Source organism: Engystomops pustulosus, chromosome 6 (genome assembly GCF_040894005.1).
Source record: "Engystomops pustulosus chromosome 6, aEngPut4.maternal, whole genome shotgun sequence".
NCBI classification, from domain to species: Eukaryota; Metazoa; Chordata; class Amphibia; order Anura; family Leptodactylidae; genus Engystomops; species Engystomops pustulosus.
This window is the reverse complement of record NC_092416.1, coordinates 25,653,976-25,726,064: the sequence shown is the minus strand read 5'-3', so window position 1 is coordinate 25,726,064 and position 72,089 is coordinate 25,653,976. Positions and strand designations below refer to the sequence as shown.

General features: G+C 44.7%; 2 protein-coding genes across 4 annotated transcripts; both read left to right on the top strand.

The window, feature by feature from the left end:
- The first annotated feature begins 14,159 nt into the window (after window positions 1-14,159).
- Window positions 14,160-18,069, top strand: LOC140065604 (uncharacterized). 2 transcript variants are annotated; one of them, XM_072113192.1, is made up of 11 exons: window positions 14,160-14,237; window positions 14,341-14,374; window positions 14,888-15,211; window positions 15,609-15,647; window positions 15,955-15,999; window positions 16,198-16,347; window positions 16,444-16,494; window positions 16,704-16,757; window positions 16,962-16,997; window positions 17,114-17,765; window positions 17,879-18,069. In XM_072113192.1, exons 3-10 carry the CDS (start codon window positions 14,889-14,891, stop codon window positions 17,160-17,162), a joined length of 747 nt encoding a protein of 248 aa, XP_071969293.1. In that variant the 5' UTR covers window positions 14,160-14,237; window positions 14,341-14,374; window position 14,888; the 3' UTR covers window positions 17,163-17,765; window positions 17,879-18,069. The 2 variants fall into 2 exon arrangements, with proteins under 2 accessions (XP_071969293.1, XP_071969292.1); XM_072113191.1 differs by having other exon boundaries at window positions 14,223-14,374.
- Window positions 18,070-38,131: 20,062 nt separating this feature from the next.
- On the top strand, window positions 38,132-43,833 carry LOC140065603 (uncharacterized). Of its 2 annotated transcripts, XM_072113190.1 has the most exons (10): window positions 38,132-38,192; window positions 38,296-38,329; window positions 39,326-39,733; window positions 41,455-41,493; window positions 41,952-41,996; window positions 42,220-42,402; window positions 42,506-42,556; window positions 42,741-42,794; window positions 43,006-43,041; window positions 43,158-43,833. In XM_072113190.1, the coding sequence occupies exons 3-10, from the start codon at window positions 39,327-39,329 to the stop codon at window positions 43,204-43,206; spliced, it is 864 nt and encodes a 287-aa protein (XP_071969291.1). In that variant the 5' UTR covers window positions 38,132-38,192; window positions 38,296-38,329; window position 39,326; the 3' UTR covers window positions 43,207-43,833. The 2 variants fall into 2 exon arrangements, with proteins under 2 accessions (XP_071969291.1, XP_071969290.1); XM_072113189.1 differs by lacking the exon at window positions 38,132-38,192 and having other exon boundaries at window positions 38,250-38,329.
- The last annotated feature ends 28,256 nt before the right edge of the window (window positions 43,834-72,089 follow it).

Genomic DNA, 72,089 nt, shown 5'->3' with positions numbered 1-72,089 from the left:
TCTGTGTTGCTGCTGTCATCCCATGCTTGGACTGTTTCCTGCACATCCCTGTACCTTGGCTGCCACCGCGGGCCTCATACAATCTCCTGCGGTGGTCCAGAGGGTCCACTGGTCCACAGACTCCTCCCTCCGGACTCTTCCCATAGAGACTTTTTGTTCTTTTGTCTGTGTGACCCGTTACACCCCATAGGATCATTTGCATAGCTTTTTTCTTAAAAACAAGAGTATAAGAAGCTTAAAGGACATCTACCACCAGATTACTGCAGTCAATTCCAAAACTTAATGACAAATTTTTACTGGCCATTAAGTATTGGTGATGCATTCAGCCTCACATGTGTTTGACACCTTACAGCACATCTCCACACTACGCCCCTAAATAATGCAGTCGCTTACAGTCTAGTGGCCTCTGAATAACAACTATAAGGCACATTTACAAAGAATCTGGGAAACTGCACTAAAAGTGCTCTGCCCGTGTATAATGCTGGGTGCGCCAGATTCATTAAGATTGGGCGCCAGACATCATGAATGTGTCACTTCACTGCACTGGTCAGACAGAGTTCACTAACATTTTTGTGGTGCACCTTTAACATAGGGCGTGCAACAAACTTTGCATGCTAAATCTGGTGCACGGTCCGGCTGAGCGCCAGAACGCCCCGTAATTTGTGTTGCATGGAGGCCGGTGGAGCTGCACCACAAAAGGGTCACGTGTGACACAATAGCGGCGCAGACACTTTTTAAATATCAGTGCAAGCAGTTTACACCTAAAAGAACTTGAAAAGTCCATCAGAAAACTGGCGCAAAGTAAAACTGGCCCTTAGTAAATGGGCCTCTGTCTACACTGTGCTCCTAAATAATATAGAGCAAAATTTCCCCTGGCCATCACGTATTGCTGCTGAATTAGGCTCTAGATGTCTTCGACTCTTTGCAGGACATCTCCACACTGCACGCCTGAAAATATTGTCTCAGTTTCTCCTGGATGACAACTATGTCCCACACTGGGTTCTTAAATACAATAAAGCAACTGACCACGCTGCTCCACCCACATATATCATGTATACCCCTCATGACCACCGGTTTCTTTGTGTTGTGTGTTATTAATCCCATGATCCCTCAGCTCAGCATCAAATATGCAGCCACACGCTACAGTAGTCATGCATTCGCCATTTGATGTCACTGTTATATCTTACCAAATTTTTTTTCCAGAAATGCAAAAGTAAAAGACCACCATGCACATTTAGGGTCTTATTTGGCTGTTTACACTGTTTTGACAGTGGCACTAAAATCACAATTTTCCCCTTTCCCTTCAGCTGTGCATTCATTTTTGAAAAGGGGCCCCTTGAGAAATGATGACCATTGCCCTTTAGAAGCTCCCTGAGGAGCATAGTTTTGGGGTCAATCTTTGAGGGCAATGTAAATGTAACTTAGCCCCTGCAATCTATTTTGTGAACCTTTCAGTGTTCCCTTCAGTTTTGGACCATGTGAAAGGTCCATGTAAAAGGGGCCACAATGTGAGGGGAGAGAGAGGGGCCACAATGTGAGGGGGCAGACGAGAGGGTCCACAATTTGAGGAGGAAAGGGGCCAAAATATGAAAAGGAGATGAAAAGGGCTACAATATGAGGGGATGATGGAAGGGGCCACAATATGAAGGGGAGATGAGAGCGGCCTCAATATGAGGGGGAGATGAGAGGGGCCACAATATTAGAGGGAGATGAGAGAAGCCTCAATATGAGGGGGAGATGAAAGGAGGCCACAATACGAGGGGGAGATAAGAGGGGCCACAATATGAGGGGGAGATGAGAGAAGCCACAATATGAGGGGGAGATGAGAGAAGCCACAATATGAGGGGGAGATGAGAGAGGCCTCAATATGAGGGGGAGATGAGAGAGGTCACAATATTAGAGAGAGATGAGAGGGGCCACAATATGAGGGGTAGATGAGAGAAGAATCAATATGAGGGGGAGATGAGAGAAGCCTCAATATGAGGGGGAGATGAGAGGGGCCACAATATGAGGAGGAGATGAGAGAGGCCACAATATGAGGAGGAGATGAGAGGGGCCACAATATGAGGGGGAGATGAGAGAAGCCACAATATGAGGAGGAGATGAGAGGGGCCACAATATGAGGAGGAGATGAGAGGGGTCACAATATGAGGGGGAGATGAGAGGGGCCACAATATGAGGGGGAGATGAGAGAGGCCACAATATGAGGAGGAGATGAGAGGGGCCACAATATGAGGGGGAGATGAGAGAGGCCACAATATGAGGAGGAGATGCGAGGGGCCACAATATGAGGGGGAGATGAGAGGGGCCACAATATGAGGGGGAGATGAGAGAGGCCACAATATGAGGAGGAGATGAGAGAGGCCACAATATGAGGAGGAGATGAGAGGGGCCACAATATGAGGAGGAGATGAGAGAGGCCACAATATGAGAAGGAGATGAGAGGGGCCACAATATGAGGAGGAGATGAGAGGGGCCACAATATGAGGAGGAGATGAGAGAAGCCACAATATGAGGGGGAGATGAGAGGGGCCAAAATATGAGGGGGAGATGAGAGAGGCCACAATATGAGGAGGAGATGAGAGGGGCCACAATATGAGGAGGAGATGAGAGGGGCCACAATATGAGGGGGAGATGAGAGGGGCCACAATATAAGGGGGAGGTGAGAGAGGCCACAATATAAGGGGGAGATGAGAGAGGCCACAATATGAGGAGGAGATGAGAGGGGCCACAATATGAGGGGGAGATGAGAGGGGCCACAATATGAGAAGGAGATGAGAGGGGCCACAATATGAGGGGGAGATGAGAGGGGCGACAATATAAGGGGGAGGTGAGAGAGGCCACAATATAAGGGGGAGATGAGAGAAGCCACAGTATGAGGGGGAGATGAGAGGGGCGACAATATGAGGAGGATTAGGAGAATAGCCACAATTTGAGGGGGTCGTGTGGGGTAGGAGTACAGAAACTTGTGGCCCCCCCAGTAGGTGACCAAAAGTAAAGGGGACCACATAGGTGAGGGATATTAAAAGTGGGAAATCACAGGACAGGGGGGATAAATTAAGAGGCTTCATTATAGGAGGTAAACTTTATGTGGCTGAGGTGCATAAAGGTAATTAGTTATAAGTCCATAGGGGGACATGTGGGTGCCAATACACTTTGCTACAGAGAGGAATACAAGGCAGGGCTCATTTTTTGCAGCGTTCCTCTTTCTCTGTTATGGCAGTAACTGTGATAGGAGATTGCGCTGCCTCTTGTGGAGAGTCTGTGTATTACAGTCCATGAAAAAAGCGCATAGAATATGAATGGCTGCAGAGCATAACAATTGCAGGGTGCCCCAGCAGCACAGAGCATTTCAGGAGTGGATTGTGCTAATAGTATATGCAGGGATAATGGTACATAATGTATATAGATATGACAGAAAATCTATTTTATATAGTAAACTTTATTCTGAGCAGGTAGAAATGCATAGGTGATACATTCTCAACATTGTACAAAGTCCACGTTCCATCCACAGACAGAAATGCAGTGGCCATATATTTATAGTCTCACACAACCCTAGTCCTTCCCTCCTCCGGGTTGGATTAGTGTCAGAGGTTCCGGTCCATAATATCCATTATTCTATTATTTCAAGCCTCGAGTTAGTTGTAAAAATATAACAACTCCAATCCAGACGATGTGGATGCAGATCCCCAGTAACGTGGCTGACAGATTCCAGGTGAAAGCCGAGCGGGAGTAATGTGACACCTTCGTTACATCCTGGCGATGTACAGCGTCCTGCGCCTGGAGGAGGGAACATCACAAAATGTACAGTAAATATATCACTCCTGAGAAAAAAATATCATATCACATCATCCGGTTCCAATAGCCTGTGTTATGCTGATTTTAAAAATGGTGGTCAGCTTTCTGAATAATTTCATCAGTTTATATAAGTTTATTTCACATTACCTGGCTCCCTGCCAGCAGCACGTAGTGAGTCCCAGGGAAGAGCAGCGGCAGCCTGTGACTCAGTCTCCTCATTCTTCTACTCCACACCTTCCCCCTCCTACTCCTGATGGCTCAATGCACATGACAGGGAGGGGTGAGAGATCATGAGTATCGAGGAGACTGAGACACAGGCACATACAGGCTGCAGCTGCCCATCTCACCACACACTGCTGGCAGGGAGCCAGGTAATGTGAAATAAGTTTTATAAAGTACTGAAATGATTCAGAATGTAGACAAAGGGATTTTTAAAATTAGCATAACATAGGCTATTGGAACCTGTCACCAGCTAAAAAATAACATTCCTTCTGACAGGTTTGCTTTAACTTTTTCTTATTGATCTCTGCTTTCTGTCATTGAATATAAACATAATTGTTTAAAGATAGTGGCTGAAAACTAGTCCTTCCCTCAAGATGAGTATAGACGACTAAGAATATTTGCATTTACCGCCTTCATGACCTTATACCATTACAGATGTGAACCTTAAGGGGTATTCCAGATTTGGGATATTAATGACCTCTCCATAGGAACTTTTGGTCTTTCATTTGGGACCTACATTGATCTGCTAATTCAGATTCCTCTGAAATTTAGACTGGAGCCAGAAGAACAGCTCCATCATCTGTGTAGTGGTTAGTGTGGGTAATTACAACTTTGAGCTGTGCTGCGATAACACAGTTTAGCCACTACACAGAATATAGCGCTGTTCCTCTGGTTGTGGTCTCTGTGTTGATTTGAGGACCAGAGGTAAGTGGAATTATGGGATCTCTGGACGTCCAACACTTTGACTATTGATAAATCATCAACATCCCAATCTGGAATAGCCCTTTAAGCCAATAACTGTGCTACTTTACCCTAGATGGCGCTATAAGTACATTATACCATCACCTCCTAAGACCAACAAGGCAACTCGGATTAACCCCTTCAGTATCTCAGACCGCAAACAATATTGGCGTATAAACCCCTATCACGTTAACCCCTCTGCTCCTGGACATTTAGGAAATCTTAGGTTTTTACCTTGATGGAATAGATGAGAGCCACAATCCCCAGCGGCAGACAGCAGAAGATCATATTCCCCACGGACCAGGGCACGTAATTGGTGTAAATAGGCTTAGCCATGGGAACCATGGTGGGCTGGGTGGTCATCACCACAGGAGGGGGCGCCGCATACACAGGATTGAATTCAGGGTTAGCTGGTTGTACAGGATACAAGGGCTTCTCCATCTTTCAATCTTCTCTATGCACTGATACATGCTGCAGCTCCTGAAGCCATATATATATATGAAGGAGATGCCCATGAATAATGCGTCACACAGGATCCAGATAACATTTGCATATACCAGGGATTTGTTTCCAGCTTTGGTTTGGTTAATTAATATCTATAAGGAAGTGCGGTCCTTTAATTATAGATACAAAGTTTATTTCATGATTAATTAGCATCTACGGCAAAGGCTAATTATACACATTACAATATTATTCAGCCGCCCACATGAGTCTCACAGGGAAGGAGCGAAGTCTTGTCACCGCTACTTCCCAGAGATAATGGGGGATATTTACTAATATCCTTGTGCCAGTTTTCTGTCTGACTTTGCGCTAGAAAGAACGTCCAGACTGCGTGTACATGTATTTATAAAGTGTCTGCACCACACTTATCACATATATCATGTATACCCCTCACACCACCACTGACCACACTGTGCCCCCACATATATCATATATACCCCTCACACCACCACTGACCACACTGTACCCCCACATATATCATATATACCCCTCACACCACCACTGACCTCACTGTACCCCCACATATATCATATATACCCCTCACACCACCACTGACCACACTGTACCCCCACATATATCATATATACCCCTCACACCACCACTGACCACACTGTACCCCCACATATATCATATATACCCCTCACACCACAACTGACCACACTGTGCCCCACATATATCATATATTCCCCTCACACCACAACTGACCACACTGTGCCCCACATATATCATATATTCCCCTCACACCACAACTGATCACACTGTGCCCCCACATATATCATATATACCCCTCACACCACAGCTGACCACACTGTACCCCCACATATATCATATATACCCCTCACACCACAACTGACCACACTGTGCCCCCACATATATCATATATACCTCTCACACCACAACTGACCACACTGTACCCCCACATATATCATATATACCTCTCACACCACAACTGACCACACTGTACCCCCACATGTATCATATATACCCCTCACACTACAACTGATCACACTGTGCCCCCACATATATAATATATACCCCTCACACCACAACTGACCACACTGTACCCCCACATATATCATATATACCCCTCACACCACAACTGACCACACTGTACCCCCACATATATCATATATACCCCTCACACCACAACTGACCACACTGTACCCCCACATATATCATATATACCCCTCACACCACAACTGACTGCACTGTACCCACCACATATATCATATATATCCCTCACACCACAACTGACTGCACTGTACCCCCACATATATCATATATACCCCTCACACCACAACTGACCACACTGTACCCCCACATATATCATATATACCCCTCACACCACAACTGACTGCACTGTACCCACCACATATATCATATATACCCCTCACACCACAACTGACCACACTGTGCCCCCACATATATCATATATACCCCTCACACCACAACTGCCCACACTGTGCCCCCACATGTATCATATATACCCCTCACACCACAACTGACCACACTGTGCCCCCCACATATATCATATATACCCCTCACACCACAACTGACCACACTGTACAACGACATATATCATATATATCCCTCACACCACAACTGACCACACTGTGCCCCCCACATATATCATATATACCCCTCACATCACAACTGACCACACTGTACTCCCACATATATCATATATACCCCTCACACCACAACTGACCACACTGTACCCCCACATATATCATATATACCCCTCACACCACAACTGACCACACTGTGCCCCCACATATATCATATATATCCCTCACACACCACAACTGACCACACTGTACCCCCACATATATCATATATACCCCTCACACCACAACTGACTGCACTGTACCCACCACATATATCATATATACTCCTCACAGCACAACTGACCACACTGTGCCCCCACATATATCATATATACCCCTCACACCACAACTGACCACACTGTACCCCCACATATATCATATATACCCCTCACACCACAACTGACCACACTGTGCCCCCACATATATCATATATACCCCTCACACCACAACTGCCCACACTGTGCCCCCACATGTATCATATATACCCCTCACACCACAACTGACCACACTGTGCCCCCCACATATATCATATATACCCCTCACACCACAACTGACCACACTGTACAACCACATATATCATATATATCCCTCACACCACAACTGACCACACTGTGCCCCCCACATATATCATATATACCCCTCACATCACAACTGACCACACTGTACTCCCACATATATCATATATACCCCTCACACCACAACTGACCACACTGTACCCCCACATATATCATATATACCCCTCACACCACAACTGACCACACTGTGCCCCCACATATATCATATATATCCCTCACACACCACAACTGACCACACTGTGCCCCCACATATATCATATATACCCCTCACACCACAACTGTTCACACTGTGCCTCCACATATATCATATATATCCCTCACACCACAACTGACCACACTGTGCCTCCACATATATCATATACACCCCTCACACCACAACTGACCACACTGTGCCTCCACATATATCATATATACCCCTCACACCACAACTGACCACACTGTGCCCCGACATATATCATATATACCCCTCACACCACCACTGACCACACTGTACAACCACATATATCATATATACCCCTCACACCACAACTGACCACACTGTACCCCACATATATCATATATACCCCTCACACCACAACTGACCACACTGTGCCCCCCACATATATCATATATATCCCTCACACCACAACTGACCACACTGTGACCCCCCACATATATCATATATATCCCTCACACCACAACTGACCACACTGTACCACCACATATATCATATATACCCCTCATACTCCAACTGACCACACTGTGCCCCCACATATATCATATATAGCCCTCACACCATAACTGACCACACTGTACCCCCACATATATCATATATACCCCTCACACCACAACTGACCACACTGTACCCCCACATATATCATATATACCCCTCACACCACAACTGACCACACTGTACCCCCACATATATCATATATATCCCTCACACCACAACTGACCACACTGTACCACCACATATATCATATATACCCCTCACACCACAACTGACCACACTGTACCCCCCACATATATCATATATATCCCTCACACCACAACTGACCACACTGTACCACCACATATATCATATATACCCCTCACACCACAACTGACCACACTGTACCCCCCACATATATCATATATATCCCTCACACCACAACTGACCACACTGTACCACCACATATATCATATATACCCCTCATACTCCAACTGACCACACTGTGCCCCCACATATATCATATATACCTCTCACACACCAACTGACCACACTGTGCCCCCCATATATATCATATATACCCCTCACACCACAACTGTCCACACTGTACCCCCACATATATCATATATACCCCTCACACTAGAACTGAACACACTATGCACCCACATATATCATTTATACCCCTCACACCACAACTGCCCACACTGTACCCCCACATGTATCATATATACCCCTCACACCACAACTGACCACACTGTGCCCCCACATATATCATATATCCCTCACACCACAACTGACCACACTGTACACCCCACATATATCATATATATCCCTCACACCACAACTGACCACACTGTGTCCCCACATAAATCATATATACCCCTCACACCACAACTGACCACACTGCACACCCATATATATCATGTGCAGTTACAGTATATCCCTGTAACTGGTGATCTTGGAGATGCCTCAGATGCAGGCAAAAACTTGTAAGGAAAGAAAAATGTGGAAATGTCCCCCAGGGGTCTTTTATGACCACATGGAGGACATATAAAGTAAGAAACACACACACAAAATATTTAACATTTTTTAAAAATAAATATAAATATTTCCCAATAAATTAAAATCCCCCACTACGCTACAAAATGCATCGATAGAGTCAGCCCATTGGCCTTAGACTACACATATTATATATCTAAATGACCAGCAAGTACTGGGAAATTCATTTATAATTTTTGTACTGTAAGGAGATAAGTGATCTGAGGGAAGGGGAATGCAGGCACATATCTGTGAGATGTAGCAGAGCTCACAGTGTAATGGTCTATCAGCCTCTGTGTAATCTCATGTATCTCGGATCTGTCTCATCTCTCTCTTTCTATGTGTCTAGTGTGTTAGTACAATGTCAGATGAAAGTGCATATACACCTGTACCCTGATAATGTAACCACATTGTCACCCCACAGAACTAGATGGATAATACAGTCATGTATCTGCTCAGAGAGGCCCCGGGCCACACACTGGAATCTTACACTGAGCACCATAGAAAATAATAGGAGCTAAAACAGCAATGAAAATAAGAATAAATTGTAAAGTAAGGGGTTAAAACATCACTAAGGGATTCAGATGGGAATATTTTCTTTCGTGGGAAATCCCCTTTAAGGGGTTGAAGTGAGTTAATTATATTGTTCTGCATTTTTAATAATGACTCATCAACATGATGAAAATTCCAGGATAAATCTGCCTGTGCTCTCTCCAGGCTGCAGTCATTCATGTAGGTTCTTGTTGAAGAGCAGGAAGTTATATGACATACATAGTATTTTCAGGTGAAACCATGACCACCATGACCAGGAAGTAGCAATGGAGCACGTGTCCATATCATCATCATCATCATTATCAATCTGAGCAGGTCATGGATTTCTTCCTACACAAATCTGAAGATATTGTCTAAAGTGATGAGCAATAGATTTCACTTATATCTGTACTGATCTCCAATGCTACTTCATGTCATGTCCCCCAAGATGCAAAATCACAAAGTTTATGTACAGTTAGTTTCCTGTCGGCTGGATAGGGTTTGGCCATCACTCCGATGCCACCTTTGAAGTTCCTTCCCCTTTAAGGCTGGAGTTGCCTTGATTTGAATGTAATTGTTGCCATAGTAATACTTTGCTGCCATCAACTGCCCAATTGTAGTGTTGACACCTGCAGGATATCGTGCCTACTACTAAAGGGCTGCAATGTCACATTTATGTATTTTTGTTATGTTGCAACATTTGTTATCTGTCTTGCAGAATCCCAGGTTGTGATTGGTTAGTAGCTCAGCATGCTTGGAATGAGATTTGCAAAAATCTATAAATAGAGGCTCATTCCAAGCTTCTGGGTCTTTGGTCTTTTCTCAGAGAGACACATCTCTTTACTCAAATTGCTGCCAAAGCAGCAGAGCCAACCTGACTCCTGTTTTCAGCCTTTTGATCACTGGGTCAAGGCTGAGGTACTCCTTAATTTCTACTCCACAACAGAATTATTGACTACAGCCAACAAATCCACTGCCTCGCTGTGGTGTGTATTGTGATCTTTCACAAGATTCCTGTTGTGCCCGTGTGATCCCTGGCCTGCTGCTAGCATCATGGGCCTCCCCTTTACATGACTGGGGATCTGTTACCACTCACTCACGGGGAATGTCCCAAAGGACTTCCCCCTGTTCTTGCTTCTCTCTGCTGGACCTGGTGGCATGGAAAAAGTCTGTTCCTTTGGAGCAAGTCACTGGGGGTCATTTACTAAGGGCCCGATTCGCGTTTCCCGACGTGTTACCCGAATATTTCTGATTTGCGCCGATTTCCCCTGTATTGCCCCGGGATTTTGGCACACGGGATCGGATTGTGGCGCATCGGCGCCGGCATGCGCACGACGGAAATCGGAGGGGGGTGGCCGAACGAAAACCCGATGTATTCGGAAAAACTGCCGCATTTAAAAACCGAAAATGTGTCGCTTGGGACGCGCTTACCTTCACCTGGTCCAGCTCGGTGTACTGAAGTGCGTTCAGATGCTTTTCAGCACAGCAGCGCCACCTGGTGGACGGCGGAGGAACTACCCTCATAAATCCCGGCCGGACCCGAATCCAGCGCAGAGAACACGCCGCTGGATCGCGAATGGGCCGGGTAAGTAAATCTGCCCCACTGTGTCTTCTCTGGTCCCTGGGAATCCAAATGCCCCCACACTGCGGTCAGGTCCCCAGTGGAGTAACATTGTATCAGGTTTCTTCTGATCCAGTATAGCCCAAGTAGAACTGAAACAATTCCCTTAATTCTTAATGGCAACATATGGAACTTCAAAGTATTTAAGATGGCCTTGACTCTGCGGGAGGGAGGTAAGTTGAACCAAATTTAGGAAGGCAGTCACGTAGACACCTGACAATTGGTTAGGATTTGATTGTTCAAAATTTAAAGCGAAAGTACTCCAGGTGTGACAGTGTGAAGGTTAAGCAGACAGGCCTAAATGGACCACCATTAAACTACCAGCCCCTCAGGTAGGGTATGAAATGTCCTTTCTAGAATTCCCTCTTTTTAGTGAAATGTAAAGTTATTTGCAGATGAGAAGAGAAGAGTCACTTTTGCCTGAGGTGAGTCACTTTTAGATGCTGCAGGGAAAGTGTACTTTAAACTCCCAGGCTCCCAGGGTCCCTCCCAGGCTCCACTCGCTTTTCCCTCGGTCTCAGATCAGTGCTAACCATGCTCCAGTTCTACGGGGACCATGTGTCACGTGTGGTTGGTTGTCAACCAGTTCCAGTGTTTCCGGACAAAGTGTTTGACTTTATTAGTAAGCTTTAGGGAGAAATCGACAGATTTAGCTTTGCTCTCTTTATTCCCAGTCCCAATCAGGCCCCATCCACACTCTTTGATCAGCCACCTTCTGGTGGCAGCCTCAACGGTGATCCCAACACTGTGGAGGTCTGTCACTCCTCCATCTATTTCAGATTGATTTGCGGAAATAGAGCACACTAGGAGAACGGAGGAATTAAAGGGATTGCCCATGAAAGGGTTTACCCTACCTGAGGGGGCTGGTAGTTTAATGGTGGGCCATTTAGGTCTGTCTGTTTAACCTGCACACTATCACACCTGGAGTACTAGCGCTTTTGACTTTGAAACAATCAGATCCTGACCAAATTTCAATCCCATAGTGTCCATAATGTTTCAATGATCATTTTTAACCACTTACTTTACAATCTTACTCAGTGTTATTGCTGTTTTAGCTCCTATCACTCAGTGATGGTCAGTGTAAGATTCCAGAGTGTGGGCGGGGACTCTCTAAGCAGACACATGATTCATCTGTGCTATAAGATGCTGTGTGCTGACAATGTGCTTATATTATCAGGGTACAGGGTTTATATACACTTTAATTTAGCTTCTGAACATTGTACTATTATCTGACACAAAGAAAGAGAGATGAGACAGATCAGAGATGATGAGATCCATTAGATGGATATAACACATGACATTCTCAGCTCTGATGTAACAGCCATAACATACACTGCTAGTTCTGCTGTGCCTCCCTCCCCCTCCCCTGGATACAGACCTTATCTGCCTGTAGCTTGTAGCCAAGGCTCTTCCTTTTTCCTGCAACAAATAGTTGATCAGATAAATAACCGTTTAGTTTGGTGGTGATGATTCCAATGTTTTCCCTTTATTATAGGTGACGTTCTTGTGGTTGGGGAGTTGAGGTCACACTCATAGTAGTGTAATGACTTCTTATTTCTGTTTTGCAACTTTTAATTCTCTAGTTGCAGCCTGAAGGCTAAAGTATAGAGGATTTCATTGCGGAATAAGTTGCATTGATGTGGTTGTGTTCATATACTGTATGTAGTCTCTATCAAGTATGTGGGGACCACAGATCTTATTATACTTCTATTCTATGGTGTCTGGACGGCAGCAACATAGGAGGAATCTGAGGAACCTGCAGGAACCAAGATGAAGGGATATTGTGACTGGTGAGACGTGATGTGGAGACTTTCTACCATCATCTCTACTTTGTCTCATAGGGTAGAAGTAAAGCAGATTTTTGATTTTTAAGTCTCATATCTACCTTAAGGGACTTTTCTCTTCTCCCCTGAAGCTTTTGCTCTTCAAAAATATAACAAATTAAAGTCACGGCATGGAACACAAATAAGAAGGTCACAGGTTCCCACAATATTTTTAAACCCAACTCCCCCCATATCCAAGAATAGCATTTGAACACAATGCTTGTCACCACTAGGGGGAGCTCTTTAGATACATTTATATACTCTTAAATGGAAGAGATAAACAGGTAGCCAGACATGTAAACTGTTACTTGACTCTTCTTCTTAGACACTTGGGCCTCCACCACCTATGTCTTGGCCTAATGGAAAACAGAAAATGATTTAGGACGTGTCCCAGGGTCTGTCTGGAAGGTTCTATACATTGGTATTGCTCTGGATAATTTTTTGTAGATAGAAACAGAGCTATTTATAGAAAAGTATGTGACCCCATGTGGACTCCAGCAATGTAAAATAGGTCCTATTTATTCTATATACTTAAGGAAGAGACTACTCGCTCTCCCCGGCCTCCATTACCTCCTGTCCTAAAGGTCTACAACAGGAAACATATACTTATATAAAGCCTGAAGAAGACAAATTAGACAATACTTCATAGTGAAGATGTTGCTACTGGAATTTAGGAAAGATGTCTATGTCATTTTTGATAATAAGAAATGACATAAACCATGTAAAAAATCCTCTATATCTTCCTATTATACGGAGACTTTTATATAAAATCCCCAGAAAATTCCCTTCTGTTATTTTTACCAATAGCAAAACATCCAAGGATATTAATTCTATAATATTGTGTGAAAAAAACCCTCTATCAATAAAGTTTATTGAAAATAGAATGTGACGGAATGTTGTGCTGCTGGCTCCTCCCCTCACATCCTCCTGCTTTTTGATTGGCTGCCTTACCATTCTAGAAAAGCTTCTACTGCTTATGATGTCATGGAATTTTGTGCTGCTGGCTCCTCCCTCCCAAATTATGACATCACACGGGTATATAAGACGCTGCGGAACTAAGAAGCCTCTGAGGGTTTGCTGTAGGTGTTGGAGGTAAGTCCGCTGTGTCCTCAGCTCCTGTTTTATTCTTCATTCTCTTCTATCATGTCTCCTCCTCTTCAGTAATGGCCACTTCTTTCCTTTCCCTCTGGTGTAGAGTTGGTGTTGGTGAGTTAGAGAGTGAGATTGCGGTAAGTTCATCTTTTCTGTAAATGTACAATGTCTTCCTGCAGCCACCACTAGGGGGAGCTCACTGTATACAGCTGCCACTGTGTATAATAATAGCTGTATAAGTCTGTATGTAGTGAGCGCCCCCTTCTGGTGGCTGCCAGATGTGTATTGGGAAGCCCATCCATGTTTTACTTTAGAGCCCTGTATATTACTGATAAACATGAGGCCCCATTAACATCTTTTCTGGGTTAGAGTTTCATGAACCCTTCACTGAATTGTTGGGTGCTGTCGAGGTCCTCTGTGGGTGCTATATATCAGGATGTTGATGGGCAGATATAGTAAAAGGGGCCAGCGAAAGGGAACTTAAGATATGATCAATAAGAAACATTACAGATAAGTATTAAAGAGGGAGTCTGGAAGTCTTTATATCTTGGGGTGAGATTTTGGGTACAAGTTGATGATGTCCATCATGTCTCCATCTGTAGGGATCATAGAGGATGTTCTGGGCACTTACTATCTCTTTTATCTTATAGAATGGATGACTACGAGGTGATGGAGGAGACGGAGGTGGAGGAGATGGCGATGGAGGATTACTATAACAACGTGGAGGTGGAGGAGACGGTGATGGAGGAGATGGAGAGTGATGTGGAGGAGGATAACATCGGAGAGGAGGATATAGAAGAGACAGAGGTGGAGGCGATTTACATCTGGCCGGAGGAGAGTGATGAAGAGGAGGGTTACATCGGAGAGGATGAGGAGGAGGTGGAAGAGACAGAGGTGGAGGCGATTTACATCAGGCCGGAGGAGAGTGATGAAGAGGAGGGTAACAACGAGGAGGAAGAGGAGGAGATGGAGATGTAAGTAAATCAGGGAAATAATTTCTATTTTTAAATAATGTAATATTTCATAATTTTAATATAGGTATAATATAAATATTTTTAATGGGACAAACAATTGCAGCAGTTTCCTGTAGCAACAGACCACACAATTCATATTTTCTAAGTATAAACAGTCATATGGAATAATAGGGGTGAGGGTCCTGCTCGTGAGCTTACAGTCATACATGGGACATCCATAGCGGAAAGACCCCAATATCCATCCCAGTGTAACACAGGACATAGAGGAGCAATGGCTTGTACATGATCTGATTGGATGTATCTATGGGAATATATAGTGATGTTACATTGTATCTTGTCTATGACTGAGAATCTCCTGCCCTGTATATATCATGTATCTCATCATATTCCCCAACAGGTGGTGGCAGCGCGTGGCCATGTCTGACCAGCCAGTACGGTAATTACATGACACTAATATTCTGTATAAGATTCTGGGTCCAAGGGGTTAATTCTGTAGGCACTTCACAGATTCTATATATTATAGATATTTATTATTACTGGTGAATTTCTATAGTGAGAACCAGTTGATATGTAGAACAATAAGGGATATATGGGTGATATAGGCGGTATATGGAGGACATGAGAGGTTAATGGGGTATGTAAGGGGTATATGGAGGAAATGAGAGGGATATGGGGGATATGAGAGGTATATGGAGGACCTGAGAGGTATAGACCAGTAACCAGCGCTGTGTTTTCTATTTTAGGATAAGAACTGTGATGAAGATGACACCATTTAGACTTGATACCATGTAAGTTTATTATCTCACAAACTTTATTACATCTTAAAGACACATTTTTTAGTGGTTTATCCCATTCTTTTATATGGAAGAAAATAGAACCATTATAGACAATTCTTACCCAGTCTCCATATATTCTTCCCTAAATAGTGGTTGTAAAAAATTACTTCTTTATTGATCACGAAATCATTTATGTTTTATATCATATAGCGAGGAGGAGGAGGAGCCACAGGAAGAGGTTGAGGAACCACAGGAAGAGGAGCCACAGGAGGAGGAGGAACCACAGGAAGAGGAGGAGGAGCCACAGGAGGTGGAGGAAGTGGCTGTTGAGGTGGAGGAAGAAGAAGTGATTACAAGAAGGTGATTACAGAGATCAGATATTATACACTGATTATATAATGACTATATACTGTATATATACTTAGTAATAATTTATCTCCATATTTTCTGTTATAGACCTTTAGGACAGGAGGTGATGCAGGCCGGGGCGAGCGAGGAGTCTCTCCAGTAAGTATAGAGAATAAATACAACTAAATTTACATTTCTGGAGTCCACATGGGGGTCACATACTTTTCTATGTTGAGCTCTGCTGCTCTCAGTACCCATAGAACATGAACCAGAACAATAACAATGTATAGAACCTTCTAGACTGATCAATGGGGACATGTCCTTCACCCATGACATGGAAATGATTTATCTACTTTTTTTTCCTTTAGGCCAAGACGCAGGTGGTGGAGACCTAAGTGTCTGCAGAGAAGCAGCAGGAAGAGGTAAGTGATACTTCAGTTTCTATCTATCCATAGTGATCTGTAGGGGGCGCTCTCTGTATATGGGTGGAGCGCAAATGTCTATACAAAAAACCCCCAATGTGTTTCAGTGCTCTTCTTGGGCAGGATAGGAGGGGGGGACATGTTCTAGCACCAGGGTCTCCTCTATATTTCCCGTTATTAATGTGAATTATTATCTTTCTGCAGCAGAAGCAGCAGTGGAGCAGAGAGAAGACCTTCAAGGTAAGTACATGACTTTGTAAAACCCTCTTTACTCCTCCCCTATGAGACCAGATAGAGATGATGGTAGAGGGTCTCCACGTCAGGTCTCATTAGTTTCTTGGTCTTGTCTCCTGCAGGTTCCTCAGATTCCTCCTGTGTTGTATCACTATAGACACCGTGGAATAGAAGACACACCAAAAATTAGCCACTTTCTTCAGAACAGATGAGACAATCAGGTAATCTTCTAATTGTTCCATCCACAGGTCCACATAGCAGATATAATGGGTCAAAACACATTTTGAAGCGACTGAACTAGAAAACCTTAATCTAGAAATGATTATAAAGCCATATTAGATGTCCCTACAATGGGAACGTCCCGTTTGGATATCTTGTTCCTCAATTCTCAATTGTGTTTCAGAAAATAGAAACATTTTTAATGGATTCCATTACTGATGATCTTTTTTCTAGATCCTTCCATTAGGTCTACTACATTCTCATCAACTGGGACAACTGTGGCCTTCTTTAGTCTCTCTAAACTGATCTTATCAGCGACTTGAGGCTCTAAATTGTAATTTGCCGCCTTTCGGCTGACATTACACCGGCCATCCGGTCCAACATGGTCCACAGCACCAATGGGACCTGGAAAAGGAGAGAAGTTCTGCTGCACTCTGCCGATGCTTGCCCTATGGGGATAGGTTCTCAGCTTAGGATACCAGAGGAGGACAAGTCCCCTGCCCTGCCAGTCCTCTAGTTGCTGCTCCCCTCACCAAGACATCACTGGGATCCATGGTAAGTGTTCTCTGTGTAATTCTGCTCCTTCCATGTGGAAGGTCTTCATCCTCCTAAGGAAGATGGTAGATGGTCTCCACATGAGGACTCACCAGTAACTGTATCTTCTGCAGGTTCCTTCTATTCTGCTGCCATGAACACATTCAGATCTCTGGTCCCACCATCTTGGATGAAGACAGGAGCCGCCTCATTTATAACTCTACACAGAGAGATTTCATGGACCTGGATCCAGGACAGATGTGACATAGTGATCTCCATTCAGTGATATTTCTACTACTAAATAAAATAAAGAATAAATGACTCAAACAACGTGAAGGAGTTTTTCATTCCTTTGCCGCACACTGAGGGTCGTATTTGCTTCACTGTCATGGAGCCCCCACAAATTCCCTCTCTATCACATTCAGTGTCTCCCCCTGCAGGCCATTAAATACAATGGGCCTAGCATAGATCAGAATGGCCACCAATACAAATATTTATAGGAGGATTCACCTTTATCTGACACTGAAAGGTTAAAGGACCTCTAGCACCAGATCAAGGATTGTAAACCAAGCACACTTTGGCAGGATTTGCTCTTCTTTTAGCTTTCATGTCCAGTTTTTTTTTAAAAAGGCTTTAAAAATAATTCAAATGAGCCAAAGGGGCTTCGGACTTCATAGGTATTAATTGAGGCTTATTTACATAATTTTTTAAATCCCTTTCTTAAAAACAATGCAGAACAGAGCTTAAAGAAGAGCGGATCCTGCCAGAGGGGGCACACACCAGTATGTCAGTGAACTTGGTTTACAATCCTTCAACCTGGGGGTAGATGTCTTTTAAGATGTGATGTTTATGTTATGTTGCAACTTTTGTTATCTTCCCGGCAGAATTACAGGTTGATGATTGGTTAGTAGCTGTGGAGTGCATTGCTATGGACTTAGCTTTGCAAAGTTTTATAAATTGGAGCTCATTCCAAGGCTCTGGGTCTTATGTCTTTGTTTCTTGATCTCTAAGTATCTGTGTGCTGATTTGAAAGAGATCAAGCAGTAAAGGCAATCTGGCTCCTACTTACCAGCCTAGCCTATTGCTGAGGTACATTACTAAATTCTAGAACCACCACCAATCAATTCACCCAGATTTTTGTGCCAGTAGAAAGGATCCTTTACAGCCTGTTTTCTACTGATGTTCTGGACTGTGAGCCATTAAAAAAACTGAATTATTTCAAGATTTCTGTCCTGAACATGATCCTCGGTCTGATGCTAACATCATGGGCCTCACCTTCGCCATATGCCTGGAAATGCATTACTATACGCACAACGGGAGTTTCCCAGGGGGATTCCTTCACAATATTGGGGGTCACTTACTAAGGGCCCGATTTGCGTTTTTGCGACGGGTTAACCAAATTTTTTCGTTTTGCGCAGATTTTCCCTGTATTGCCCCGGGATTTCGGAGCACGCGATCGGATTGTGGCGCATCGGCGCTGGCATGCACACGACGGAAATCGGGGGGCGTGGCCGAATGAAAACCCGATGGATTCGGAAAAACTGCCGCATTTTTTTAAAAAAAGTGTCGCTCGACACGCACTTACCTTCACCCACGATGGCTCGGTTAACTCCAGTGCATTCCGATGCTCTTCAGTAGAGATGGGCGAATCGATTCTAATGATTCTAACTTCGGTTAGAATTTCAGGAAAAATTCGATTCGTCACAAAGCCGAAGTTTATGCTGATTTGTGGGAACGAAGTTGTTTTTTTTCCCCTCATGTTTCTGCTAAATGGGCGTGAGAACAACGTGTTACATGAGGCAGAGAACTCTGGGAAGGAGAAAGGAACACCCCGATGACATCTGCAGACCTGTAAGCCAATCAGCGACCGACAGGCTTATGTGATGTCACACAGCCCTATAAAACCAGCCATTTTCTATCTCAGCACTTCACACTTCATGTTGTAGCGTCCAGCTGCTGCTATTGTGCTGTGCGATTCTTGCTGCAATCCCTCACTGTTCTCTAAGGGGGTTCTATATACCCCAAATAGCAGTTCTATTTAGTGACAAAATAGAATAGGAAGAAATCTGTTTGACATTCATGCATCTGCAGTAGTGAGCTGTCAGTTGTGGGTTATCTGTATAGCGCACATTGCAATACCTTTTGGGGGCCCTAGTTTACAGCCAGATTTACGTGTCAAATCCACATAGTTTATACAGTCATTTTCGCTGAAATTACACTGTCAGTTGTGGGGTATCTGTATAACGCACATTGCAATACCTTTTGGGGGCTCTAGTTTACAGCCAGATTTACGAGTCAAATCCACTTAGTTTATAAACCACTATGTCAGACAGAAAGGTGGCAGGTGGAGCAGGCAGAGGTGGCAGCACAGTAAGGGGATGTCGCAGCAGGGGTGACTCTGTGAGGCCAGAACTGCTGTTGTCATCTAGTGCCCAAAGGTTGTTGACTAGGTCATCCACTTCCTCCCAAATGACATCTGACAACCACAGCCAAGAGTCCGTATGTTCCTCTGATACAACAATTAGTTGGCATGGCCCAGGAGCAGGTCAGCGGCCCTCACCTGTCCTCAACCAGGCTCTGTCCTGTTCCTTTCCCGCAGCCAGAGAGCTACTAGGTGGTCTGGGCTCCGCGCCACTATTCAGCGAGGATGAAGTGTTTGAGGACAGTCAGCAGCTGCTTTTCAGTGAAGAGGTGGGGCAGACTTCTGCTGCTTCCTGCAGTAGGCAGGCATACCTCCCAACTTTTAAGGGAGGGAAAGAGGGACAAGAGGGCAGCGATTTTTCCCATGTAAGCCACACCCACTTGCCACGCCCCTTGCCACGCCCCTTATCAATTACAGAAATTCACTAATAATCTTTTCCTTCATATTTATATATTACGTTGGTAAATAACATAATTTTGGAATCACTGACCGTATGTTTACGGTTGTATCTCTATGGAGAGGGGCAGGAGCGAGCCACTTCTCCTCTCCCGTGCACCAGTGTGCGCGACTGAATGCATCTTTAACCCCTTAAGGACGCAGCCACTTTACAGCTTAAGGCTCAGTCCCATTTTTTGGATTCTGACCTGCGTCTCTTGGTTCTAACTTTTGAACACTGTTACTTATCAAAGCGATTCTGAGATTGTTTTTTCCCCACATGTTGTACTTCATTTTAGTGGTAAATTTTGGCTGATAAGTTTTGCGTTTATTTACAAAAAAAAGAAAAAAATGATGAATTTTTAGAAAAATTTGCCATTTTCGAAATTTTAAATCACTGCGTTTTCAGGCAGATCGATTTACCACCTAAATAACTTGCAGAATAACATTTCCCATTTGTCTACTTTACATTTTCATCATTTTTGAAATGTTTGGATAATTTATTTTGATGTCACGCGGCCTACAAATCGAATAGCGATTTTCCGTATTTTCAGAATTGACTATTTTGGGGATAAATACTGTTTGAAATTTAATTTTACATATTTAGCATCAAAAAACCCCTATATAACCAACCCATTTTCAAATCTGCACCCCTCAAACTATCAGAAACAGCATTTACAAAGATTGTTAACCCCTTGAGATCTTCATAGTAATTGAATCAAAATGGCGGTGAAATTTAGAATGGTCAAATTTTGTCGGTTATACGATCATTTAGCCCTAAAATTTACACATTTCCAAAAGATAAAAAGAGAAAACCCACCATAAAATTTGTTCTACAATTTCTCCTGAGTGCAGCGACCCCCCACATGTGGACATTACTTGTGTTATGGGGGCACAGCGAGGCGCAGAAGGGAAGGAGGGCGCTGCAGCTGCCAGGATTTTAGTTTCCTCATTGGCCCCTTTTGAAGGCTATAAAATTTTCGCTTTTCCGTTATTTGGGTCATGTGACGGCATTTTTTTTGCGCGATGAGATGCTTTTTCCAGTGTTACCATTTTGGGGTTGGTATTACCTATTGTTGAAAATTTAGGAACTTTTTTTGAGGTCATGAGTAGAAAAGCATCAATTCTGTACTGGATTTTTTACTTTTTTTTTCGTGTTCACCGTATAGACTAATAATCATGTTATCTTTATTCTATGGGTCGATACGATTACGGGGATACCAGACATGAATATCTTTTCTTATGTTTTACTAAATTTGCCAAATAAAACCCTAATGTGGGGAAAAATCTATCATTTTTGCATCGCCGTCTTCCAAGTGGCATAACATTGTTACGTTTTTGGCTACAGAGCTGGTTGATGTCTTGTTTTTTTGCGGGACATGTTGTACTTTGCAACAGTATAATTCTGGAGTACATATGTTTTGTTGATCACTTTTTATTGCATTTTTAGTGGGATATAATAGGTAAAAATCCTAATTTTTGGCGGGTTTTTAACGTTTTTTTTTTACGGCGTTCATCATATGGGTTCAATAGTTATTTAGTTTTATTCTATGGATTGTTACGGATGCGGTGATACTATATATGTGGGGTTTGTGTTATGATTTAGACTTTTTTGAGCGTTATATGTCTCTTTATGTGTTTTGGGGCTTATGGGCATTTTTAGTGATTTCTAAAGTTATTTTTTATTGAAAAACATTTTTTTTACATTTTTTTACTTGATCCACCATGGGACATGAACAAGCAATCATCTGATTGCTTGTTCATGATAATACTCTGCAATACTGATGTATTGCAGGGTATTAGCAGTGTCAGCCTATGCAGGTGCATAGGCTGACACTTTGCCTTTAAGATGACGTCACAGACGCCATCTTAAAGGCAGTGCCTTCAAACTTCTCTGGGGCGCGGGGGGGCCGATCGTGGGGTAAAGACCCCAAAAGGCAGGTTAACTGCCGCGGTCGCGTTGACTGCGGCATTTAACGGGTTAAACGCCCGCGATCGGAGCCCACTCCGACCGCGGGTGTTAGCCGGGAATGTCAGCGGTAGATTACCGCTGAAATCTCGTGGCTAGATATGCCGATTCGGCTCCTGTGCAGAGCTGAACCGGCATCGTCTCTGCGCAGTAGCTGTACTGCACTGAGCGCTATTCGCGGGAAGCTGCGCAGTACAGCTACGGCGCAGAGCGGTAAGGGGTTAAGTTGACCAAACTAATTATTCAGAGAAACTTTTTTAAAATGTGCCTACCTTCTTTGGCTGGCTGCCCGCAGTCCTCAGTCTGTCTGGCTCTGTGCCCACATCTTCTTCTGTATGCAGACACATGCTTTTTCAGGGGGGCGGGACCGAACTCGGACTGAGGGGAGGTGCTGGGCTGTGCTCACACACAGCCCCATCACAGAGCCTGCATATCCTCAAAGGAGGGGGCGGGGCCAAATTCGGACTGAGGGGAGGTGCTGGGCTGTGCTCACACACAGAGCCCCATCACAGCAGGCACATCGTAACACGGGGGGCGGGGCCAAACTCGGGATAGGGGCAGCCATCATGATGAGGGGGAGGTGTGACTCTGCCGAAGACCAGATCTGTCACAGCAGCGGGAAGATGCCTACCACGCCTCCTGGCTTCACTGCAGCCATTCAGAGAAGGAAGTAGGTGTCGGGGGGCGGAACACAGACGGAGGTGGGACATGCAGGCGGGACATGCCAAGCCAGAGCGGAACCCAGCGGGTAAATACGTGACAAATCATCAATTGAGCGGGGAGGCGGGACAGGGGTTAAAAAACGTGACAGTCCCGCTAAAAGCGGGACAGTTGGGAGCTATGGGCAGGTTGTGCATACTGACACCGGTGAGGAGAGTAGCAGTGACCGGGAAATGCAAATTGACGATGATGTAGCCGATCGCACTTAGGAGCCGGGTGTAGCAGGGGATTCATCATCGTCGGGCGAAGAGAGTGTCAGCTTGTGGAGCAGGCATCCAGTCGCTACTGTGGCTGTGGCTGTGAGTTAGCAGGGTGGCAGAAGTGCAAGGACAGGAGCCAAACGTCCGCGGGGTACAAATCCCGATTCGCAGGCCCAAATAAGCAGTGGCACAGGGGCTCAGCGAGGCAGCGGCGGTAGTAGTCGCTCAGTGCAGAGTGATGTCGGTAAAATTACCACCTCAGCGGTGTGGCAGTTTTTTGTAAAGACACCAGAGGAGCCGAGCGTGGGTATATGTCGTATCTGCGGGCAGAAAGTGAAGCGTGGCCAGGGAGCTAACCTTGGCACCACGGCCCTGCGCCAACACATGCAGCGTCACCATCCAATGGCCTGGGAGAAACGGGTGTCAGATGCGGTCCATCCTGCAGGCGCAGCAACAGCAGCAGCACCTAGTGGCACACATGCTGTTTCAGCAAGTCAAGGCTCCAGCACCTCTGCCGAAGGGAGCTGTTTGTCTTTGACATCATCTCCCGGTCCAGATGCTCCTGCTCCTCGCTACGCATGGCGCCAGCAGTCGTTGAGTGAGGCGATTACAAAAAGACAACTCCATGCGTCCAGCCATCCTAAGGTGCAGAAGCTGACCGTGCTCTTGTCGAAGTTGTTGGTACTGCAGTCTCTCCCTTTCCAAGTCGTGGACTCTGCACCCTACAGAGAACTAATGGCTTGTGCCGAACCCAGCCCTTCACCAATATGTACAACAGAAGGTGGGCCAGTCCTTGAGCTTATCAGTTTCTTCCAAGGTTTCTCCTCCACGTTGTCAAACTGCTGCTCCTGCGCCAGTGTCCACCTCCTCCTCCTCCTTCTCCACCACCATCTCAGCCTCCACAAGAGCTGCTCTATCATACCACATGTGCAGGGCACAGCGGTGTCACCCAGTTCTACACCTGGTTTGCCTGGGCGAACGAAGTCACACAGGGGAGGAACTGCTCCGTGTCATGCAAGAAGAAATCAATGTGTGGCTTTCTCCGCGACAACTAAAAATCGGAACCATGGTGACAGACAATGGAAGGAACATGGTGTCCGCGCTGCACCGAGGAGGGATGGTCCATGCACCCTGCATGGCGCACATGTTCAATCTGGTAGTCAACAAGTTCCTGAAGTCTTACACCCCAACATAGTCTGATATGTGATGTTTCCACCTGTTGGAATTCCAGCCTCCATATGTTAGACCGCCTGTATGAACAGAGAAAAGCCATTAATGATTTTTTGATGATGCAAGCGGACTCCCCTGTGTAACTTTGATGTCAGCCACTGGCAGCTCATGCGTGACACCTGCCGTTTGCTCAGGCCTTTTGAAGAGGCCACGTTATTTGTCAGTCGCCAGGACTGCAGGATCATAGTATCATAGTATATAAGGCTGGAAAAAGACGCAAGTCCATCAAGTCCAACCTTTAAGAATTAAATAAATGTTTTATCCCCATAACCCGTGATATTTTTTCTCTCCAGAAAGGCATCCAGGCCTCTCTTGAACATGTACATAGAGTCCGCCATAACAACCTCCTGCGGCAGAGCGTTCCACAGTCTCACTGCTCTTACAGTAAAGAACCTTTGTCTATGTTGATGGTAAAATCACCTCTCCTCTAGGCACAGAGGATGCCCCCTTGTCTATGGTGATGATAGAACCTCTTCTCCTCTAGGTGTAGAGGATGTCCCCTGCCTATGGTGATGATAGAACCTCCTCTCCTCTAGGTGTAGAGGATGCCCCCTGTCTATGGTGATGGTAGAAGCGCCTCTCCTCTAGGTGTAGAGGATGCCCCCTGTCTATGGTGATGGTAGAAGCGCCTCTCCTCTAGGCGTAGAGGAGACCCCTTGTCCTGGTCACAGGCCTAGGTATAAAAAGAGCTTTGGAGAGATCCTTGTACTGTCCGTTCAGGTATTTGTACATTGTAATGAGGTCTCCCCTCAGTCGTCTTTTTTCTAAACTGAATAATCCCAAATTTTGTAATCTGTCATTGTATTCTAATCCCCCCATTCCCCTAATAATCCTGTTTGCTCTCCTCTGCACCCGTTCCCCAATACTGACCCCTGTGGCCTCCACTGGTAACATCAACCCAATCTGAGAATGTGCCATTAATGACCACCCTCTGTTTTCTATCACTAAGCCAATTACTTACCCAAATACACAGATTTTCCCCTATTCCCAGCAGTCTCATTTTATATACCAACCTTTTATGTGGCACGGTGTCAAATGCCTTTGAAAAGTCCAGATATACAACATCCACAGCGTCCCCCAGATCCAGTCTTGAACTTACCTCCTCGTAGAAACCAATCAGATTAGTCTGACAGGACCGATCTCTCATAAACCCATGCTGACACTGGGTTATAAGGTTGTGCACAGTGAGATACTCCAGGATAACATCTCTAATAAACCCCTCAAATATTTTCCCCACCACAGCAGTTAGACTCACGGGTCTGTAGTTTCCAGGATTGCTATTTGACCCTTTTTTGTATTTTGGTACCACATTTGCTATGTGCCAGTCCTGTGGAACATAACCAGTCCTCAGTGAATCTTCAAATATTAAAAATAACGTTCTGTCTATCACCGTACATAGTTCATGCAGAACCCGGGGGTGTATGCCATCTGGCCCCGGTGATTTATCTATCTTAGTGCTTGCGAGGCGGCGCCGTACCTCTTCCTGGGTTAAACTGTTGACATTATAAAAAGAATTTACATTATTCCTCATTGTGTCTTCCACCAGGGGATTTTCCTGGGTAAAGACAGTTGAGAAGGCGACATTCAGTAGATTGGCCCTTTCCTCATCTCCTTCCACCATGACCCCCATGTTATTTCTAAGGGGACCCACACTCTCTGTTTTTAGTTTCTTATCATTTATATACTTGTAAAATAATTTGGGATTATTTTTGCTCTCCCAGGCAATTTTTCTCTCAGTCTCTATTTTTGCGGCCTTTATCTGCTTTTTACAGGATTCATTTTTCTCTCTATAATCCTGTAATGCCTCATCGCTACCTTCACGTTTTAGCACCTTAAACGCTTTATCTTTTGATGCCACCAACACACTATATCATTGTGCCACTCTTCAGCTCTTGCTCCTTCTGATGCCACCTTCACACTATACCATTGTGCCACTCTGCAGGTGGTGACACCAACAGGGCTGTGTGCTTCTGTGCCTTGCTGGCTTTATTGAACTGTGTCTGCCTAACCCTGATACCAAATGGATCAAGGACCCCTGTTTTTTCTGGACTGATTTGTGAATTTTAAATTAAATATGTTCTTCCAATTTAAGATATAATTGGAATTTCCAAGAATCGGGTTACTTAATGACAGATACTAAAAGGAAATCAAGGATTGTAAATGAAGCAGAGTTACCTGCTGGTAGGATCCACTCTTTCTTATGCCCTCCTATTTACAGTAATATATGATATATATTACTGATTACTATAGAAGGAATGTGGCAAATTGCATGTGTCCTCATTGTAAATTGTATTATGGGCCTCTTTGGTAACTTTTCTGGGTTTATGTAGTTTTCCAGGGAGAGTTGTCATAGTGTAGATGGGGACATTATTATGTGCATTATCCCTGAGCTTTTCATGTGGTGAAGCTGCTGCTGTAGGGATCAGGCTGGAGTAGGGCTCATGGTTACATGTTTTATCCTGATGATGGGCCCTATGATGTATGTACCCAGGCATAGGCATAACTAGGGGAGACAGAACTCCTTAATGGGGCCCCCATTCCCCTTTTAAAAAATATACATATTTATATACTCACACATGTGAGTTACAATCATACTCTATATACACACCACACACACACATACAGTATATTCACACCCAATACCCTGGATGCTGGGGCCCCCTGACACTGTGGGCCTCATCGCAGCTGCTATGGCTGCTACGCCCCTGGGCCCGGGAATGGGCAGCGTTTCTTATCTCACTGCTATCTACTCCATAGAGACCAATAGTAAATGTACAATTCAGGGCGTCTGTACAGGAGTCTATAGGATTCCCATAACTTCCCATAACCTGTGAGACAGCAGGAGGCAGATGATCCCCTTATAGGATCCCCTATACATGATGGCATCAGGTTGGGATGTGACTGCGCCGTGTATTCCAGTATGGATCTGGGGGGAACTTACATGTGGGGTATTGGTAGCACTGAGGTGATACTGAGGGGGTTTCATGAGTATGTGGCAGGCCAGAATGAGAATGTGAAATGCTTTGAAAGAAAATATCCATTGTGATTGCAGTAACATCCAGAGACAACATTGTATCATCTCTTCTGAAGAATGTAGCAAATTATCTATAAGCCACCTCAATGTATTTGATAAAAATATCAGCAAAGGATTCAGGGACCAGAAATCTCACAGATCTTCTTCTCTACAGTGTTTATAAGACCAGGAGAATATTTTTGTGACCAATGAGACCTGATGTGGAGACCTTCTACCATCATCTGTATTTGGTTTCATAGGGTACAAATAAATAGGGGTTTACAAAGTCATGTACTTACCTTGAGGGTCTTCTCTCTCCTCCACTGCTGCTTCTGCTGTGGGAAGATGATAATTCACATTAATAACTTCACTATATGGGAAAATAGGGGAGACCCTGGTGCTAGAACATGTACACCCATGAAAGAGAAAAAAGTTAGGTCTCATTTTCCTTTGGATCCTGTATGGACAATGGTTCCTTGTGGTCTTCTCACGTTATTGAAGGTCATATAGATCTCAGAAGCTCCTCTGTGTCTTCAACTGGGCACATCCATTTACACTCCACCAAGTTGGTCTCATCCTGAGATTTGCCCTCCATGGGGGACATTTACACCTTAGGATACAAAATGGACAAGTGCCCTGCCCTGCCTGCTGCAACAGCCCTCAAGATGCTCCTCAAAGAGACATCTAGGGATCCATGGTAAGGCTTCTCCATGTAATGCTGCTCCTTTCCCAGGTGGAAGGCTCCCAGCATCATGTTGCTGATGGTGGAAGGTCTCCACATCGGGACTCACCAGTAACAATCTCTCCTGGTCTTGTCTCCAGCGGGTTACTCTGGCTCCACCTGTTCTGTTGCCATTAAGCACAAAGTAGTAGAAGATCTATCAGATCTCTGGTCCCACTATGCTGGAGGAAGACATGAAGAACATCATCTCTGTCTCTATGGATAGATCCCTTGGTCATCCTGATCTCCAATCAGTGATATTACTTTATTATATAAAATAAAGAATAAAGTATTAAAACTACACAAATGAGCCCCCCCCCCCCCTCCCCGGAGAGGGTTATATTTGCTTCAATGTCATGGAGCCCCCACAAGTTCCATCTACAACACATCCAGTGTCTCCCCCTGCAGGCCCTAAAATACAAAGGTCCAGGATAGATGAGAATCTATACTACAAATAACATACACTGTGCTAATTTGTATACAACCCCCTCTAATTTAACCCCTTCCCGACATTTGACGTAATAGTACTGCATCGCGGGAGGTGCGTTCCCACAAAATGCAGTACTATTACGGAACGGAGCCGGGGCCAGAAGCTGCGGGTGTCGGCTATATATTATAGCTGACACCTGCCTCTAACACCCGCGATCGGAGATTGACCGCAGCGTGTAAGGGCCATTTAAAGTGAATCGGACCCCTCCCCGCAACGCTTACCGGGGGGGTCCGCTGCTGCGATTGCAGCCCCGGGACTGCCAGGGGCTGCCTTCTGTTACATTACACAGTGTAATACAACTGTATTACACTGTGTAATGTGAAGAAGAGCTTGAACAAGTGATCAGTGGATCGCTTCTTCAAGCTTACCTGTAAAAGTAAATAAAAAAAGTTAAAAACACTACATAAAAACATTTTTTAACCCCTTAACGCTCTGCGCCGTAGCTCTACGGCGCAGAGGTATAAGGGAAGTATGAAGAGGGCTCACGGGCTGAGTCCTCTTCATACAGAGGTGGGGGTTTTTGCATTTTGCACAAAACCCCCACCGCTAATAACCGCGGTCGGTGCTTGCACCGATCGCGGCTATTAACCCTCTAAACGCCGCCCGCAAAGTCGCGGGCGGCGCTTAAAAGACGGCGGCGCGCGGGCGCCGCCATCTTTTTTTCGATCGCCACGCCCCCGAACGTCATCGGGGGGCGGCGATCGGTTACCATGGTAGCCTCGGGTCTTCTCTTGACACGAGGCTACATGGTTTATGCAGGTTCGTTACAATGAGCCAGTGGCTCATTGTAATGTAAGACCTGCAAAAACGCCATATATTGCAATACTGTAGTATTGCAGTATATGGTAGGAGCGATCTGATCATCTAGGGTTATTGTACCCTAGATGGTCTAAAAAATAGTGAAAAAAAAAAGAAAAAAAAAAGTTTAAAAAATAAAAAAAATTAATAAAATATTAAAAGTTCAAATCACCCCCCTTTCCCTAGAACGGATATAAAACATAACAAACAGTAAAAATCACAGACATATTAGGTATCGCCGCGTCCCAAAATGCCCGATCTATCAAAATATAAAAACGGTTACGGCCGGCGGTGACCTCCGAGGCGGGAAATGGCGCCCAAATGTCCGAAATGCGACTTTTACACCTTTTTACATAACATAAAAAATGAAATAAAAAATGATCAAAATGTCGCACAGACCTCAAAATGGTAGCAATGAAAACGTCACCTCATTTCGCAAAAAATGACCCCTCACACATTTCCGTGCGCCAAAGTATGAAAAAGTTATTAGCGTCAGAAGATGGCAAAAAATTTTTTTTCTTTTTTGTACACATTCGTTTAATTTTTGAAAATGTATTAAAACACAATAAAACCTATATAAATTTGGTATCACCGCGATCGCACCGAACCAAAGAATAAAGTAGGCGTGTTATTTGGAGCGAAGAGTGAAAGTCGTAAAAACTGAGCCCACAAGAACGTGACGCACGTGCGTTTTTTTTTCAATTTTTCCACATTTGGAATTTTTTTTCAGCTTCGCAGTACACGGCATGTTATAATAAATAACATTACGGGAAAGTAAAATTTGTTACGCACAAAATAAGCCCTCACACAGGTCTGTACACGGAAAAATGAAAAAGTTATGGATTTTTGAAGTTGGAGAGCGAGAAATGAGCCGGAAAACCCTCCGTCCTTAAGGGGTTAATAAAAAGAATTAATTAAATAAAGTTAAAGTCCCCTAAACACAAATATTCCCTATATACATGCAATAAAGTGAAAAAAACACAAAATCGACAAAAAACCCCACATATTTGGTATCGCCGCATCCGTAACAATAACTCAGAAACATTATTGGACCCACTTGGTGAACGCCGTAAAAACAAAACCCGAAAAAAACACACCAAAAATTTACATTTTTCATAAAATCTCTACACAAAAATGTTCTAAAAAGTGATCAAAAAAAGGTTATGTGTGCCAAAATGGTACCACTGAAAAGAACAACTCAACACATAAAAAATAAGCTCTAAACTAGCTCTGTCAACCAAAAAATATTAAAGTTACGTCTCTGAAAAGATGGAGATGCAAAAACAAATGAGATTTCCTCTATATTGGTTTTTATCCAGTAAAATTGTATAAATAAATGAAAAACTATATAAATGAGGTATCACCGTAATCGTAGTGACCTATAGAATAAAGATAATATAGTATTTTTAGTGTACGGTGTACGACCCCATAAAAATATGAAAAGAAAATAAACCAAAATCAACAATTTTCTTTTCACCCATACATTCAAGAGTTAATAAAATCTCATCAATAAGCTAATGACCCACTGAAATGAAGTATTTGTAAAGTGCATTTTAAAAAATAAGCCCTTATATGTCCAAACTGCCAAAAAAATAAAGATTGTATAGCCAATAAAAAGTGACCATGCATAATCTGCTCTGAATGGCGCAGCTCCCCCCTCAATGCCCCGGCGTGTGCCCATAGAGCAGGTTACCACCACATATGGGGTATTACTATACACGGGAGAGATTGGGTATCAAATTTTGTGGAGCGTTTTGGTATTTTATCCACTGAGAATTTGTACATTTTTTGAAAAACACATTAATTTAGCCAAAAAAAATTTACTTTCAAAATTGCCTCCGATTTTGTTTTAACCCCTGTAAAACAATTAAAGGGTTAACAAACTTCATAAAAGTTGTTTTACGTACGTTGAGGGGTGTAGTTTCTATAATGGGGTAATTTATGGGGTTTTACTTTTATTTACGTCTCTCAAAGTGACTTGAAACCTGAGCAGGTCCCTCAATAGCAGGATTTAGCGTTTTTTATGAAAATGTGAAAAATCGCACCTAACGTTCAAAGTCCCATAACATCCTACAAAAATAAGAGTATGCCTAAAAAACCATGTCCACATAAAGTAGACATTCGGTGAATGTTAGTTATTAAGTATTTTTGCGGTTATGACTATGTATGGAAAGAGTAGAACATTTTGAAGTTCGAAAATCAAGAATTTTTCCAAATTTTCACCAAATATCTGATTTTCTCATAAATAAATGCAAAACATACCACCAAAATTTTTCAACTAACATGAAGTACAAAGTGTCACGAGAAAACTATTTTAAAATCACTTGGATACGTTAAAGTGTTCCGAAGTTATAACCATTTATAGTGACACAGGGCAAATTTGAAAAAATGGGCCGTGTCAGGAAGGCGAAAAGTGGCTTCGGCGTTAAGGGGTTAAATATACACAACCCTCTAACTTGTACAGCGCTCAACTCATTGATTTATATACAGCCTGCATATACAGACTCCCCAGTTTAATCTAATACAACCCCAGATCCCCCAACATTTAAATATTCTGTTTACCTGAAAATAAGACACCCCCAAAAAAATAAGACGTAGTGCAATTTTTTTCAAGCTTATGCAGGCGGTCCCCTACTTAAGGACACCCGACTTACAGACGACCCATAGTTACAGACAGACCCCTCTGCCCACTGTGACTTCTCTGGATGTTACTATAGTCCCAGACTGCAATGATCAGCTGTAAGGTGTCTGTAATGAAGCTTTATTGATAATCCTTGGTCCCATTACAGCAAAAATGTTTGAAACTCCAATTGTCACTGGGCCAAAATTTTTTTTTTGTCTGGATCTACATTTACTAAATATACAGTTTCTACTTACATACAAATTTAATTTAAGAACAAACCTCCGGACCCTATCTTGTACGTAACCCGGGGACTGCCTGTAAATATAAGACCTCCCCTGAAAATAAGACCCAGCGGCCGCCCTTGTTACATCTCCCCCCACTCCCCCACCCGCGCTATACATAAGTATTAGAGATTTTTTTAGATAATTAGATAATGCAAGAGGTTGTGACATGGGGGATGGGATAAAATCCTTAACTGTTGCAATGAAAATGTGTAGGTTTTCCTTACACAAAGTCCTCATTGTAGGAGAGTGCTATTGCTAAATGTGAGAGATTGAGGACAATTATTCTAAAAGAAATTTTAGAAATTTTAGAAATTATTAGGATATTAGGATTAGGATTCCAGAAGATTATGATGCAACTAAAATACTGGGATCTGCAAATGTACCATAGATTATTGTACATAGAAGTAGAAGCACAAGAAATTCTTGATGGAATTCAGAGTTTGTCTGGTTATGCGGAGGTTTGTGATGTAACGACTACAGTGGGGCTCATTTACTATGGGTCCTGCGGCTGCACTTTGGTCGGATATTCTGACGATTTCCAATCCGTGCTGGAGATTGTGTCCCACGCGATCGGATTTTGCCGCATCGGTGCCGGCTTGCATGCAACACAAATTGGGGGGCGTGCCCCCGGTCAACACGTGGGATTTAACATTTCGAATTGTGTCGCAAGACATGCACTTACATGCACCGGGGAGAAGAAGGTGACCTTGGCGGGGAAACGACAGATGCAGGATATTGGGCGCACGATCTACGTGAATCAGGCCGGACTTCATCTTTGTTGGACCGTCCGGATCGGGGATCGCGACAGGACCAGGTAAGTAAATGTGCCCCAGTGTGTTCATAAATGTTGATTCTTTTTCAAGGAAAAATAAGACATCCCCTGAAATTAGGACCTAGCACATCTTTAGGAGAAAAATGTAATTACAGGCAGTCCCTGGGTTACGTACAGGATAGGTTCTGTAGTTCTGTTCTTAAGTTGAATTTGTATGTAAGTCAGAACTGTATACTTTATAATTGCAACCCCAGACAAAATTTTTTTGGGTCTGTATGACAATTGGATTTTAAAAATGTTGGGTTGTCATAAGAACCAGGATTAACACTAAAGCTTCATTACAGACACCTGTGATAACTGTTACAGCTGGTAAATTGCCAACATCCAGAGGTCCGTTTGTAACTAGGGGTCATCTGTATGTTGGGTGTTCTTAAGTAGGGGACCGCCTGTATAAGACACTGGGGCACATTTACTAAGGGTCCAGGGACCGCATTTCTGTCGGGTTTCTTGACTATTTCCGATTTGCACCGTATTTAACAGGGGTTTTTGGCGCACACAATCGGATTTTGGCATAATCGTGCCGAATTTCATGCGACACAAATTGGGGGGAGCGTAGCCATCGGACAACCCGACTGATTCGGAGTAAGTGCAGGATTTAAAATTAAAATTTTCGCAAAACATGCACTTGCATACACCGGGAAGAAGAAGGTAACTCCAGCGGACCTGAGCAGGGAAGTGACACATGCAGGATATCTGGCGCACGATTTTAGTGAATCGCGCCGGAGTGCATCCTCGTCGGACAACGCACCTCAGGGATCCCGACAGGACCCGGTAAGTTAATCTCTCCCACTGTCTTATTTTCAGGGGAATGGTATATATGGGCTCCAAGTAATTTAATAAAAATCCTACCCCATATACAAATTGCCACCTGACCAGGTATAATTACATACAGTCCCTATACACATATTCCCCTCCCCCAGGCTAATTCTAGAAAGGATCCCATATACAGCTTACACAAGGGATTTGTAGTGTGTTCAGTGTTCAGAACACCTGATTTCCGCTTGTGCCGCTATAGTTTTTAAACCCTTAAGGACACAGGGTTTTTCGCTCATTTTTCCGCGTACAGAGCTGTGTGAGTATTTCATGCGTAACAATTTTTACTTCTCTGTCGCATTATTTTTTATTCCATGCCTTGTACTGGGAAGCTGGAAAAAAATTCCAAATGTGGAAAAATTGAAAAAAAATTTGTTTGCGTCACGTTCTTGTGGGCTCAGTTTTTACAACTTTGTAATTGTGCGCTCCAAATAACATCTCTGCTTTATTCTTTGGTTTGGCGCGATCTACAGGTTTTATTGCATTTTAACACATTTTCGAAAGTTAAATGATTGTGTACACCATCTTTTTTTTTGCGAAAATGGGCCAATGCTTTCATTGCTACCATTTTGAGGTCTGTGCGACTTTTTGGTCACTTTTTATTCCAATTGGAATGTGATGTAAAATGGTGTAAAAGTCGCATTTCGGACATTTGTACGTTATTTTCCAGTTTGGGGGTCACCGCCGGCAATAACCGTTTTTATATTTTGATAAATCGTGCATTTTGTGACGCAGAGATGCCTAATGTGTTTATGACTTTTACTGTTTATTACATTTTACATCAGTTCTAGGGAAAGGGGGGTGATTTGAACTGTGAGGTTTTTTACTTTTTTTAATTATTTTTGAAACTTTTTTTTTCAATTTTTTTAGACCCTCTAGGGTACATTAACCCTAGAGGGTCTGACTACTGTATTACAGTATATGGTTTTTTTTCACAGCATTCATTACAGAAATTGGACAGAGGCTGCCATGGCAACTGATCACTGCCCCGGTGACATTTGGGGGAGGGATGGTCGGATCCAAGTTGGCGGCACCCACGGATCCAAGATGGCAGCAGCTTTGCTTGCAGCATCGGAAAAGTTAATAGCCGTAATCAGTTCAAGCACCAACCTCGGTTATTAGCGGTAGGGGTTTGCTGCAATATGCAACAAACCCCACCTGTGTATTAAGAGGGCTCAGCCCGTGAGTCCTCTTCATACACCCCTTGCACCTCTGAGCCGTACAGCTACGGCATTGAGCATCAAGGAGCTTCCCGACGATTTCCAATTTGCCCTGAATTGCCCCGGGATTTTGGCTCACGTGATCGGATTTTGTCGGACAACCCGATGGATTCGGAAAAAACACGAAATTTAAAAAATAATTTGTGTCGCAAGATCAGCACTCACTTGCATCGGGAAGAAGAAGGTGAACTCCGGCGGACCTCGGCACAGCAGCGACACCTGCTGGATATCGGGCGCACGGACCTTAGTGAATCCCGGCCAGACCCGAATCCTCATCGGGGAACGTGCCGCTGGATCGCGACTGGACCGGATAAGTAAATGAGCCCCATTGTACTTTGGAAGGAATAAACTCAGATGACCTCTGGAAAAATTGATCAATACATTAAAAGCGATAGTGGCACAAACAAAAATTTTTGCTGCAAAAACCAGCACTAATGTAGCACAAACGTTTGACATCAATTTTGTTTGATTCGGTTAATGTGTGTGGGGGCTCGTTGATCTTTTGAACTTTACAAATTTGTTAATATCTTAAAAACAAAAGCAGCACAAACAAAACTTTGAGCAGCGCAAACCAGCACAAACGTAGCAGAATTTATTGGTAACAGTTTTGTTTGATATGGGTAATGTGTGTGTGTGTGGGGGGGGGGGGGGGCTGGTTACTATTTTTGGAGGAGTCTGTAATGAAGCTTTATTCATAATCCTTGGTCCCATTACAACAAAAAATTTTGATACTCTGGACCTACAATTATAAAATACACAGTTTCGACTTACATACAAATTCAACTTAAAACCAAACCTATGGACCCTATCTTGTCCGTAACCCGGGGACTGCCTGTAGTTCACAAAAAAAAGAGTTATGCTCCACATTTAATAGAAGTACATCAAGCCCAGTGTAAAATTTCACCCCAATGGTCTGCGGGTTTCCAAATTAAAACTCCACGGGGCTTCACCAGTAAGAAAATCCTTTCTCCAATCCCCTCCCCAAACAGGGCGAGGAACATTTTTAATAGCAGTCCCCTTCATACCTGACACAGAGCCCAAGTGCATATCTTTAAAATGTTTCGATGTGCCCGACAAACTTCAGGAACTTGAAAGATTATTGGGATTAGCAGCCATCATATGCTCACTAATATGATATTTTGGTTTACGTACTGTTGTAGCCAATGTATTATAAAGAGCACTTTAGATCGAACCAAGTAACCACCGATCGAACCACCGATGTGGATTCACCGTTCATGTTTGTCTTAGTGTTCAAAGACTTCTTGGTCATATATGGGCATATGCTACAAAGATTCGACCCTGTATGGTATATTTATGTTGCATACCTCCCGACCATCCCAGATTCGACTGTGGACATTTCTTTAAATGGGGGCTCTGCTGTGGAAATTTCATTAATGGAGGGGCTCTGCTGTGGACATTTCTTTAATGGAGGGGCTCTGCTGTGGACATTTCATTAATGGGGGCTCTGCTGTGGACATTTCATTAATGGGGGCTCTGCTGTGGACATTACATAAATGGGGGGTTCTGTTGTGGACACTTCATTAAAAGGGGGCTCTGCTGTGGACATTTCTTTAATGGAGGGGCTCTGCTGTGGACATTTCATAAATGGGGGATTTTGTTGTGGACACTTTATTAAAAGGGGGCTCTGCTATGGACATTTCATTAATAGAGGGGCTCTGCTGTGGACATTTAATTTATGGAGAGGGTCTGCTGTGGACATTTCATTAGTGGGGACTCTGCTGTGGACATTTCATAAATTGGGGTTCTGTTGTGGACACTTCATTAAAAGGGGGCTCTGCTGTGGACATTTCATTAATGGGGGGCTCTGCTTTGGACATTTCCATAAAGGGGGCTCTGCTGTGTACACTTCATTATGGGGGGGGGGCAGTACGTGATGCGGTGGTGCCGTCGAACAGAGGAGATTAGGTCTTGGGGTGTGATATATTTTTGGACGCTGGGGGGCCCTAGTCGTGTGAACAGCCCAGGGCCCATGGAACACTTAATCCGCCACTGTGTGCAAGAGCATAAATGTGTGTATATGAGTGTAGACCTATATGTGCGTGTATAAGTATATGAATCTGTGTAGATACCTGTGTGTAAATTTGTGTGATTGTAAGAATATTTAGTACCAAGTGTTCAGAACTGCTGGTGTGAGGGGGTTAGTTTGGAGTTTTGGAGGTGTTTGCTGTAATAATGTTTGGGTTACAGCCATGTCCAGTATTTCCTCCTCCATATGTACATTCTATATTGTTATGCTTATACCACACACATATACTAGAGCGTTGTACTGCACAATAGAACTTCTGTACATCAGTGATGGTCATACCACCTCTTCCATGTATCTGTTATAATAACCTGCTCTTTGTTTCTATGTCTTTCATTTATCATCAGTTTATTCTTCTAGATAGATGTTATTTCCATAATTTTGTGTGAAACGAAACACTGTAAATAAAGTTTATTGAAAATAGAATGTAATGGAACGTTATGCTGCTGGCTCCTCCCCTCACATCCTCCTGCTTTTTGATTGGCTGCCTTACCATTCTAGAAAAGCTTCTGCTGCTTATGATGTCATGGAATTTTGTGCTGTTGGCTCCTCCCTCCCAAATTATGACATCACACGGGTATATAAGGAGATGCGGAACTTAGAAGCCTCTGAGGGTTTGCTGTAGGTGTTGGAGGTAAGTCCGCTGTGTCCTCAGCTCCTGTTTTATTCTTCTTTCTCTTCTATCATGTCTCCTCCTCTTCAGTAATGGCCACTTCTTTCCTTCTCCTCTGGTGTAGAGTTGGTGTTGGTGAGTTAGAGAGTGAGATTGCGGTAAGTTCATCTTTTCTGTAAATATACAATGTCTTCCTGCAGCCACCACTAGGGGGAGCTCACTGTATACAGCTGCCACTGTGTATAATAATAGCTGTATAAGTCTGTATGTAGTGAGCGCCCCCTAGTGGTGGCTGACAGATGTATATTGGGAAATATATCTGGTAAAACCTTTCAGAGTTTTGTTTGGGAGACCGATATATTACTGATAACTATGGAGAATGGGAGGAAAGTGTATAAGTGACTGTGTTCTTATTATAAATTGTATTATCAGGCCCCAATGGTAACTTTTCATGAAACTTTTACTGTACTGTTACTGTCACTTTATTCCTGCACATTATGTGGTTTTCCAGGCAGAGTTGTCATAGTGTAGATGGGGACATTATTATGTGCATTATCCCTGAGCTGTTCATTTGGTGAAGCTGCTGCTGTAGGGATCAGGCTGGAGTAGGGCTCATGGTTACATGTTATATCCTGATGATGGGCCCTATGATGTATGTACCTGGGGCCCGGGGATGGACAGCACTTCTTATCTCACTGCTATCTGCTCCATAGAGAACAATAGTAAACTATTCCCATAACTTCCCATAACCTGTGAGACAGCAGGAGGCAGATGATCCCCTTATAGGATCCCCTATACATGATGCATCTGGTTGGGATGTGACTGCGCCGTGTATTCCAGGATAGATCTGGGGGGCACTTACATGTGGGGTATTGGTAGCATTGAGGTGATACTGAGGGTGTTGGGTGCTGTAAGTGTCCTCTGTGGTTGCTATGTATCGGGTCCTAAAGGTCAGAAATAGTAAAGGGGACACTGAGAGGGGACTAAAGATATGATGAAAAATAAAATGGTAATGATAAGTATAAAGAGGGAATCTGGAAGTCTTCAGATCTTAGGGTGAGATTTTGGGTACAGGTTGATGATGTCCATCATGTCTCCATCTGTAGGGATCATAGAGGATGTTCTGGGCACTTACTATCTCTTTTATCTTATAGAATGGATGACTACGAGGTGATGGAGGAGACGGAGGTGGAGGAGATGGCGATGGAGGATTATTATAACAACGTGGAGGTGGAGGAGATGGCGATGGAGGAGATGGAGAGTGATGAGGAGGAGGATAACATCGGAGAGGAGGATATAGAAGAGACGGGAGTGGAGGTGATTTATATCAGGCAGGACGAGAGTGATGAAGAGGAGGGTTACATCAAGGTGGAGGAGGTGGAAGAGACAGATATTGAAGTAATTAACATCAGGCAAAAAGAGAGTGATGAAGAGGCAGGTTACATCGGAGATGACGAGGAGGAGGAAGAGATGGAAGAGACAGGAGTGGAGGTGATATACATCAGGCAAGAGGAAGGATTAGAGGACATTAACAACGAGGAGGAAGAGGAGGAGATGGAGATGTAAGTAAATCAGCCCAATCATTTATATTTTGAGATAAGTCACTGATTTAATTATTTAACTTAGGAAAGGACATAAAGTTGCAGCAGTCGTCTATAGCAACAGACACATCACAATTTGTATTTTCTAAGGGGCTTTATACACATGAAAGCAGAAGCCAGGGCCGGCGTCAGCACCCGGCATAGCTGGGCAAGTGCCGGGGCCCACTGGTGCTGGCAGGGCCCACTGAAAGGTGGGGGAGCTGTGTCCTACGGATATAATAATGATGCAGAGAGCAGTCACTCTCTGCATCATCAGTGCCTGAGCAGCGCTTGCGGGTTCCTGTAGGGGGCGTGCAAGCCTCCACTGTTCGGGGGTCCGCCGACTGCTGTATAAGGAATTGCACGGAGGAAGACAGGCTGGATGCAGACAGAGGCAGCATGTGCTGAACTTGTCACCTCTGTCTGCAGCGGTGTATGGTGACCCCAGTGACCCTGTGTGAGGAGGCTCCAGAGGACAGCATGGTAGGAGTCAGGCCGCTGTCTGTTCAGTTAACCCTTTGCTGTCTTGCCCATGACAGTCAGGTTCTCATGCCACTGCCTACCTCTTACTTTTGTAGTCCATCCATGCAGAGTAGTCTAAAAGGGCTTGTGTCATTACACCCTGCTGATGCCTGCCAATCATTTTCTCCCTCCTAGAGTGTAAATTATTGCCCACTTTCTGCCCCCTGCTATTTTACCCTTCTGTCACCTGTTCTACCTCTTTTCCAATGTCTCCCTTCCTGTTGACCCCCTCCTACTCCTTAAAAAAAAAATAACCCTGAAGGTGTGTTCACACATGGGCCACATATATTAAAGTGCTTATGCCAGTTTTCTGTCTGAATGTCGAAACTGCTTGCAGTTATATTTATAAAGTGTCTGCACCAGTTTTCTGTGGCAGCTGCTCTGTAGCTGCCGCACCACAAAATTCTGCACATAAAGGGGCGTTCCAGTGCATAGTCGGACCCTCCACGACATTTATTACTGCAACACGACCAAATTGCGTTGCACAGTCTATGTTAGCAGTGCACCAAAAAAGGTTGGTGACACTTCCCGAAAAGTGCAGGGGGCACCAGATTAATGAAGACTGTGCGGCAATATTCTATAATGTGCTGCATCCTGCACACTCCACAGGCAAACTGCACTTAGTGCACTACTTTTGATAAATGTGGCCCACAGTGTTTTCTGCACATGATTGTACGGATGCATAACAGCGCTTGTGTTTTCATGTGTTTGGCTGCTTAGAAAGAGTTTTCTTTCATTGCTAGAAGTGTAAGCAGGTGTGAAAATGTAAAGCAGCTTACGCTTCTATCAATGAAGAAAATGGCTTTAAAAGCAGCAAAATACATGGTAACATGAAAAATGTATGGTGGGGTAACAGGAGGGGGCAAAAGTGGGCCGTGGGTCACTTTCCCTGACTCAAATTTGGGAGGCATAGTAAAGGGGCCCACTGAGGCACTGGCGCCAGGGGCCTACTTAAACCTGGAGCCGGCCCTGGCAGAAGCTATGGGTAATGGCTCCACCTTCACTTTCCTCTAGTGTAACTTCCATCCCAGTGTAAGACAGGACATAGAGGAGCAATGGCTTGTACATGATCTGATTGGTTGTATCTATGGGAATATATAGTGATGTTACATTGTATCTTGTCTATGACTGAGAATCTCCTGCCCTGTATATATCATGTATCTCATCATATTCCCCAACAGGTGGTGGCAGCACGTGGCCTTGTCTGACCAGCCAGTATGGTAATTACAGGACTCTACCACATGAACCAAAAAATATATGACTAACAAGGGTGCTCCTTCAAATATACAAATACATCCCTATAATTTTTTGGGAACACACCACCACATACCGAAAAAGAAATATATACATAACCTTTAGGGGTGTATAGGGGACTTGAGAGGCATATGGAGTACATGAGAGGTACATGGAGTACATGGGGGTAGATGGGGGACATGAGGGGTAGATGGGGGACATGAGGGGTAGATGGGGGACATAAGGGGTAGATGGGGGACATGAGGGGTAGATGGGGGACATAAGAGGTAGATGGGGGACATGAGGGGCATATAGGGGACATGAGAGGTATATAGGGGACATGAGAGGTATATAGGGGACATGAGAGGTAGATGGGGACATGAGGGGGAGATGGGGGATATGTCTAGGGCAGTTACAGTAACGAGCGCTGTGTTTTCTATTTTAGGATAAGAACAGCGATGATGATGCCTCCATTAGTATTTGATACCATGTAAGTTTATGATCTCACAAACTTTATTACATCTTATAAATTGTATTTTTCAGTGAATATCACACAGTGAATTATTGTGGTTCATCCCTTTCTGTTATATGGAATTATATAGAACCCCTATAGACCATTCTTACCCAGTCTCCATATATTCCTCCCTAAATTGGTGTCAGAAAAAATTGTTGATTATTTAAAAGAGAAATCATTTATGTTTTCTATAATTTAGCAAAGAGGAGGAGGAGCTGCAGGAAGAGGAGGCAGAGCCACAGGAGGTGGAGGAGGAGCTGCAGGAAGAGGAGGCGGGGCCACAGGAGGCAGAGGAGGAGCTGCAGGAAGAGGAGGCGGAGCCACAAGAAGAGGTGGAAGAACTGAATGTTGAGGTGAAAGAAGAAGAAAGGAGTACAAGAAGGTGATTACAGAGCTTAGATATTATAAACTGTTATATACAGACTATATACTGTATATATACTTAGTAATAATAATCCTACATTGTTCTCCATATTTTCTTATAGACCTTTAGGGCAGGAGGCGATGGAGGCCGGGGCCAGCGAGGAGTCTCTCCAGTAAGTATAGAGAATAAATAGGACAAAATTTACATTGCTGGAGTCCACATGGGGGTCACATACTTTTCTGTGTAGAGCTTTGCTCTATCCACAGAACATGCACAATATCAATGTATAGAAAGATTCTGGGGTCCGTCCTCCACCCGTGACATGGAGATGATTTATCTACTTTTTTTTCCTTTAGGCCGAGACGCAGGTGGTGGAGACCTAAGTGTCTGCAGAGAAGCAGCAGGAAGAGGTAAGTGATACTTCAGTTTCTATCTATCCATAGTGATCTGTAGGGGGCGCTCTCTGTATATGGATGGGGCAAATGTATATACAAAAAGCCCCAGTGTGTTTCAGTGCTCTTCTTGTGCAGGATAGGAGGGGGGGACATGTTCTAGCACCAGGGTCTCCTCTATATTTCCCGTGCAGTGAAGTTATTAATGTGAATTATTATCTTTCTGCAGCAGAAGCAGCAGTGGAGCAGAGAGAAGACCTTCAAGGTAAGTACATGACTTTGTAAAATCCTCTTTACTTCTACCCTATGAGACCAGATAGAGATGATGGTAGAGGGTCTCCACGTCAGGTCTCAGCAGTTTCTTGGTCTTGTCTCCTGCAGGTTCCTCAGATTCCTCCTGTGTTGCATCAGTAAAGACACCGTGGAATAAAAGATCCATGAGATCTCTGATCCCTGAAGCCCTTCCTTGGGGTTCATTGGGACCTTCTAACTTCATTGAAGGTCTTATACATCACAGAAGCTTTTCCAGGTCTTCTATTTGGCAGAGCCATTTACCCTCTACCCAGTCACCGTCTCCTCCTGGGATAGGAGAGAAGCACTCGATCTGCCAACACTTACCCTTGATGGAGAACCTTTACAGATTAGGATATAGGAGGACAAGTCTCCTTCTCTTCTTCAGCTACAGGCCTCCAATGTGGCTCCCCTCAAAGAGACATCACCTGGATCCATGGTAAGGCTTCTCCATGTAATGCTGCTCCTTTGCCAAGTGGAAGGCTCCCGGCAATGTGAAGATGATGGTGGAAGGTCTCCACATCAGGACTCACCAGTAATAATTTCTCCTGGTCTTGTCTCCAGCAGGTTACTCTGGTTCCTCCTCTTCTGATACATTCTAGACACTATGGAGTAGAAGAACCAGATCTCTGGTCCCACCATCTCAGAGGAAGAGAGGAGCAGCCTCATTTCTGTCCCTATAGAGAAATTGCTTGGACTTGGATGCAGGACAGATGTGTCATCCTGATCTCCATTCACAGATATTCATACTACATCATATAAAATAAAGAGTTAATCATTAAAATAACATGAAGCAGTTTTTCAGTTCTTTATAGTACATTAGGAGACCACCATCAAGGCCCCCATAAGTTGCATCTGCATCACATCTAGTGTCCCCCCTGCAGGCCCAGAAATGCAAAGACCTAGAATAGATGGGAATAAACCCCATGGGTGTAACTACAGGGGTAGCATCCATAGCAGCTGCTACGGGGCCCGCAGTGTCAGGGGGCTCGGCCACACAACCAGCCAGACTAAATAATAGAGGATGTGCACATTTATGAACTTATTATGCTGTATATTGTTCAGGATAATATGTAAATAACAGTGCACATCATCCACAGTATAAACCAGAGACGAGAGCTCAGATAAGAGATGTCACAGGAGGAGACGGCAGGATGAGGGATCTTCCCCCATGTGGTCAGCAGCTACCGGGCCCAGTGATTATATACGTATGTGTGTATGAGGGTATAAATGTATGGATGTGTGTATTCTGTATGTAGTATATTTATATTGTATGTATATGTGCTGTATGATTCGGACTAAGTGCAGGATTTAATTTACAAATTGTGTCGCACGTCAATGCACTTACATGCATCAGGAAGAAGAAGGTGAACTCTGTCGGACCTGAGCGCGGAAGCGACACATGCAGGATATCGGGCGCACGATCTTAGTGATGGCGGCACAGTGCATTATACACGGACAATGCAGTTTCGTGAACTCTGCGGGAATGTAAGTAATTTGTCCCATTGTGTTTGTATATATTGTATGTGGTGTATGTATGATATATGGGGAGTATATACTGTATGAATTTGTGTATATGGTTTGTTTATACTGAAAGTGTACGATATACATATACTATATGCTTATTGCTAGCACTTGCAATTATTTTGCCCTCTGCGTGAGGGGGGGGGGGCAGCCTAGGGAGTGGGTCGGCATGGACCCATCCAGTGCTACTAACTATAGACCAGTTTCTAACCTCCCTTTCATCTCCAAACTCCTGGAACGCCTGGTCTATTCTCGACTAACCCGCTATCTCTCAGCTAACTCCCTCCTTGACCCCCTGCAATCTGGTATCCACTCTATGTTCTCTACTGAAACTGCTCTTACTAAAGTCTCCAATGATCTCCTCACTGCTAGAACCAGTGGTGACTATTCTCTCCTCATTCTCCTGGATCTATCGGCAGCTTTCGATACTGTGGACCACCAGCTCCTCCTCAGGGGCTTCACTCCATTGGCCTGAAGGACACTGCACTCTCCCGGTTTTCCTCCTATCTCTCTGACCGCACTTTCAGTGTCTCCTTTTCTGGATCTTTCTCTTCTCATCGTCCTCTCAGTGTCGGGGATCCTCAGGGCTCAGTCCTAGGTCCTCTCCTCTCAGTGTCGGGGATCCTCAGGGCTCAGTCCTAGGTCCTCTCCTCTCAGTGTCGGGGTTCCTCAGGGCTCAGTCCTAGGTCATCTCCTCTCAGTGTCGGGGATCCTCAGGGCTCATTCCTAGGTCCTCTCCTCTCAGTGTCGGGGTTCCTCAGGGTTCAGTCCTAGGTCCTCTCCTCTCAGTGTCGGGGATCCTCAGGGCTCAGTCCTAGGTCCTCTCCTCTCAGTGTTGGGGTTCCTCAGGGCTCAGTCCTAGGTCCTCTTCTCTCAGTGTCGGGGATCCTCAGGGCTCAGTCCTAGGTCCTCTCCTCTCAGTGTCGGGGATCCTCAGGGCTCAGTCCTAGGTCCTCTCCTCTCAGTGTCGGGGTTCCTCAGGGCTCAGTCTTAGGTCCTCTCCTCTCAGTGTCGGGGATCCTCAGGGCTCAGTCCTAGGTCCTCTCCTCTCAGTGTCGGGGTTCCTCAGGGCTCAGTCCTAGGTCCTCTCCTCTCAGTGTCGGGGTTCCTCAGGGCTCAGTCCTAGGTCCTCTCAGTGTCGGGGTTCCTCAGGGCTCAGTCCTAGGTCCTCTCCTCTCAGTGTTGGGGTTCCTCAGGGCTCAGTCCTAGGTCCTCTTCTCTCAGTGTCGGGGATTCTCAGGGCTCAGTCCTAGGTCCTCTCCTCTCAGTGTCGGGGATCCTCAGGGCTCAGTCCTAGGTCCTCTCCTCTCAGTGTCGGGGTTCCTCAGGGCTCAGTCTTAGGTCCTCTCCTCTCAGTGTCGGGGATCCTCAGGGCTCAGTACTAGGTCCTCTCCTCTCAGTGTCGGGGTTCCTCAGGGCTCAGTCCTAGGTCCTCTCCTCTCAGTGTCGGGGTTCCTCAGGGCTCAGTCCTAGGTCCTCTCCTCTCAGTGTCGGGGATCCTCAGGGCTCAGTTCTAGGTCCTCTCCTCTCAGTGTCGGGGTTCCTCAGGGCTCAGTCCTAGGTCCTCTCCTCTCAGTGTCGGGGATCCTCAGGGCTCAGTTCTAGGTCCTCTCCTCTCAGTGTCGGGGTTCCTCAGGGCTCAGTCCTAGGTCCTCTCCTCTCAGTGTCGGGGATCCTCAGGGCTCAGTCCTAGGTCCTCTCCTCTCAGTGTCGGGGTTCCTCAGGGCTCAGTCCTAGGTCCTCTCCTCTCAGTGTCGGGGATCCTCAGGGCTCAGTCCTAGGTCCTCTCCTCTCAGTGTCGGGGATCCTCAGGGCTCAGTCCTAGGTCCTCTCCTCTCAGTGTCGGGGTTCCTCAGGGTTCAGTCCTAGGTCCTCTCCTCTCAGTGTCGGGGATCCTCAGGGCTCAGTCCTAGGTCTTCTCCTCTCAGTGTCGGGGATCCTCAGGGCTCAGTCCTAGGTCCTCTCCTCTCAGTGTTGGGGTTCCTCAGGGCTCAGTTCTAGGTCCTCTTCTCTCAGTGTCGGGGATCCTCAGGGCTCAGTCCTAGGTCCTCTCCTCTCAGTGTCGGGGTTCCTCAGGGCTCAGCCTTAGGTCCTCTCCTCTCAGTGTCGGGGATCCTCAGGGCTCAGTCCTAGGTCCTCTCCTCTCAGTGTCGGGGTTCTTCAGGGTTCAGTCCTAGGTCCTCTCCTCTCAGTGTCGGGGATCCTCAGGGCTCAGTCCTAGGTCCTCTCCTCTCAGTGTCGGGGATCCTCAGGGCTCAGTCCTAGGTCCTCTTCTCTCAGTGTCGGGGATCCTCAGGGCTCAGTCCTAGGTCCTCTCCTCTCAGTGTCGGGGTTCCTCAGGGCTCAGTCTTAGGTCCTCTCCTCTCAGTGTCGGGGATCCTCAGGGCTCAGTCCTAGTTCCTCTCCTCTCAGTGTCGGGGTTCCTCAGGGCTCAGTCCTAGGTCCTCTCCTCTCAGTGTCGGGGTTCCTCAGGGCTCAGTCCTAGGTCCTCTCCTCTCAGTGTCGGGGTTCCTCAGGGTTCAGTCCTAGGTCCTCTCCTCTCAGTGTCGGGGATCCTCAGGGCTCAGTCCTAGGTCCTCTCCTCTCAGTGTCGGGGTTCCTCAGGGCTCAGTCCTAGGTCCTCTCCTCTCAGTGTCGGGGATCCTCAGGGCTCAGTCCTAGGTCCTCTCCTCTCAGTGTCGGGGTTCCTCAGGGCTCAGTCCTCGGTCCTCTCCTCTCAGTGTCGGGGATCCTCAGGGCTCAGTCCTAGGTCCTCTCCTCTCAGTGTCGGGGTTCCTCAGGGCTCAGTCCTAGGTCCTCTCCTCTCAGTGTCGGGGATCCTCAGGGCTCAGTCCTAGGTCCTCTCCTCTCAGTGTTGGGTTCCTCAGGGCTCAGTCCTAGGTCCTCTGCTCTCAGTGTTGGGGTTCCTCAGGGCTCAGTCCTAGGTCCTCTCCTCTCAGTGTCGGGGATCCTCAGGGCTCAGTCCTAGGTCCTCTCCTCTCAGTGTCGGGGTTCCTCAGGGCTCAGTCCTAGGTCCTCTCCTCTCAGTGTCGGGGTTCCTCAGGGCTCAGTCCTAGGTCCTCTCCTCTCAGTGTCGGGGATCCTCAGGGCTCAGTCCTAGGTCCTCTCCTCTCAGTGTCGGGGTTCCTCAGGGCTCAGTCCTAGGTCCTCTCCTCTCAGTGTTGGGTTCCTCAGGGCTCAGTCCTAGGTCCTCTCCTCTCAGTGTCGGGGTTCCTCAGGGCTCAGTCCTAGGTCCTCTCCTCTCAGTGTTGGGGTTCCTCAGGGCTCAGTCCTAGGTCCTCTCCTCTCAGTGTCAGGGTTCCTCAGGGATCAGTCCTAGGTCCTCTTCTCTTCTCCCTCTATACTGCCCCCATCGGACAAACCATCAGCAGATTTGGTTTCCAGTATCATCTCTCTGCTTATTATATGTAATTATTCACTTCTGAAAGTAACATCACCCCTTGCGCTATATAAATATATTTATATTATTATTACTATGTGCGCCTACAGGCTCACCCAAGAATTAGGAATTTTAGAAAAATAGATTTTAGAATGTGTTTTTGGAAGCAAAAAATCTACAAAACAGGTTCATGAGACACAATTTCCGGAATTGTTATGGTTTTTGCTGCAGCGGTTTTTTTTTTTTTATGTTGGTGAAGAACACTGTAATTTTTTTTTGCAATTTTTCCTTGTACATTCATGAAATATGTTACTATGAGGTTATTTCTGAGCACAAAATTCCTTTGTCAGCATTGTAAATCATTTCAGTAGTTTATATAAGTTTTATTCACATTACCTGACTCCCTGTCAGCGGTGTGGGGGTGAATCCCTGGGGAGGGACAGCTGCAGCCTGTGTCTCAGTCTCCTCTCCTCCGCTCTCACCCAGCTCCCTCCCTATTTCCTGTCATGTGTATTTATCAGACAGTGGAGGAGGCCAGGTAATGTGAATTAACTTATATAAAGTACTGAAAAATGACATTCCTGGTGACTGTTTTCTGTTTTCTCCTTCAATAAAAGTAATGCAAGGAACGGCTGATCCTACGTTACAATTAGTGCTTAGACGAGTTTCCAAGCGTCACACTTCTTCATCAGTAGAAAAACTATTGGCCATGACTATTGGGAAGTCTGTGTTGGATCAATTTGAGGTTTTTTTTAGGAAATCCTGATAAATAATACAATATTATATTGTTCCAATGAGTCCCATGTTCTACATAATATTATACAGGCAGTCCCCGGGTTACATACAACATAGGTTCCATAGATTTGTTCTTAAGCTGAATTTGTATGTAAGTCGAAACTGTATATTTTATAATTGTAGATCCAGACAAAAAATTTTTTGTCCCAGTGACAATCGGAGTTTCAAAATTTTTTGCTGTATTGAGACCAAGGATTATGAATAAAGCTTCATTACAGACACCTTACAGCTGATCATTACAGTCTGGGACTATAGTAACATCCAGAGAGCTTCAGCAGAGGTCACAATGGGCAGAGGGGTCCTTCTTTAACTCGGGGTCATCTGTAAGTCGGGTGTTCTTAAGTAGGGGACCCCCTGTATTTAGAGATGAGCGGACCCGAAATTTAAGTTCGGGTCCATCCCTGGTATATTTTCGGATTGTCGGCTAAACAGCCGGGAAAATTGTTTCCCTTAACCACTTAGCCATGACTATGATCACCAGGGGGACACTTCCGGCCAATCATAGCCATGGCTAGTTTGGCAGGGGCTTCATCTTGCCGGACACAACCATCGAGTCCGCTCACCTCTAGTCCCAAGTAGTAACAAAACGGAAATATGTAAAAAAAAAAAAAAATGTTTAAAAAAAAAAGAAAAAGTTTTTGTAACTTAAAAAAAAGTATCGGGCGCACGATCTTAGTGAATCGCGACAATGCACTTTCGGTGAACTTCAGCGTCCGGGTAAGTAAATGTCCCTCAATGTGGATCCAGGGGCACATTATATCATTTTATGAGGGGCTGCCCTAAACTTCTGGATAATTGAGTAAACCATCAGAGAGCTCTCTCTTACAGAACCAGCACAGGCCCATCTACCTGGACCTGAAAAATTATACATATGTCTTCTGTGCTGATTGTTGACCCTAGCTTGGAACGTTATCACCCCCCACTGGAGTGATATACCCCCCTACTGCTACAGAATACGCGAGGAACGAAATGTAACTGACAGCTATGAAATGTATCTAGCGAGTGGCCTCCTTAAGAGACAACCGATCCAACAGGTATGGGCACTATGGGGCGCCGTTTGTTCACAATGTATTCTGTGCAACAAAATGTGTTCAGTGGCACAAAATTAATTTTGTGATCACAGAATTCATACTATGGACACAGAATTCATTGTTGTCATCACAAAATCTGTTTTGTGCTTACAAAAGTAATATTTATCGACCCAAATTGCCTTTTGTCATTACAAAAATAATTTTTGTGTGCACAAAATCAATAAGACTTTCACAGAATGCACAAAAATAATTTTGTGATGCAGTTTATTTTATGTGAACAGAATGTATTTTGTGTCACAAAATATAATTGTTTGACTACAAAATGCCATTTTGTTGCACAAAATAAGATTTTGTGTCACACACAATATTATTTTGTCATACAGAATTAATTTTGTCCCACAAAATGTATTCTGTAACAAAGAATTAATTTTGTCTCACAAAATGCATTCTGTCACACAGAATTTATTCTGTCTCACAAAATGCATCTTGTCATACAAAATTCACAAAATGTATTCTGTCACACAGAATTAATTTTGCCTCACAAAATTCACAAAATGTATTTTGTAACACAGAATTAATGTTGTCTCACAAAATGCATTCCGTCACACAAAATTCACAAAATGTATTCTGTCACACAGAATTAATTTTGTCTCACAAAATGCATTCTGTCACACAAATTGCATTCTGTCACACAAAATTCACAAAATGTATTCTGTAACACAGAATTAATTCTGTCTCACAAAATGCATTCTGTCACACAAAATGCATTTTGTCATACAAAATTCACAAAATGTATTCTGTAACACAGAATTAATTCTGTCTCACAAAATGCATTCTGTCACACAAAATTCACAAAATGTATTCTGTAACACAGAATTTATTCTGTCTCATAAAATGTATTTTGTCATACAAAATTCACAAAATGTATTTTGTCACACAGAATTAATTTTGTCTCACAAAATGCATTCTGTCACTGTGAAATATTTTGTTGCATAAAAATGTTAGTAAATACAAAATTACCAAATAAATTAAGTAATTAACCCCTTGCTAATACGGCTCCCGGCGATTAGCGCTTAGCACTGTACTAGTACAGCGCAAGTGCACCAGGGCTATCCCGTGCCACCACGTCACGTGATGTGGTGACATCACGAGGGGACGCAGGTGGCTGAGGCAGGAGAACCTCCAGCCGACTTCACCTGACCAATCTGATCTGTCCCGCCCGCTGATTGCTGTGATTGGCCAGTCAATCCTGACTGGCCAATTGCAGCGTTTTTGGGCTAAAAAATGTGTTTTTAGCTCCTTCCTCTAGCGGCACCATTCTGGTTTGGTACCACTGGAGAGATGAGCAGAGCGTTACTGTGTGCACCAAAACACATTTTTCCTATCTTATCCCTATTGATCCCTATCTGTTCCCTCCTGCATCCTTTGTTTTCCCTGTGTGATCACCATGCGTGATCACACTTGTCCTCCGTTTTTCCCATCTCCTGTCTGTCCCTTCTGAACCCAAACGCACTTTTCAGTGCGCCGTGTGAATAGTGGTATCTTTAGCGGTAGTTAGGTTGTCTTAGGGCAGCTAGGTGCATCTGTAGCGCCTTTTTGCACGGTGAACATAGGTTTTTTCTGGTCCCTGGTATTATTTTTTTCCAGAGCGCCGTAGGTGTACCTGTAGTAGGGTGCACTTATCATGTCACCCTGCACCCCCACATTACATCCATGTCACCCCGCACCCCACATTACATCCATGTCCCCCTGCACCCCACATTACATCCATGTCCCCCTGCACCCCACATTACATCCATGTCACTTTGCACCCCCACATTACATCCATGTCACCCCGCACCCCACATTACATCCATGTCCCCCTGCACCCCACATTACATCCATGTCACTTTGCACCCCCACATTACATCCATGTCACCCCGCACCCCACATTACATCCATGTCACCCTACACCCCCACATTACATCCATGTCACCCTGCACCCCACATAACATCCATGTCACCCTGCACCCCCACATTACATCCATGTCACTTTGCACCCCCACATTACATCCATGTCACCCTGCTCCCCACATTACATCCATGTCACCCTGCACCCCCACATTACATCCATGTCACCCTGCTCCCCACATTACATCCATGTCCCCCTGCACCCCACATTACATCCATGTCACTTTGCACCCCCACATTACATCCATGTCACCCCGCACCCCACATTACATCCATGTCACCCTGCTCCCCACATTACATCCATGTCCCCCTGCACCCCACATTACATCCATGTCACTTTGCACCCCCACATTACATCCATGTCACCCCGCACCCCACATTACATCCATGTCACCCTGCACCCCACATTACACCCATGTCACCCTGCACCCCACATAACATCCATGTCACCCTGCACCCCCACATTACATCCATGTCACCCTGCACCCCCACATTACATCCATGTCACCCTGCACCGCACATTACATCCATGTCACCCTGCACCCCACATTACATCCATGTCACCCTGCACCCCACATTACATCCATGTCACCCTGCACCCCCACATTACATCCATGTCACCCTACACCCCCACATTACATCCATGTCACCCTGCACCCCACATAACATCCATGTCACCCTGCACCCCCACATTACATCCATGTCACCCTGCACCCCCACATTACATCCATGTCACCCTGCACCGCACATTACATCCATGTCACCCTGCACCCCACATTACATCCATGTCACCCTGCACCCCACATTACATCCATGTCACCCTGCACCCCACATGACATCCATGTCACCCTGCACCCCCACATTACATCCACATCACCCTGCACCTCAAATTACATCCATGTCACCCTGCACCCCCACATTACATCCATGTCACCCTGCACCCCACATTACACCCATGTCACCCTGCACCCCACATAACATCCATGTCACCCTGCACCCCACATAACATCCATGTCACCCTGCACCCCAGCATTACATCCATGTCACCCTGCACCCCCACATTACATCCATGTCACCCTGCAACCCACATTACATCCATGTCACCCTGCTCCCCACATTACATCCATATCACACTGCTCCCCACCTCCTCCTCTCCCTGCTCCCCACATTACATCCATATCACACTGCTCCCCACCTCCTCCTCTCCCTGCACCCCACCTCCTCTATCCCTCCATTGCTCCTCTATCCCTCAGGGCTGCAGCTTCTATCAGGGATCTCCATGGTTCCTGTGTAACGCTAGAGTTGCTCCTCCCACACAAGTCACATGGCGATGACGTCATCAAAGGTCCTTTACACCACAAGGAAATAGAATCTACTGTAACTTCTCAGAGCAGACACTTTCCTGTGTATATACAATGTGCAGGAGATCAACACAATACAGTCCCTGCCCTATCTATAGACCACAACCAGGGCAGACCAGGGAGACCTCACAACCTCCAGCCTAAGAGCAGAGCTGGGGCTTCACTGCTGTCTCCAGGACCTGGGAATAAAGGAAGCATTTGATTGGTTGGCTGATCAGTTTGACTGACAGATATTTCTCACAGAATAAGAATTCTGTCGCACAGAATGGTATTTTGTAGTACAGAAGTAGAATTCTGTCGCACAGAATAGCATTTTGTTGTACAGAAGTAGAATACTGTCGCACAGAATAGCATTTTGTAGTACAGAAGTAGAATTCTGTCGCACAGAATAGTATTTTGTAGTGCAGAAGTAGAATTCTGTCACACAGAATAATAATTTTGTCACACAGAATGGCATTTTGTAGTACAGAAGTACAATTCTGTCACACAGAATGGTATTTTGTAGCACAGAAGTAAAATTCTGTCGCACATAATAGTACTTTCTAGTACAGAAGTAGAATTCTGTTACACAAAATGGTATTTTGTAGTACAGAAGTAGAATTCTGTTGCACAGAATAGCATTTTGTAGTACAGAAGTAGAATTCTGTTGCACAGAATAGCATTTTTTAGTACAGAAGTAGAATTCTGTTGCACAGAATGGCATTTTGTAGTACAGAAGTAGAATTCTGTCGCACAGAATAGAATTTTGTTGTACAGAAGTAGAATTCTGTTGCACAGAATGGGATTTTGTAGTACAGAAGTAGAATTCTGTCGCACAGATTAGTATTTTGTAGTACAGAACTAGAATTCTGTTGCACAGAATGGCATTTTGTAGTACAGAAGTAGAATTCTGTCGCACAGAATAGTATTTTGTAGTACAGAAGTAGAATTTTGTCACACAGAATGCTATTTTGTCACACAGAATGGCATTTTGTAGTACAGAAGTACAATTCTGTCACACAGAATAAGAATTCTGTCACACAGAATGGTATTTTGTAGTACAGAAGTAGAATTCTGTCACACAGAATGGTATTTTGTAGTACAGAAGTAGAATTCTGTCGCACAAAATAGTATTTTGTAGTACAGAAGTAGAATTCTGTCGCACAAAATAGTATTTTGTAGTACAGAAGTAGAATTCTGTCACACAGAATAATAATTTTGTCACACAGAATGGTATTTTGTAGCACAGAAGTAGAATTCTGTCGCACATAATAGTACTTTGTAGTACAGCAGTAGAATTTTGTCGCACAGAATGGTATTTTGTAGTACAGAAGTAGAATTCTGTTACTCAAAATGGTATTTTGTCAAAAAGAATGGTATTTTGTATCACAGAAATAGTTTTTGTTGTACACAATAAGAGTTTTGTCTCACAGAATGGCATTTTGTAGTACAGAAATGTAATTTTAAAAAGACTCTTATACAAAAGTCATTTTGTTAAAAAAAATTATTCTGTGCCACAAAATAAAAAAATCTGTGTCACAGGACAAGTTTTGTGTCTACAAAATTTAATTCTGTGTCACAAAAAATTATTCTGTAAGCACAAAATCGTTTTTTTGTTCACATAATCTATTATGTAAGCACAAAATAAATTTGGTGTTCACTAAAAGTAGATGTGTAGTTTTGTGCAAGTGTAATGTATTTTGTCTTCAAGCAGAATATTTTGTGAACACAAAATTATTCTGTGCTTACAAAATGGATTCTGTGTCACAAAATGCACTGTGAATAAACGGCGCCCCATAGGGCACCACGGACGTCACACACTCTGTGTGAACCAATTGTTGTCTAGTGGACGGTACCTCTTGGGGCTTTTACACAAACTCACTTCCTTGTAAACTACACATAACCATTGAGGACCGATAAGTCCCTAGGCGTAGGAGATGGCGTCAGGATTCCTGTGAGAGAGTTTAACCTGTTGTGGTTTAACCTGCTGTAGTTTTCTACGGACAGACCATATATTGTACGGATGATTAGCTGTGATGGGGGGGGTTGTTGACCGGAGTATGTTAAATGTAAGGCTGGATTCACACTGCCGTTGCCCGCCGTACTGTAGCACACGGGCACACGGCAGCGCGCGGGGAGAGGAGGAGGAGTTGAGCGCTGCTCTCCCCCGCCCGTCTCCATAGGGACATGTGGCGCACGGCGCCGTGTGCCGTGAAAAGATAGGACATGTCCTCCTGTAGGGCGCTGTGCGCCCATTGCCGTCTATAGGGGACGTATATTGGCCGTATATACGTCCCCCATATGGCAGTGTGAATGTAGCCTAATGTAGTATTTGTCCAGTACTCAGCAAATGTCTTCTGATCACATGTATCTTGGGGTCACCCTCCTCTCAGCAGAGTTTGCAGTGCTAATCCAATGTCAGCTTGTTTATGTATGTTATAAGGGAAAAAAACCAATAAATATAAAATTGGTTATTGACGGCGGTCAACCACATAATGGAAAATATCACCTAAATGTCCGAAACCGGATTTTTACGCCGCTTTGCATGACATTAAAAATGTGATAAAAAGGTATCAAAAAATCCCAAGTCCTCAAAATGGTAGCAATTAAAAATTTAGCAAAAAATGACCCCTCACACAGCTCCGTACACCGAAGTATGAAAAAGTTATCAGCGCCAGAAGATGGCGAAACATTTTTTATTTCGTACACATTCGTAAAATTTTTAAAAATATATTAAAACACAATAAAACCTGTATAAAAGTAGTAAAGTATAAAGTAGTAAAAACTGAGAAAACGGCGCAAATGTGTTTTTTTTGACAATTTCACCACATTTGGAATTTTTTTCCAGCTTCCCAGTACGCGGCACAGAATAATAAATAACGTCATTGAGAAGTCTATTTTGTTACGCAGAAAATAAGCCCCCACACAGCTCTGTACACGGAAAAATGAAAAAGAGAGAAAAAAATTAACGGAAAAAAATGTGCATCCTCAAGGGGTTAAACCAATAAGTATGAACATTTGTTACAAATGCTCCGGGCAGTAAAGATTTTGAAGGTTCTGGTCAGAAAGGGGTTAAGAGTATTAGTCTATTTTCTCTACTAATACAATGTGGAAGGAGCAGCCCTACTGCAACCAAGAGCAGCACAGAGGATTTCAGCAGCTAATATTATATACAGGAGTGACTGAATATAATACATAAGACACCGGCTGTCAGGAGAGATTCTACTTTATATAATACAGAATACAGATAGTTAATTATCATCATTGTGGTTGGACAGGACACACAAGTCATTTCTTATTTAAGATCCAAATTTCTAGAACTTTTCCTTCCGCAGCGGCAGATCCGTGTCTATAGCATCTGTGAACCTGGTAACCGATGTCACAAAGAGCAGCACATAAACAATCCAGGCAATATTGATACAAAATCCCAATACACACGTCAGCAGATTGGTGATGTAAGCCGAGCGCGAGCAACTGGCGGCCGCCACGTAGTCCTTGCGTTTGTTAGCGTGACACGTCTGTAGGAGAGAAGAGATATTAGTCCGGTCATTTCAAATAGATTTTGCGATTATATTGATATTTATTTTTAAGATCTCTGCTAGCTGTCAGTGAATGGGAGCAATCTGGTCTCCTGCGCGGATGCTTATTTAAGCTGAACTTTGTTACAATTTTATACAGTCTGGAGTCTAGATACAGTGATACATTGTAACAAACCCTCAGAGCAGGGAAGAGATTTACACTGCTGGTTTGTTTCTCTAGGCTGGATAGATTGGATCCCTTTAAGGAGAACCTGTCACCAAGTTTTACCCTACTAAACTCCAAGCCACATCAGGCCGGGTATGAAATGTCCTCTCTAGAATTCCCTCTTTTATTTGAGATCTCGCCTATAAAAATCTTCTCCAAAGTCAGGCAAATATGACTCTTCTCACCTCTTTTTCACATGAGATGAGTGAAGTTTAGTGGGGTAGACATCAGAAGCCCTTATCTTCTTTTCTATAGCACCTAGAAACTGCTTTATGTGTCGTATTAAAGATAAGTATCTCATCTTTGAGAGAACATCAGGCTTATGATACAGAAGCAGAGATACAGATCATTGCCTAATTTCTAGGTGCTATAGAACAGAGGATAGGGGCTTCTGAAGTGGCACTGCCCCCGCAATCACAAAACCTGACTCATCTCGTGTGAAAATGAGCGGAGAAGAGTCATATTTGCCGGACTTTGGGAGAGATTTTTTATAGGTAAAAATAAAATTTCCCTTGACATAATTAGGGGTCATTGAACAAAACCTGAGACCCCCTTAAATCTACAAAATAGGGGACTGCAACTCCCTGAACAAGCTCCATCCCAGCCGGACCAGGAATCTGCTATGGGATAAACTGGAGACCCCCACAGTCCTCATAATGGGGGTCCGCTAGGCTGATCTCCCTTATACCAGTGGGACTTCTGTGTTATAGAGGTTCATACAAGTCAATGGATTGCTGGACGCAACTTTGTTCATCTCTATATGACTTCTATGGACTCCTAGATCAGCTCACAGGTCCTGCTGGTATGTGGTGCAGGACTTTTGGGGTCCTTTTTTATGGCATACAGAGGCCTTGATTCTATAATCCCCCCCATTTAATCCCTGACAACTACCCTAGACCAAGAGGGGTGTAGTCATAGCCCCTCCACCAAGGACACTGGCTTTAGCCCCTCCACTAGCCCTGATAATAAAGAATAATGGTGTTAACCACTTCAGTACCAAAGAAGGAAGCGTTAACCCCTTGCGTTCCATAAACTGCTAAATTGGGTTCGTCTCAATGGAAACTCCAATTTATAGCGTAATAAATAGGATCTTGTGTCTTCTCCATAAGATGAGAAATATTTAGTGGTTCCTTCCCATTTCTATTTGCAAATTTTGATAAAACTTTAGTGATAATTAATGTATAGATTCTTTCTTACCTCTATGGAGAATATGAGCGCTAACAATCCCAGGGGCAGAAAGCAGAAGAGATTCACAATGGAACAGACCAGGAAATCCCTATAGACAGGTGGAGGGACTACAGCAGCGCTGGGCTGGGTGGTCACCACTAGCGGGGGAGGTGGTACATAGTCAGGGGTCTTTGCAGGTGCTCCATACTCAGGTGGGATTACATAATTGGGATATGGTGGAGGGTATTTAGGAGTCTCCATTCCTCAGTCTTCTCTATGCACTGGAGGAGGCTGCAGCACTGAGACGCTGTATCCAGGGACGCTCTGTATAGAGACAGAAACCGGAGATCCTCAGATAATACAGCACCTGACACTGTCAGAAAAATGTTACATATTTGCATATAATGTTACAAAACCAGACAGACAGTTATAGACAGGACTATAGTCAGGTGTAAAGTGTCCTGTTTTTTGACAATGATCTATAAAATGCAATGCAAATGCATAGTGTGAACACAGCCTAAGAACGTGTACACAGATGTCATTGAAATGTGTTTAGAAAATTCATTTCAAGGGCTTTTTGAGCATCTGCCAAGGAGCGACACATATTTTGCCAAGTTAAAAGTTAAGTTGCCAAGTTTCTGTTTACCGGACACATTTTGGGGATTCTCCAAATACTCTTGAAATTTGCATCCTGTGAACAAGTACTTATAATCCAGAATCAGGCTAGACCTCTTAATAAAAGCCATTGTTTCCTCTACCACATCCCCCTCATATTGTGGTATATCTCACCCTAATATTGTGGCCCATCATCTCACCCTAATATTGTGGCCTCTCATCTCCCCATAATATTGTGGCCCATTTTAACCCCCCTCATATTTATCAAGGGTGCTCCTGCACCCGTGCCCCTCTCTTTTCCCCCGGATCCCCGATGTCTCACTCACCTTGCCTCGATCCAGCGCGTCCCCGTCTCCTAGGGGGCATGCGCTGGCTTCCGGACTTTTAAAGGGTCAGCGTGCCGATAATTGGCGCTGGCCGGCAGCCTGTTCCTATAAATTTGCAGCCCCTTCCTGTGTCCTCTGCCGGATCTTTGTGCCTTGTTTTGTTCCCGATGCCTTGTGCTCCTGTTCTGAATTCCCGTTGTGACCCCGGTTCCGTTCCTGACTATGCTCCTTTGCTGTCTGTCCTGACCTTCTACTTCGTCCCCGATTCTGATCCTGTGCTGCAAGTCCTGACCTCCTACCCCCCGACTACGATTCTGCTCGACGTCTCTGTACCTTGCCTTGGCCGCCACCGCGGACAAAGTTGCGCCTGTGGAACGACCTGGTGGCACCACGCCGCAACAAGTCCAACCTGCTTTGCGGCAGCCTCTGGGGAAGATGGACACCACTGAGACTCCGGTCCCAGGGTCGGCTTACGGCATTGTTTGCGGTAGTAGAGAGGGTCCACACCCTTGGTGCCTGACAATATTGTGACTCCTGTAATTCACCCCTTATATTGTGGCCTCTCTCATCTCCCTGCATATTATGTCCCTTCTCTACCCCCCTCATTTTGTTGTCCCTCTCATTCTCTCATCTCCCTCTCACCTTCCCCTCACATGGCCAAATATCAGTCCCCAGCTGGCGAGTAGTGACAGGGTGCTGCTGCCACACTCTCCTGCACTGCAGGATGCCCACCATCCTCTCTGCACTGAAGGCACTGGGATTGAGCCACGTAATACTTTTTTACTGATCACTTTTTGTTCATGGGGGGTGAGGGGGCTCTATATAGTATAACCATGAGGGTCTATATGGGGGTATATATCATATAACCATGTGAGGGGCTTTATATAATAAAGAACACGAGGGGGCTGTTTAAGATGATAAACTAAGGAATATTTTAGGGAACAGTTACTGAATCTTTAATGCCGCCAATTGAGTTCACTGCAAAGGGGCCCACTGAGGCTCTGTCGCCCAGGGGCCTACTGAAACCTAGAACTGACCCTGTACTAGATGTAGTTCTTTCATTCTTTCCTAGAAAGATCTGTATGTCATAATCCCATTTTAGGCCTAAGGGTGCTAGAGAGTTAAGCTTGTGTATCCAATAGGCCTCTCTTAGTTTCATTTGTTAGATATGCAACATTCCCCACCGGGGCATAGCCTTTTCTTGGGGCCTGGAGGCAGCCGGGGCCCGGAATACCAGAGTAGCTGGTGGTTGTGGCCTAGGCACGCTAGTGTCACAGTGCTTGGTATGGGGACCGGAGGACTGACCTACAGCCTGGCAGCTCTCCAGCAGGTGGGGTGTGCAAGAAATTAGATGAGGGAGAGGCTGCGGGACTGGTTCTCCCTGGGGCAGCCCTTAGAGTCTGTAGTATGTGTCCCTGGTGGATAGATGGGGCGCCCTTGATGGTGATACAGCTGTAGCAGGGACCAGACGGAGGCAATGTTGTGAATAAAACTTACAGTTCTTTATTCGAACCAACGGTAACAACGCGCCAAACGATTCTGTACAAGTACAGTACTGGAGTGATCTTGGAGAGGGAACCTCAGGAGCTGTGTCACCAGCCTGGATGCAGGGGCAGGCTGGGATGTAGCTGTGTCCAATGCTGGAAGCTACAGCTTTGTCCTGGTAGTTCTGTGTCACTCAGTGTATAGTTGCTGAGGCCTAGGAGGCCTGTGGTCAGAGCATGTGCTCTGAGGTGTCTCCGGAAAGAGAGCTGGGTTCCCAGAGCTTCTCATGTGGTGAGAGCTGGGCCTGAAGAGAGCTAACTCCTCCCCCGACTAAGGGTTTAGTTAATCCCTGATCAGGTGGTCTCACTCTCCAATCACACTCCAGTTACAATAGTGGAACATCATTGGATGATAACATTAAACAATATTAACCCTTGCCCATACAGGCAGTATCTACCGCTACACAATTACCTCTTTACATGTATAGTGTCCTGCAGAGGAGCTGATCAGACTCTCTACTAGGGGACTACACATATTAGGGGCTTATTCTAAACAATTCCTCTGCCTTGCATTGGCAGGGGTGTTGCATACCCCTAGGGCAATTGAAAGAGCCGCCCACAGCTCGGCTATGAACCGGATGGGAGTAAAGAGAACCAACGCTGTCCAGCAGCAGATGGGCTCCAGAGGGTCCTTGTGGTGTATTACAGCCGGTAGGGGTAAAGATGGAATAGGTTGCACTTTCAAGGAAGTGCTGGCTATGTGCAGTGTAGGGGACAACCCACCCATGGTCCTGGAGACAGGCACCTGGATTGGTGCTGGACTAGGTATACAAATATAATGAATGTGACAGTTGGTAGCTAATGCCCTTAAACTAACAGTATAGTAGGGAAATGTGTGGTGTCATCTCCTGTAATCCACTCCTTGCACCAAGGCCTGACTATTTGTTCAAAAACTCTTCTTCCTTGGCGACAAATAGTAATACTTTTAGGTGCATGCAATACATACAGTACACTTTACCTGCCATCTGACCGTCTTACCCTGAGTGTATAACATCTAACTGCTACTGGATGAACACCCCCGGTCCCCTCAGGACCCGCAGTTTACAGAAGCCACACAAGTACCAAGCTCGGGTTCTAGGTGTAAGCCTGCAATCAGGATTTAAATACAAAGACGGTCCAACACAGTCTCACTACAATCCTGCAAAGCCTATAAAATGGTTAAGTGCAAACTTACTGACAAAATGGTATTGACAGTTGTGCAAACATGTTTCAAACACACATTGGCTTTTAGCAGCCCAATGAGTAAATAGCTTGAACCCTTAATGCTACAAACATGAAATGGCTACTCAGGGTAGCTATAGTAAGAATGTCTCTTTTCCTGGGGAGAAAAAGGCATACGAGATGCAAACATAATGTCCATTCCTGCAAATTAAAAACATTCAGTGCAACACAAAGTCAATAGCAACTTCTCCTTGTAGCGGATGGCTTAAAGTCTCTCAGAAGGCTTTTGAAGAAAAGTCCATCTTCTGGGCACAGCCCTTCATGTGGGGAAAAGTGCAGCAATCAAAGGGTCTCCTCTGGATGGAGGAACAGAGTCTTTGTGGATGGTGGCTCTGCGTCAGCAGAGGTTGATGCTAACATGGCATATAAAAATGGTGAGCAGTTCAAGGAGAGCCGTTTGACTGTATAATAAATAGGGGGAAGAGTCTCAGGATAGTCTCTGGGTCTATTGGCGCTCAGCCCAACTGAGAGTAGCAGACAAAAATATACAATATATGTACAGTTCAGTACCTGTTAGGGCTACAGCCCATCAGGAGTTACTCTGTGTCAGCCGAGTGGTTCTCAGCAACAGCAGGATCCAGGGGCAGTTCAGGATCCTTGGAGGAGAATAAACAAGATCCGGCTGGGGACACCTGGTGGCAACTTCAGGTACTTCAGGGGTGCTGTCCTCCAAAGTGTCAGCTGCTCCAGCCGATGGCTCAACAGAGCCTGGGACCATAGGGGGGTCTAGATACAAGAAAATAGGAGCCGGCGGCAGCGTCGCAGCTCCTTCCAGCTCCAGATCTTCTGGGGCCAGGTCATCACCATACTGGTAGGCCACAGCTTGTGGAGGATCTCTCGTCGGAGCCCCAGGATCGGGCTCATCTGCCGGTCCACCCCCCACCACAGAGGAACCACGGGATCCATTCGCACTTGCAGTGGGAAAGGCGGCTGGGGTACTCCCCTGGACCAAGCCTGGCCCGTGGATAGCAATGGGACCCGTACAAACAATCACAGTAGATGGGGCACTAACGTGGGTCACCGCTTGGGACATCACAGACTTGAATTGCTGGGCCTCCTTCTCTCGTCGTCGCTGATCAGAGATAGCGTCTCTGAGATGCTGACGGAGGGCCTCACCTCGGCCCCGAGGCTGCGGGGGTGGGAAGGTTGTGAGCTTCTTCTCCGATGCAGGCCTGTGCTCCACAGGTTGGCAGGCAGGTTCCGGAACAGGACCAGGAACAGCCGGAGGGTCGCCAAAAGCAGCGGGAGCGGTGAGGATGTTTTCGGCCCCAGTAGGCCCAGGAGCTGGTTCTGAAGCAGAAATCAGGGCCTCCCCACGTGGTGCCTCCACGTGGACCCAGGGTACCAGCATGGTAGCCGGGAGAGGCAGCAGATATTGCCTAGGTAGTCCATGGGTCCATAGAAGTTCCGGTCCTGCGATAAGATGTGGAAGTCAACTTCGCACCAGGGGGTGGAGTCTATGTTCTTCCCGCCAAGGGCTGTGGCGGGCTTAATTATCCTCTGCACCACAGAAGGCAGGGTTCACACCATTTGAGCGTGGGCAGAGCTTGCCGAGTCACTGGGACTTCCCGCCATTGAAGCTTTTGGCGGGCTGAAGCTCCTTACTGCGCCACGATCTTCAGAGATTAACACTTTAGGTGCTGCAGCGCCTGAGGAAGCAGAGCTGACAAAGTTTGTTTGCAGGGATTAACCTTCGGAGTGCTGGAGCGGAGCTCGACAGCACAGTCAATGTCAAAAAGCACAAAGTCACTTGGGCTTAAAGGGTACTCAGCTGCTATATCCTCAACCAGCCTTTATTGCTGCCAACAGAGTAGAGTCATAGGCAATTAACTTTCAGGGACTTAAGGGAATATAGCTATTCTAAGATGGCCACCACTGAAGGATGATAGGGCATGTTATCTTCTCTAACCACCAGATACAGAGGTGGAGTCTACATTGCAGACACCATCTTTCCCTCCCGAAAAAATATAATAAAATCTTTTTCTCAAATTCTCTCCACATCAAAAACTTTAAAATCTCCCTTATCGCCTGTCTCTTTCTTCAATGGGCACTCTGAAGGATTCCTGTCACTCTGTCCTGGTCCGTCCGTCAAACTCAGAGGCTCTAAGTGTCTGTTTGCAAATCTGATCAAGTTTTCTCTCTTGTACAATCTTCAGATCATCTGACATATCCCAAAACTTTCAAACCTTCACTATTACTTTTCTTTTCAGCACATGCTACCAGCCCTTATGTCCCATTATATCAACTTGCAATTTTCCATCAGTCCTACTTAACTCAACAACCTTCTGTCTACTTACATCTTTCCCTTCTCTGCACTGAACTATCGCTTTGCGCACCAGTGGTTCCCTCCGGGAGGACGTTCTTTCTATTCCGAAACCGCAGCATAAATTGTCAGAGACTCTTGTCAGAGACCCAGCTGCTCACCGGCTTAAGGGCTGACCTTCAAGCTCACCCATCACTAGTTAAGGAGACTTAGCTCATTGCATGTCAGTTAGAGGTTTATCAATCTCCCTTTTCTCCTAATTCCTGTCAAAATCTCCAGACACCCGTTCTTTACCTGTTCTCCTATTCTGGTGGCTTATGTCTGACGGGAAAACATCCGTCCTATTCTCTCCTGTTCTGGCAGCCTATGTTTGATGTGCAAACACCTGTCCTATTAACCCCTTATTCTAAACGCCCATATGCCTGATCATCACTGCGGTCTCTCTCGCTGTACTCCTTTCAGTATCTTATCTTACCTTGGAACGTCCTCCCCATCCCTTTCTGTTCTCGCTCAACAAAGCGCATACACACAGCAGCCAAGGCACTTGTTTCAATTTCACACAGAATTGTCTAACCATTCAGACCCGGCGCAGGACACCAGGTGGCTATACATATTTACCCTCCAATCCCAGTTGTCTACAGCCACAGGTATCACCACCCCTTGAGTCACAGGCAAGTCACAGGTTGACATATGTAATCTGAAACTCACCGTGATAGTGGGCTGATCAGTCCCGGTCGGGAAGTGGTGACCCCTGAGGCTGCAAAACGCCCCTGGAACGAGGGGGGCTTCCTGGTTCTGATCGTGAGTTCATCTCAGCAGTGCCTCTAAAATGTTGGGGTAGGATTTAAGACATCCTCTTAAGACATCTTAAGACATCCTCTTTTAGTGTGCGTTGGCTGCGTGTTTCTAATCAATAAGCATGCGTGCACATCGTAAGGAATAATTCAGACAACAGCTGATTTAAGCCTCACTCATGCTATCATTGCTTGTGGCAAATCTGCACTACACAAGCTTTATTTGGATCCACAAATCTATATAGAAATTAGGGAAGAGGTAGAATGGGGCAGAGAATTCCAAGCTCATGTAGTCTCTTGATTGGAGAACTTCCTTGACGTCAGGATAATGCATTTCTGAAATTCTTTAGCCTCGATTGTTTTGGTTATGATCACGAGGCCGGCGCCATCTTATAATGAAGTCTCTGTTACAATGCTGTTAGGAAAATAGGACAAGTAGAAATGACAGGATTTGATCTATCAGCTAGGTTTACCTTAACAACAGGAGTGACTGAATATAATACATAAGACACCGGCTGTCAGGAGAGATTCTACTTTATATAATACAGAATACAGATAGTTAATTATCATCATTGTTGTTGGACAGGACTCAGTTCTCATCCCCGGACACACAAGTCATTTCTCATTTAAGATCCAAATTTCCAGAAGCTTTTCCTTGCGCAGCGGCAGATCCGTGTCTATAGCATCTGTGATCCCGGTTAGGTAAGTGATATCGCCATGACCATCACAAAAACAATCCAGGCAATATAGATACAAAATCCCAATCCACACGCCAGCAGATTAATGATGAAAGCCGAGCGCGAGCAACTGGCGGCCGCAACGTAGTCCTTGCGTTTCTTAGCGCAACACGTCTGTAGGAGAGGAGAGATATCAGTTCTCTTAATAATATGAACAGTCCGGTCATTTCTAAAATATTTTGTGGTTATATTTATCTTTATTTATTTTTTAGATCTCTGCTAGCTGTCAGTGAATGGGAGCATTCTGGCTTCCTGCTCTAATACTGCTTTAAGCTGAAGTTTGTTACAATTTATTCAGTCTAGATAATTGTCCTGGAACTAAACAGTCTAGAGTCTAGATACAGTGATACATTGTAACAAACCCTCAGTGCAGGGAAGAGATTTACACTGCTGGTTTGTTTCTCTAGGCTGGATAGATTGGATCCCTTTAAGGAGAACCTGTCATCAAGTTTTACCCTACTGAATTCCCAGCCTCATCAGGCCGGGTATGAAATGTCCCCTCTTTTATTTGAAAAAAATCTATAAAAATCTTTTCCAATGTCAGGCAAATATGACTCTTCTCACCTCTTTTTCACATGAGATGAGTCAAGCTTAGTGGGGTAGACTTCAGAAGCTTGTATTTTTACAATTTTTATGTGCTATGGAACAGAGGATAGGGGCTTCTGAAGTGACACTGTCCCTGCAATCACAAAACCTGACTCATCTCGTGTGAAAATGAGCGGAGAAGAGTCATATTTGCCTGACTTTGGGAGAGTTTTCTTATAGGTAAAAATGAGATTCCATTTGACATTGTTGGGGGTCATTGTCAGGCAAATATGACTCTTCTCACCTCTTTTTCACATGAGATGAGTCAAGCTTAGTGGGGTAGACTTCAGAAGCTTGTATTTTTACAATTTGTTAAAAATGAGATTTCATTTGACATTGTTGGGGGTCATTGTACAAAACCTGAGACCCCCTTAAATCTACAAAACAGGGAACTGCTACTCCCTGAACAAGCTCCATCCCAGCCGGACCAGGAATCTGCTATGGGATAAACTGGAGACCCCCACAGTCCTCATAATGGGGGGGCCGCAAGTCTGATCTCCCGTATACCAGTGGGACTTCTGTGTTATAGAGGTTCATACAAGTCAATGGATTGCAGGACGCAACTTTGTTCTTCTCTCTATGACTTCTATAGAGTCCTAGATCAGCTCACAGGTCCTGCTGGTATGTGGTGCAGGACTTTGGGGGTCCTTTTTTATGGCATACAGAGGCCTTGATTCTATAATCCCCCCATTTAATCCCTGACAACTACCCTAGACCAAGAGGGGTGTAGTCATAGCCCCTCCACCAAGGACACTGGCTTTAGCCCCTCCACGAGCCCTGATAATAAAGAATAATGGTGTTAACCACTTCAGTACCAAAGAAGGAAGCGTTAACCCCTTGTGTTCCATAAACTGCTAAATTGGGTTCGTCTCAATGGAAACTCCAATTTATAGCATAATAAATAGGATCTTGTGACTTCTCCATAAGATTCAAATTTTGATAAAACTTTAGTGATAATTAATGTATAGATTCTTCTTTCTTACCTCTATGGAGAATATGAACGCTATCAATCCCAGGGGCAGAAAGCAGATGAGATTCACAATGGACCAGACCAGGAAATCCCTATAGACAGGTGGAGGGACTACAGCAGCGCTGGGCTGGGTGGTCACCACTAGCGGGGGAGGTGGTACATAGTCAGGGGTCTTTGCAGGTGCTCCATACTCAGGTGGGATTACATAATTGGGATATGGTGGAGGGTATTTAGGAGTCTCCATTCCTCAGTCTTCTCTATGCACCGGAGGAGGCTGCAGCACTGAGACGCTGTATCCCGGGAGGGTCTGTATTTAGACTGAAACCTGAGTTTATCAGATAATACAGCACCTGACACCGTAACAAGTCACAAAAATGTTACATATTTGCATATAATGTTGCAAAACCAGACAGACAGTTATAGACAGGACTATAGTCGGGTATAAAGTGGCCTGGGACAGATTATACGGGGGTATAATTTGGCCTTGGATACTCAATACAGTGTCAGACTGGTGGTCCGAGGGCCCACAAGTGAAATAGATTCTGGGGGCCCACCTACCACGACATGGACAAATTACATGGACATTTTTAGTCCGCTTTCACGCAGTGCGTTTTCATTCCGTTTTGAAGCACATTGTATGAGGCGAAACGAATCACAAAATACAATAGTTGTAAAAACCCAGATATATTTTGAGTATTTTACCTCGGTTTTTGACTATGAGCTTTAAAATGCAATGCAAATACATAGGGGCACATTTACTTACCCGTCCGAGTCGCAATCCCCGATCCGGATTGTCCGACGATGATGCACTGTGCCGCGATCAACATAGATCCTGCGCCCGATATCCTGCATGTGTCGCTTCCCCGCTCAGGTCCACCGGAGTTCACCTTCTTCTTCCTGATGCATGTAAGTGCATTGGTTGCGACACAAATTTAAATGTTAAGTTCCGCACTCAGTCCGAATTTGTCCTGCAGCCTGCCCCCCGATGAATGCCGATGCGATTGCGACACAACCCGACACAATTGGCGAAAAGTCGGGAAACCCAATGAAAATGCGGCTGAGGGACCCTTAGTAAATAAGCCCCATAGTTTAAACACAGCCTAAGAACTGTTAAGGTAAACCTAGCTGATAGATCAAATCCTGTCATTTCTACTTGTCCTATTTTCCTAACAGCATTGTAACAGAGACTTCATTTTAAGATGGCGCCGGCCTCGTGATCATAACCAAAACAATCGAGGCTAAAGAATTTCAGAAATGCATTATCCTGACGTCAAGGAAGTTCTCCAATCAAGAGACCACATGAGCTGGGAATTCTCTGCCCCTTCTACTTCTTCCCTAATTTCTATATAGATTTGTGGATCCAAATAAAGCTTGTGCAGTGCAGATTTGCCACAAGCAATGATAGCATGAGTGAGGCTTAAATCAGCTGTTGTCTGAATTATTCCTTACGATGTGCACACATGCTTATGGATTAGAAACACAGAGCCAACGCACATCCCGATGTGTTACCCGAATATTTCCGATTTGCGCCGATTTTCCCTGAATTGCCCCGGGATTTTGGCAATCGAGATCGGATTGTGCCGCATCGGCGCTGGCATGCACGCGACGGAAATCGGGGGGGCGTGGCCGAACGAAAACCCGATGGATTCGGAAAAACCGCCGCATTTTTTTAAAAAAATCTGTCTCGGAGCTTGCACTTACCTTCACTCAGCCCGGCTCGGTGAACTCCAGTGCGTTCCGATGCTTTTCAGCGCAGCAGCGCCACCTGGTGGACGTCGGAGGAACTACCTTAATGAATCCCGGCCGGACCCGAATCCAGCGCAGAGAACGCGCCCCTGGATCGCGAGTGGACCGGGTAAGTAAATCTGCCCCATTATGTTAAAAAAAAGTGTTTCTACTCACCGGACACAATGGTTTAGGTCTAAACAAACACTCTTTTTGGGGGGAGATTCTCCAAATACTCTTGAAATTTGCATCCTATGAACAAGTACTTATAATTGAGAATCAGGCAAGACTTCTTATTAAAACCACCCAGCGAATAGTATACTGAGAAGGATCTTCAGCCATGAAATCCTCATACATCTGTGCATACTCTTAATACACATATACACAAGAGCCATTTCAGGACCTTTAAAGGTCTAACAAAGATCCAGATTGAAGCAGATAGGCCACATCCTCCATTCCCCAAAAAGCTGATTCTAGGACCAGATGGTGGTCTTAATCCCCCCCTATTGGTAAAATATAGGTTGTGATATCCTTTTGCACCATATATCTTATACATTTTTTCATATGGGGTCCTGCACATTTTGGGAAGTTTCCCCAACATATGTCAGGCTGCTTGGGCATTTAATAAAATGGAACAAAAATACTGTCGCAGGTGAAATACCCTTAAATTGGAATACGTCTTCCTGTGGTCCCCTTTTTGTACGTTGACACACTGGGCACAATTGAGGCAAGAGAAACCAGGTCCCCAGCGCTACAAGGCTGCAATGCAAACCAATGAGCCACCGTGCTGCCCATGCTTTCTGTAATTGCAGCGCTGCCATTATAATGCCTCTTCTGCTTTACAGTTATCCCAAAATTTGACATAGTGGGGCAGATTTACTTATCCGGTCCATTCACGATCCAGCGGCGCGTTCTCTGCGGTGGATTCGGGTCAGGCCGGGATTCACTAGGTAGTTCCTCCGACGTCCACCAGGTGGCGCTGCTGTGCTGAAGTCCGCCGAAATGCACTCAAGTTCACCGGCCTATTCCTAGTGAAGGTAAGTGCAAGTTCCGCAACACTTTTTTTTTTTAAATGCGCCGGTTTTTCCAAATCCGTCGGGTTTTCATTCGGCCACGCCCCTCGATTTCCGTCGCGTGCATGCCAGCGCCGATGCACCACAATCCGATTGCGTGCGCCAAAATCCCGGGGCAATTCAGGGAAAATCGCCGCAAATCGGAAATATTCGGGTAACATGTCGGGAAAATGCGAATCGGCCCTTAGTAAATGACCCCCAGTGTCTCACACCCTAAGCTTCTAGTAGTGGTCACATGTGTTATAGATGGTTTGCTGAGCATTTTCTGGGTGTGTTTTTCCATTAATGGGACGTGACCTACTAAAAAAGTGAGAGTTGCCCGGATAGAGGAGCAAACATGACCCCTGTGGAGGTCTCCAAATTTGATGTAAAAGACCGAAAATTCCTTCATGTTCTTTTATTGTTTTTTTCATATATGGTGCTCTACATGGGGGGATAAACCGGGGGCACTTACTCACCATGAATGTGGTAATATTCTTATATTTCTTATCCATGGCCTCCTTCCTTCTAAAAATCGACTTGTAAAATGATGTTAATGAAAGGATTCTGGGGTGTTTCCCAGAGCTCCTCTGTGTTGCAGCTTCACAGGTTGTTACGTTGTGCACTTCCCCCTCTCATTGTGTGAGGTCAGGCAGAGGGAGGGGGAAGTGCTAAGGAAGCAAAGAGGGAGGAGGAGAACAATCTGTGAATCTGCAGCACTGACTGGCTCTGCTAATGCGCCCAAGAGCCCCTTAGGCTCATTAGCATAATTCTAAAAGTTGATTTTGGATGGATAACCCATATAAGAAGATTCACAGTCACTGTACATGGTTTATCATGATGGATTTTGATTACGGTAGATTTCCTGTAAATCTTTCTGGGAGGGAATGAGAGCTAAACATAAACCTTTTTGTATATTTAATTCATTATTTCATTAAATTAATGTATTTTACTGTATATCTTATATCCTGTAAATTACAGGCAGTCATTAGGTCTCACTACTCTCTGCAATGGTATTTGTTGGGTGAGAAAGCCCGTTCTCTCCATAACCCCTTAGATGAACTGATCACGAAGGACCGCGGCATCCAAAGGGTTGAAGGCTCAGGATCAGAGTTTCTGTGGCTTGGGCGCCCTCTGTGGGGGACAGGACACAATTGCATCATAACTGACTAAGATGATTGTGTGCCTAAAGGTCCCAAGAACTGAGACAATTTTCAGAACCTGTTCACAGAAGTGTAGATAAGAGATTTATGAGGCTTAGAGGGGTCTTCCCATTATAGCAAATTTATGTCATTCTTTTTATGATAAGACGTTATACAATTTTCCAATATACTTTCTCTATCTATTCCTCATGGTTTTCTAGATCTCTGCTTGCTGTCATTCTATAGGAAGCTTCTATGTTACTTCCAGTGGACAGAAATCTCACCATGGTCACACAGGTGCACGGCTCGTTATATCACACAGATCTGATTACTCTCTGTGATACTAACGAGCTGTGCACCTGTGTGACCATGGAAGTAAACATAGAAGCTTTCTATAGAATGACAGCAAGCATAGATCTAGAAATCCGTGAGAAAGTAATGCAGAAAGTATATTGGAAACCTATATAACTTTTTATCATATAACAATAATTTGCCGAAATGGGAATACCTCTTTAACCCCTTAATGCTCTGCATCCGATATATATCGTACACAGAGCTGATGCCGGCTCAGTTCACTGTACACTGGATGTCAGCTGTAGCCAGTAGCTGACACCAAAGTGTAACATCCGCAGTCAGATTGCAGGTGTTTAACACGTTAAATGCCATGGTCGGCGCGACCGTGTAAAAAGTAAAAAAAAGTGTAAAAGTAAATTTTTTATTCTTTAATAAAAATAAATCAATAAATGAACAAAAATGCCCTTAAGGCATTAACATATAAAGAGACATATAATGCAAAAAAAAGTTATTATATATATATATAATTATAACACAAACCCCAAATATATAGTAGCACCGTGTCCGTAACAACCTGTAAATTTTTTAAAAAAGATCATTATTAAACCCGCCTGGCAAATTTAGTAAAACGTAAAAAAAAATATTCATGTCTGGTGTCCCCGTAATCGTATCGACTCATAGAATAAAGATAACATGATTATTAAGCTATAAGGTGAACACAAAAAAATTAAAAAGTAAAAAATCCAGCACAGAATTGATGCTTTTCTACTTCTGCCCTCAAAAAAAGTTAATACATTTTCAACAATAGGTGATACCAACCCCAA

Excerpts from the sequence above, each read along its gene's own strand:
- LOC140065604 (XM_072113192.1), top strand. The coding sequence starts at position 14,889 with ATGGATGACTACGAGGTGATGGAGGAGACGGAGGTGGAGGAGATGGCG. Across the intron at positions 15,648-15,954 it reads ATGTCTGACCAGCCAGTACG|GATAAGAACTGTGATGAAGA; the intron begins GTAATTACATGA and ends TTTCTATTTTAG. Across the intron at positions 16,758-16,961 it reads CAGAGAAGCAGCAGGAAGAG|CAGAAGCAGCAGTGGAGCAG; the intron begins GTAAGTGATACT and ends ATCTTTCTGCAG.
- LOC140065603 (XM_072113190.1), top strand. The coding sequence starts at position 39,327 with ATGGATGACTACGAGGTGATGGAGGAGACGGAGGTGGAGGAGATGGCG. Across the intron at positions 41,494-41,951 it reads TTGTCTGACCAGCCAGTATG|GATAAGAACAGCGATGATGA; the intron begins GTAATTACAGGA and ends TTTCTATTTTAG. Across the intron at positions 42,795-43,005 it reads CAGAGAAGCAGCAGGAAGAG|CAGAAGCAGCAGTGGAGCAG; the intron begins GTAAGTGATACT and ends ATCTTTCTGCAG.